General features: G+C 44.5%; 1 long non-coding RNA gene across 1 annotated transcript; it reads left to right on the top strand.

Moving 5' to 3' along the window:
* The first annotated feature begins 53,676 nt into the window (after positions 1 to 53,676).
* On the top strand, positions 53,677 to 57,137 carry LOC123117945 (uncharacterized). The gene is made up of 2 exons (XR_006457580.1): positions 53,677 to 54,153; positions 56,513 to 57,137. It is a non-coding gene; the product is annotated as an uncharacterized lncRNA (long non-coding RNA).
* The last annotated feature ends 14,952 nt before the right edge of the window (positions 57,138 to 72,089 follow it).

Here is a 72,089-nt window from a genome sequence, read left to right as displayed (position 1 = left end):
TATCAGTTTGGTTTGGCCTACTAGATTGATCTTTCTTGCAATGGGAGAAATGCTTAGCTTTGGGTTCAATTTTGCGGTGTCCCTTCCCAGTGATAGCAGGGGCAACAAGGCACGTATTGTATTGTTGCCATCGAGGATAAAAAGATGGGGTTTATATCATATTGCATGAGTTTATCCCTCTACATCATGTCATCTTTCTTAGTGCGTTACTATGTTCTTTATGAACTTAATACTCTAGATGCATGCTGGATAGCGGTCGATGTGTGGAGTAATAGTAGTAGATGCAGACAGGAGTCGGTCTACTTGTCACGGACATGATGCCTATATACATGATCGTGCCTAGATAATCTCGTAATTATTCGCTTTTCTATCAATTGCTCGACAGTAATTTGTTCACCCACCGTAATACTTATGCTATCTTGAGAGAAGCCACTAGTGAAACCTATGGCCCCCGGGTCTATCTTTTATCATATAAGCTTTCAATCTAATTTTATTTGCATCTTTACTTTTCCAATCTATATCATAAAATACCAAAAATATATTTATCTTATCATATTATCTCTATCAGATCTCACTTTCGCAAGTGGCCTCGAAGGGATTGACAACCCCTTTATTGCGTTGGTTGCGAGTTCTTGTTTGTTTGTGTAGGTGCGTGGGACTTTTGAGTAGCCTCCTACTGGATTGATACCTTGGTTCTCAAAAACTGAGGGAAATACTTGCGCTACTATTGCTGCATCACCCTTTCCTCTTCAAGGAAAACCAACGCAAGCTCAAGACGTAGCAAGAAGGATTTCTGGCGCTGTTGCCAGGGAGGTCTTCGCTCAAGTCAAGACATACCAAGTACCCATCACAAACTCATCTCCCTCGCACTTACATTATTTTCCATTTGCCTCTCGTTTTCCTCTCCCCCACTTCACCCTTGCCGTTTTTATTCGCCCTCTCTTTCCCAATCTCTTCTCTCTTTCGATTGCCTTTTTGTTTGCTTGTGTTGGATTGCTTGTCGCTATGGCGCAAGATAATACCAAATTGTGTGACTTTTCCAATACCAATATAATGATTTCCTTAGTACTCCGATTGCTCCTCTTAATGATGTCGAGTCTTGTGGAATCAATGCTGCTTTGCTGAATCTTGTTATGAAAGATCAATTCTCCGGCCTTCCTAGTGAAGATGTCGCTACCCATCTAAACAACTTTGTTGATTTGTGTGAGATGCAAAAGAAGAAAAATATGGATAATGATATTGTTAAATTGAAGTTATTTCCATTTTCACTTAGAGAACGTGCTAAAGTCTGGTTTTCGTCTTTGCCTAAGAATAGTATTGATTCATGGAATAAGTGCAAAGATGCTTTTATCTCTAAGTATTTTCCTCCCGCTAAGATCATCTCTCTTAGGAACGATATTATGAATTTTAGACAACTTGATCATGAGCATGTTGACCAATCTTGGGAAAGAATGAAATTAATGATTCGCAATTGCCCTACTCATGGTTTGAATTTATGGATGATCATACAAATTTTTTTATGCCGGATTGAATTTTGCTTCTAGAAATCTTTTAGATTTGGCCGCGGGAGGCACATTTATGGAAATCACCTTAGGAGAAGCTACTAAACTCCTTGATAATATTATGGCTAATTATTCTCAATGGCACACCGAAAGATCTACTAGTAAAAAAGTGCATGCTATAGAATAAATTAATGTTTTGAGTGGAAAGATGGATGAACTTATGAAATTGTTTGCTACTAAGAGAGCTCCTATTGATCCCAATGATATGCCTTTGTCTACTTTGATTGAGAATAATAATGAACCTATGGATGCGAATTTTGTTGGTAGGAATAATTTTGGTAACAATGCTTATAGAGGAAACTTTAATCCTAGACAGTTCCCTAGTAATTCCTCTAATAATTATGGAAATTCCTATAATAATTCTGACGGTGATTTCAATAAGATGCCCTCAGATTTTGAGAATAGTGTTGAAGAATTTATGATCTCTCAAAAGAATTTTAATGTTTTGCTTGAAGAAAAATTTCTTAAAGTTGATGAATTGGCTAGGAACGTTGATAGACTCTCGCTTGATGTTGATTCTTTGAAACTTAGATCTGCTCCTCCTAAGCATGATATCAATGAGTCTCTCAAAGCTATGAGAATTTCCATTGATGAGTGCAAAGAAAGAACCACTAGATTGCGTGCTAAGAAAGATTGCTTTGTAAAGGCGTGTTCTTCTAGTTTCCATGAAAATAATGATGAAGATCTAAAAGTTATTGATGTGTCCCTATTAAATCTTTGTTTTGCAATATGAATCTTAATAATGATGGGACTGGAGATGAGTCAACTTTAGTTAAAAGGCGTCCCAATGATTCGGAGTTCTTAGATCTTGATGCTAAATTTGGTAAAAGTGGGATTGGAGAGGTCAAGACTTTAAATAGCATTGAACCCACTATCTTGGATTTCAAGGAATTTAATTATGATAATTGTTCTTTAGTAGAATGTATTTCCTTGTTGCAATCCGTTGTGAATTCTCCTCATGCTTATAGTCAAAATAAAGCTTTTACCAAACATATTGTTGATGCCTTGATGCAATCTTATGATGAAAAACTTAATTTGGAAGTTTCTATACCTAGAAAAAATTATGATGAGTGGGAACCTACTATAAAGATTAAAATTAAAGATCATGAGTGTTATGCTTTATGTGATTTGGGTGCTAGTGTTTCCACAATTCCAAAAACTTTATGCGATATTCTAGGTTTCCATGATCTTGATGATTGCTCTTTAAATTTGCACCTTGGGGATTCCACCATTAAAGGAGTGTATAGCTAGGATGATTGTGGTAAATTAAAAAGCAAAGACTCAAATCATACAAGACTCTCCAAGCAAAACACATATCATGTGGTGAATAAAAATATAGCCTCAAGTAAAGTTACCGATAGACGAAGACGAAAGAGGGGATGCCTTCCGGGGCATCACCAAGCTTAGACTTTTGGTTTTCCTTGAATATTACCTTGGGGTGCCTTGGGCATCACCAAGCTTAGGCTCTTCCACTCCTTATTCCATAGTCCATCAAATCCTTACCCAAAACTTGAAAACTTCACAACACAAAACTTGATAGAAAATCTCATGAGCTCCGTTAGTATAAAAAAATAAATCACCACTTTAAGGTACTGTTGCAAACTCATTCTTTATTTATATTGGTGTAATATCTACTTTATGCCAACTTCTCCATGGTTCATACCCCCCGACACTACCCATAGATTCATCAAAATAAGCAAACAACACGCGAAAAACAGAATCTTTTAAAAACAGAACAATCTGTAGTAATCTGTAACTCTAGAATACATCTCTAACTACAAAAATTCTTAAATAAATTGGTGGACGTGAGGAATTTGTCTATTAATCTTCTGCAAAAATAATCAACTCAAAAGCACTCTTCTGTTAAAAATGAAAATAATCTCGTGAGCGCAAAAGTTTCTGTTTTCAGCAAGATCAAATCAACTTTCACCCAAGTCTTCCCAAAGGTTTATTTGGTACAAACACTAATTAAAACATAAATTCCACATCTAACCAGAGTCTAGATAAATTATTTATTACTAAACAGGAGCAAAAAGCAAAGAAAAAATAAAATTGGGTTGCCTCCCAACAAGCGCTATCGTTTAACGCCCTTAGCTAGGCATATTTTTTTCAATGATGCTCACATGAAAGATAGTAATTGAAACACGAAGAGGGCATCATGTAGCATGTGACAAACACATCTAAGTCTAACATACTTCGTATGCATAGGCATTATATAAGCAAACAAATTATTAAGAAAGCAAAAACTAGCATATGCAAGGAATGAGAAAGAAACAATAACAATCTCAACATAACGAGAGGTAATTTAGTAACATGAAAGTTTATACAACCATATTTTCCTCTCTCATAATAATTACATGTAGGATCACAAGCAAAAACAACAAAATAGCTATCACATAACATATTCTCAACATGATCCACATCCATGCGAAGTTGACACTCTTCCAAAATAGTGGGATCAACATTAACTAAAGTCATGACCTCTCCAAACCCACTTTTATCAAAAATTTCATAAAATTGATCATTCTCCAAATATGTGGGATCTAAATTTGACACTCTTCCAAACCCACTTTCAATATTATTGCAAACATTATTATCAATCTCATATTCATCATGGGGCTTAAAGAAATTTTCAAGATCATAAAAAGAATCACCCCAATCATGATCATTGCAACAAATAGTAGACATAGAAAAACTAGCATCCCCAAGCTTAGGGTTTTGCATATTACTAGCACAATTGACATTAATAGAATTTATAATAACATCATTGCAATCATGATTTTCATCGAAGGAACAGTCAAGTATGGGTGCAATAGCCACAATCTCATGTTTAACATAAGGGACTATAGCAAATTCATCTCCATAAATATTGGCATCATGGCCACAAGAATAGCAAGCATCATGTTCATCAAGGGATATTTCAACCAAATCATCGGAATCATAATTATCTATAGATTCATGCATATCATTATTTTCTTCCAAAGCAACGGTCATTCTCTCAATAAATTCTTTGACATAGACATTATGAGCATAGTTTTCATAGCAATATTTAAGTATGTCAAAATTTTCAGATTTGTAGAGAGTAATATCATACTTTTCAATCAAAGAAGCAACTTCATAAGCACCCTTAAAAGCAAAAAATTCTTCAATTTGTTCGATATCATAGTAACTATAAACACCCTTTGCCTAAGAAGATATGATTTCATTATCATTAAACTCACATAGGTAGGGAAGGTGTTTTTTAGGTTTCTTAGAGCAACAAGTAAGATCATCAATTTCACAAAGATTCCAAGCAAACACAACAAATTGTTTATTTGATTCCATAAGAGTCTCCTTTTTTAGACAAACGGTGACACACAAAATGAGCATGCTCATCTAAAGATTTTCCCTCAACTAAACTAGTTAGGGTTTCAGCACGAGCACAAATAGATCGAAGATGATCGAAGTAGAACGCTTTAAGTGGACCCATATCAATATATTTTTAGCAAACAAATAGAAGGCACATGGAAACACAAACAGCAAGATATACGGGAAGACGAACAGAAAGAGGGGCGAAGAAAAGGCAAAGGTTTTCAAAAATCATTTTAGAAGTGGGGGAGAGGAAAATGAGAGGCGAAAGTCCAATAATGTAATGCAAGGGAGAAGAGTTTATGATGGGTACTTGGTATGGCTTGACTTGACGTAGATCTCCCCGGCAACGGCGCCAGAAATTGGCAAGTTGACAGGAGACAAATCTTGACTTGAGTTGGCGTAAATCTCCCCGGCGACGGCGCCAGAAATCCTTCTTGCTACCTCTTGAGCTTGCGTTGCTTTTCCCTTGAATAGGAAAGTGTGATGCAATAAAGTAGCGTAAGTATTTCCCTCAGTTTTGAGAACCAAGGTATCAATACGGTAGGAGAAAATGCACAAGTCACCGAATACCTGCACAAACAATCAACAACTTGCACCCACGCGAAAAAGGGGTTGTCAATCCCTTCACTATCACTTGCAAAAGTGAGATCTGATAGAGATAGATAAACGGTAAAGTAAATATTTTTGGTATTTTTGGTTTATAGATCGGGAAGTAAAAGATTGAAAAATAGTAGATCAGAAACAAGCAAGATGTAAACGAGATTAAATAATATGGAAAAGATATTCAATATAATGGAAAAGAGATCCGGGGGCCATAGGTTTCACTAGTGGCTTATCTCAAGATAGCAAATATTACGGTGGGTGAACAAATTACTGCCGAGCAATTGATAGAAAAGCGCATAGATATGACGATATCTAAGGCAATGATCATGAACATAGGCATCACGTCCGTGTCAAGTAGACCGACTCCTGCCTGCATCTACTACTATTACTCCACACATTGACCGCTATCCAGCCTATATCTAGAGTATTAAGTTCATAAAGAACGAAGTAAGGCATTAAGTAAGATGACTTCATGTAGAGGAATTAACTCAAGCAATATGATGAAAACCCCATCTTTTTATCCTCGATGGCAACAATACAATACGTGCCTTGCTTCCCCTACTGTCACTAGGAAAGGACACCGCAAGATTGAACCCAAAGCTAAGCACTTCTCCCATTGCAAGAAAGACCAATCTAGTAGGCCAAACTACACCGATAATTCGAAGAGACTTGCAAAGATAACAAATCATGCATATAAGAATTCAGAGAAGAACCAAATAATATTCATAGATAATCTGATCATAAATCCACAATTCATCGGATCTCGGCAAACACACCGCAAAAGAATAGTACATCGAATAGATCTCCAAGAACATCGAGGAGAACATGGTATTGAGAATCAAAGAGAGAGAGAAGAAGCCATGATACGGGGCTAACCTGGTGTAGGCCGATCTTTCACGATTGGAGTGGGCTCCCTCGAAGAACACGATGAACACAGGGAAGAACAGAGAGAAATTACAAGGCGAAACACTCAAGAACAAGTCCAATCACACATCCACTAGACAATCAAACACACAAGAACCAGAAGGTACATGAACAACAAAAGGAAAGATACAAGGTAGAGTTCATCTCCAAGAGGAGGTCTTGATGGTATTCTAGACGGATCTTCCCATGAGGGCATCTTCTCACATGGAGGTCTTGAACTCCATGGGAGTGGTCTCTCTCTATCTCTCTAGAGGAGAAGGTAGGAGCAAAGCTCACCTAAGAATGAGCTATCATATTTGCTACCCTAGAAAGGAGGAGGGAGAGGTCTATTTATAGTCTTAGTGCAAATGGGCGAAGTGAAGGGATACATGGGCCTCAGCCCGTAACTGGACACAGCCAGGGTCCCGACGTCCGTGAGACGCCGGTCGTCCGAAGGCTCGCGGGGGTCCGAACGTCCGTAGGTGTCTGGTCGTCCGGTCGCCAGTCGTCCGGTCTTACTCGGATTTCCATAGATTAGGTTATGTTTCCACGGCGTCGGACGTCCATAGGTGTCCAGTCGTCCGGAGCCTGGAAGGTGTCGGACGTCCGGGCTTGGCCGGTCGTCCGGAGCCTGTAGCTTCCGTGACAGCTCCATCTTCTTCTGTCTTCTCTTCCATGCTTCCCTCACAGATGGTGTAGGTGTTCCTTGGCGCTTGCGCTCCTCCTCGTCGTCCGTGAAGCTCCAGCAATACCTATGCATGGACATGAGTGGAGTGTCAAGTAGTATGCCATCCTCGAAGGGGTCAAGTGAACACATGTAAAGGATAAGATTCACCTTTATGTATGAGAAGTAGATGCCGCACGTGTCACTTGCCAAATGAACTCTTGACATGGTGATATCCGCAATATGCTCCACATCATCCCCTCCCCCTTGGAAAAGATCCGACCTCGGATCGAAAGCCAAATCACCATGGGAAAGAGATGGCGTTGCCATGTCGAAGCGGTCGATCACCAAGCACTCATCATCTTGAAGCTCGAAATAGGCACTCTCCAATGTCGCACCATTTAGGATTCCTTCAAAAGGGGAAAATATGACAAACACTTGGAAAAATAAATGTGGTTAGCGTTAGTGCAAAACCAAATATTCAAGAGGTGATTCACCGAACAAGTGTTGTCATCAAGCATAGCATAGGGTGTGACAAAGGATTGTGACATGGCATGTAAGCATATCAATCGAGCACAAGCAAAAATATCATGGGGACAAGTATGCAATTGTGAGGTAGAGATGCAAATATGTGTGACACGAGAACAAGCATCTACCTCAAGTTCATAGAAAACATGGGCAAAGCGCTCAATGAAAGGTCTATGGTAGGCATATGAATCATTCACAGAACCAAATAAAATGAAATGTCTAAACGCATGGGTCAAGTGCAAGACAATCCAAGCATAACGTGCATATGGTGTAGTGAATATAGTGTGGCACTCAACACAATAGAAAGAGCAATTGTTCATTATGTGTGAGGCAATCAAGTGAATCATGTGACAAGCAAAGGGACATGGCATATGTGAAGAAATGATATTGGTGCAACCAACCATATGATAGTAGCCAATAGTCCAAGAATTGGATGCAACACACAAGGTATATATATCATGAAGCATGGAAATGTGGCAATCATGGGTGATGCAACATGAGCAAGCATAGAGATCAAGTTGCGCAAACTAGTGGAGCAAAGATGCAACACACTAGAGTAAATCATGACAATCATGTCATGTGAGAAAATAATGGGCATAGGTAATGCACATGACATATCACAAGCACGAACACAAAGCAAGATCATAGTATCATCGTAGGAATGGTTCATAAATGGAACATGACAATAACAAGCAATGTCTCCACCAAGCTTGCAAATACACATACAAGTGCTAGAATCAATAATCATGTGTAATGCAAAGCATGGGTCACAAGTGCATGGCAAAGGCATAGTAATGAGCATATCATGCAAAGTGAACATGGCAAGATGGGCATATAATATGTAATGGATAATAACCAATAGCAAAGTGAGTGCCATGTAGAAGAGATGCGCGAAGTCATTGCGCCAAGTGAGCGGTGGGCATGAAAATCCACGGGATCCCAAGGCATCATTGCTCTCTAGAGCTCGTTTTGTCAACTCGTGGGATTGCGAGGTTGACAAGTATTCATGGGTACCTACACAAAAGAGACACAAACCAAAGAAATTGTGCGCGTGGTAAATGTACACATCATCCATCATGATGTGTATGTGCACGTGTGAGTTAGCGCAAGATAAGCATCGCTCAAAGAAATTAGATGCATGGTATAAGAACATGTCATCCATCATGAAAAATAGTTATTGTGTATGACACGATGGGGACACAAATTGAGAATGCAAGTATATGGCACATCAATAGCATGTTTATTCATGGGGAGCATATGGTGCACACAAGTATTGGGATCATGCAATGAATGGGATGGATAAAAATCTCCTAACCTGTATGAGGGAACTATGGGGGTCTCCTCATGAGCAATAGCGGAAACATCATATGGAGAAAATGGACAACATCCAAAACAATGCATATCCGAAGCTAGGTGGTCATGGCATGGCATATGAGATAAATGATGCAAAGGGAGCATATCAATATCATCACAAGAAAAACAAATGCCAATAACCATGGGCTTGTCATCTATGCCATAAGTGCAAATTGGGTTTATTTTAATGGCATATGCATAGTCACTATGAAGAGATTGCAAATAAGACATATGGTTGATCTCATGCATAGCATATGACAAGTCAAGTGGATTATCAAACATGATGTGACCAAGGGAATTGTCACAAGAAATCATATGTAACATGGCATCACAACTAATAGACTCCACATGAGAATCATCATACTCATCATAGATGGGCGAATCATTGCATAGGGAAATCATACTAGCATGAAGCATGGTACTAGGTGGATCAACATCATGCAAGCAATCAATGTCAAGAATGTCCACTAGTGGGACTAGCGCATCACCGTCACCTTTGTTACCTTTGTCATTCCACTCACGTGGTGTAGGTGAGGTGGGAAAGACCAAATGGTGGTCATCTTCATCTTGATGGAACCATGTGGGGGTGCATCATATTCCACCATGGCCATCATCTTGTCCAAAGGGAGGACGAAGTCGTCGAGGATCGGCGCGTCATCATAAATGGGACCTAGCACCAAATGAGAAGACACAATAGAGGTAGAGGTCAAGTTGTTAGAAATGCAAATGGCCTCATGAGACCTATCAACTATCTCACTCTCTCTATGTGGTGGTTCACTCACTCCCTCAAAGTAGGTGCACTCGAAGTCACATATGGTGGAGTCACTCATCTCACTCAAGTGGTGGGGGTTGTGGCTCTCCTCACATGGGATTTGTGGCAACGCATCATATATGGGGCTAGTGGTGAAGTCACTCTCACTCTCAATATGATGGCACAAGTCACTCAAGTCATCATACGTCACCGTGGTCAAAGGGTAAATCCCATGCTCAACCATCTCGTCGCCATCGCCGTGGATGAAGGCCAAGATGGCATATCATCGATCTCGTCCATGATCGAAGGGAAAATCCCATGCTTGATCATCTTGTCACCGTCGCCGTGGATGAAGGCCTAAGATGGCGCATCATCACTCTCCTCCATGACCAAAGGGAAAATCTCATGCTCGATCATCTCGTTACCATCGTCGTGGATGAAGGCCGAAGATGGCACATCATCACTCTCGCCTCCAAAGATGGAAGCATCATCCTTGCTCACCACCTTGTCGCTCGCCTCCAAAGCTTGGTCCTTGAGGGTCTCCGTAGTTGTACTCGTCGCCGCACCGTCTTGAAGAAGAGTCGAAGTAGACTCGGCACCATCAATGCCACAAAGAGGGATGGCGGTGAAGTCGAACTTGGGAGCATCGCCTTGGAGCTCATCAAACTTGATGAGGGCTTTGATCTCCTCCATTTGAGCTTGCATCTTGGCATCAGAGTTGTTTTTCGTGGCATCGAACTCGTCATTGTTGTAGACCGAATGTGAAATGCCTTGCCTATCCATCACAAGACTCGAGTAAAGGTGAGTAAGAAATGAGATAAACAATACCAAGTTACCTTATCCCAAAGTTGAGGATGTATCCCGTTTCACTCAATGTGAAATGAACGAATAGTGGAATTGGTACCGGACTTGTTCACTCACACCTATCAAGTAAAGCTTATGGTAGAGATCGGTGAGGATAGTGGAAAAAAAATTTGATGCAAAATGTTAGCAAGAGTCAATAATGTTGAAAGAGATTCACAAATTCGCAAGTGAAACAAGTAGACCAATAGCAATGAATGGCACACGGAAACACACACACACGGATAGATAAATGGGGTCGCGCAACCAAGGAATGAGCACAAAATGTGGAATCCACGGAAAACGCTCGTGTTGCACAACTCAAGAGAGACGCTAGCACGATTGCTCAATAGGCGGATACGACACTTGTGCACAACCTATAAGATGCAAAATGGATAAACTTTCTATCCCAAGTATGCTATGTATGTATGGTTCCCGGTGTTTCTCTCAAGATGATCCTAGATGATCGGATATGACAATCTTATGTGCAATGTGGTATGATGCTATGGCACTTGCTTACAAGCTTCTTTGCTCTCTTTCTTTTGCTTAAAAGCTTTATTTTTTTATGGCCACTTTTGCACAATGCACAAACCAAGATAGCAATAGTGTATATGCGAGAACAATCTTGTGACACAAGAGATGATATGATGATACCAATATGATATGGTATGTATGCAATGGGAGGTGTAGATCACTAATGTGCACAAGTAACATTGTCGGGCTATACTCAATGGCTAGTCTCGACAGGCAAGTAACGCAAAATGGACTAGGGGTTAACAATGCAATTTGCAAGGGGAATATACAATGATGTCATTGAGGTTACCATCCTTGGCGATGATGGGAGGCGGTGTTGCCGATGTCGACCCGTTCCTAGTTAGCCGAAACACCCTAGGAAACGGAAAAACCGCAAACTCAAAATCTCCAAAGGCAAATGTCAAATGGTGGTAGCGGAAAGCGGTGGTGGTTTGCACTTGGCAATGCAGAAGTGGAAAGATGGGCTATACACGTGTAGGAGTTGAAGTTGTCGTCCCTAAGTAGCCGAAACACCTTAGGAGACACAAGCCACAACTCAAACAAGCTCAAACAACAATTGGGTTAAGTTGGGGTGGTGGTAAGTGTATGGTGGGCAAGGTTATGCGGAAATGGTGGTGGTGGTTGAAGAAGAAGCAACCGTACCTAAGTAGCCGAAACACATTAGGAGACTCGAATCACTACTCAAGCAACCACTAATGCTATGGGGAACAAAATGGGTTAGGTTGCGGAAGTCGGTGGTTGCTATGCGGATGATGTGGTGGAAGCCCTAGGCAAAGATGCCAAAATTCACAAAATTTGATGGAGTCAAATGATGTTGGTGGTATTTTTTGGGATGGGGGATGTCAATAGCTTCAAAACGCGCTAAAGAATGTCATAATCGAAGTTCGGATGAATTAGATATGGACAAAACAAAAATTAGCCGAAGTGGGAACCTACAGGTTACGGACGTCCGTAAATGGATGGATGTCCGATCGTCAGACATCCGGGAGGGCTCAGAAATCCGTGATTTTTGTTCTGTTGGCAGGCTCCGGTCATCCGAAAAAGGTCGGACGTCCGGGGGTCTGATTTGAGCTCCGGGACGCGATTTTGGGCGGAATTTTAGGATTTTGGGGTCAAAATTGAGGACATTTCGTGGATGAAAGATGGGGAAACTTGGAGAAATGCTAGATCCACTCGAAACCAAGCAAATCCATGGATCAAAATCAACAAAACATCATCAAACCAACAAATCACAAAAAAATTGGGCCTATTTTTGGTGGGGATTTTTGAAATTTAGGACGAAATCAAGCAAAAGAAGGCTAGAAAACGGTGGGAGGGACTCCAAATACGTGATGAATGTGGCTCCTGATACCATATGATACGAGGCTAACCCGGTGTAGGCCGATCTTTCACGGTTGGAGTGGGCTCCCTCGAAGAACACAATGAACACGGAGAAGAATGGAGAGAAATCACAAGGGGAAACACTCAAGAACAAGTCTAATCACACATCTACTAGACAATCAAACACACAAGATCCACAAGGTACATGAACAACAAAATGAAAGATACAAGGTAGAGTTCATCTCCAAGAGGAGGTCTTGATGGTATCCTAGACGGATCTTCCCACGAGGGGGTCTTGATGATATCCCGCAGGATCTTCTCACATGGAGGTCTTGAACTCCATGGGAGTGGTCTCTCTCTCTCTAGAGGAGAAGGTAGGAGCAAAGCTCACCTAAGAATGAACTATCATATTTGCTACCCTAGAAAGGAGTAGGGAGAGGTCTATTTATAGTCTTAGTGCAAATGGGCAAAGTGAAGGGGTACATGGGCCTCAGCCTGTAACTGGACACGACCAGGGTCCGGACGTCCATGAGACGCCGGTCGTCCGGAGGCTCGCGGGGGTCCGGACGTTCGTAGGTGTCCGGTCGTCCGGTCGCCAGTCGTCCGGTCTTCCTCGGATCTCCATAGATTAGATTATGTTGCCACGGCGTCGGACGTCCGTAGGTGTCCGGTCGTCCGGAGCCTGGAAGGTGTCGGACGTCCGGGCTGGGCCGGTCGTTCGAAGCCTGTAGCTTCCGTGACAGCCCCATCTTCTTCCGTCTTCTCTTCCATGCTTCCCTCACGGATAGTGTAGGTGTTCCTTGGCGCTTGTGCTCCTCGTCGTCGTCCGTGAAGCTCCGACAATACCTATGCATGCACATGAATGGAGTGTCAAGTAGTATGCCATCCTTGAAGGGGTCAAGTGAACATGTGTAAAGGAGAAGATTCACCTTTATGTATGAGAAGTAGATGTCGCACGTGTCACTTGCCAAATGAACTCTTGACATGGTGATGTTCGTAGGATGCTCTGCATCAAGCCATCTAGCTAATAACTATGGACCCGAAGGTCTGTGGTAAACTACTCACGCTTCATCGGAGAGGTAATGGTGTTGATGTAGAAGCCCTCCATGATCGAATCCCCCTCTGGTAGGACACTAGAAAAGGTCCCTAGATCGGATCTCACGGGTACAGAAGGTTGCGGCGGTGGAAAAGTGGTTTCGTGGCTCTCCTGGATGTTTTCAGGGTATAAGAGTATATATAGGCGAAGGAACTAGGTTAGGGGAGCTACGAGGGGCCCACGAGGTAGGTGCGCGCCCTCCTGCCTCGTGGCCGCCTTGTTGCGTCTCCGACTTCATCTCCAAGTATCCTGGTTTGCTTTCGTTCCAAGAAAGATCATCGCGAAGGTTTCATTCCGCTTGGACTCCATTTGGTATTCCTGTTCTGTGAAACTCTAAAATAGGCAAAAAAACAGAAACTGGCACTAGGCCCTCGGTTAATAGGTTAGTCCCAAAAATAATATAAAATAGCATATAAATGCCTATTAAACATCCAAAACAGATAATATAATAGCATGGAACAATCAAAAATTATAGATACGTTGGAGATGTATCAGCAAGCAAGTTGGATGCACACTGATAAGACACAAGTGTAGGGGATAATTGTAGCCTCTTTCGATAAGTAAGAGTGTCGAACCCAACGAGGAGCTAAAGGTAGAACAAATATTCTCTCAAGTCCTATCTGCCACTGATACGACTCTATGCACGCTTAGTGTTCGCTTTACCTAGAACAAGTATGAAACTAGAAGTACTTTGTAGGTGTTGTTGGATAGGTTTGCAAGATAATAAAGAGCACGTAAATATAAACTAGGGGTTGTTAAGATAAAGAAGCAATAAAGTTAGTTTAGTAGAGAGCTTTTTGTCACGAGAAAGTTATTTGTTCCCAGGCAATCGATAACTAGACCGGTAATCACTATTGCAATTTTATTTGCGGGAGAGGCATAAGCTAACATACTTTCTCTTCTTGCATCATATGCACTTATGATCGGAACTCTAGCAAGCATCCGCAACTACTAAAGATCATTAAGGTAAAACCCGGCTATAGCATTAAAGTATCAAGTCCTCTTTATCCCATACGCAAACAACCTACTTACTTGGGTCTGTGCTTCTGTCACTCACGCCACCCACCATAAGCAAATCAAGAACATATGCAAACCCTACAGCGGGGATCCCTCATGCTTGCGCGACACGGAGAGCATTGATACGTCTCCAACGTATCTATAATTTATGAAGTATTCATGCTATTATATTATCCATCTAGGATGTTTTATATGCATTTATATGTCATTTTATATGATTTTTGGGACTAACTTATTAACCTAGAGCCCAGTGCCAGTTTCTGTTTTCTCCTTGTTTTAGTGTTTTACAGAAAAGGTTTACCAAACGGAATCCAATTGACGTGCCAATTTTTGAGGATTTTTTTGGGACCAAAATAAGACCACAGAGCATCGGAGTTGGGCCAGAGGAGTCCCGGGCGCCCTCCTATCTCGTGGACAGCCCGGAGGACCCCTTGACGTGAAACCAACGCCAAAAATTCCTACAAATACTGAAAGTTTCGGGAATTAACCTAGATCGGAAGTTCCGCCGCCGCAAGCCTCTGTAGCCATGAGAAATCAATCTAGGCCCTCTCTGGCACCCTGCCGGAGGGGGCCATCATCACCGGAGACCATGGAGGAGGATCTTGGATGGGCCATCATCGCCATGAAGGCCAAGGACCGGAGGAGGAAAGCCATGGAGGAGGAAGCACAAGGGGGAGAACCTCTCCTCCTCTCTCTTGGTGGCACCGGAATGCCATCGAGAGGGGAATCATCGCCGCGGTGATCGTCTTCATCAACATCACCATCATCATCACCATCCTCATCTCTTTTACGCGGTCCACTCTCCCGCACCCCGCTGTAATCCCTACTTGAACATGGTGCTTTATGCTACATATTATGATCCAATGATGTGTTGCCATCTTATGATGTTTTGAGTAGATATCTTTTGTCTTTGAGTTGATTGATGATCTAGATTGGTACGAGTTGTATGTTTTATCTTGGTGCTGTCCTATGGTGCCCTCCGTGTCGCGCAAGCATGAGGGATTCCCGTTGTAGGGTGTTGCAATATGTTCATGATTCACTTATAGTGGGTTGCTAGAGTGACAGAAGCTTAAACCCGAGTAAGGGGGTTGTTGCGTATGGGATAAAAGGGGACTTGATGCTTTAATGCTATGGTTGGGTTTTACCTTAATGAATTTCTAGTATTTGTGGATGCTTGCTAGAGTTACAATCATAAGAGCATACGATCCATGTAGGAAAAGTATGTTAGTTTATGCCTCTCCCTCATATGAAATTGCAATGACGACTATCGATCTTGTTAACAATTGCTTAGGACAATTCCGCACATCGATCCACCATTATTCCACACTCGCTATTTATATTATTTACTAATATATTCTAACTTTATGATAACAGCACCTACTTTTATATTCTAGCTCTCTGATATCATGCAAAGTTATCCTCTTTATACCCACAACACAATTTTATTTCTAGTTTCTAGTTGGAAGCAAACGTTCGGTGCACGTAGAGTCGTATCAGTGGCAGATAGGGCTTGAGAGAATATTGATCTTACCTTTATCTCCTTGTGGGTTCGACACTCCTTACTTATCACTTCCACCTTTGGGAATTGCTACGATGATTCCCTGCACTTGGGGATTATCAAGCCCTTTTCTGGCGCCGTTGCCGGGGAGAAATAGCGTGGGGTTGATATTCTCGTGTGTGCTTGTTTGCTTTCTTTACTTAGTAGATTTTGTTTTTCCTTTTTTGTTTCTGTTTAGTTGTGGGTGAAACATACAAAAAAAATTAAAAATATTGAAAATACCAAAAAAATATTTACTTGCCTCTCATGCCTAAAAAAGTTTTTCGAAAAGAGAAGTGATTGGAAAGTTATGCATTGAAGAAGTGAGGGTCGACCTTGAGCACTTGTGTTCATGATCATGGAAACAATGTAGAATTTTTCATGGAAGTTTCTCTATAAATAATTATCCCCTTGTATATATACATTGTATTATAAAAATAATGTGCCAAACTTTGGTTGTAGGATGATTAGATTGCTTGTTTACTTTGTGCAGAACAAAAACAGAAACTTTGGCTGTAGTGCATGAATTTACATTTTTTACTGGAAATTCAAATGGGTATGATACCTTTTGCACATTACTTATGTACAAATTGTTCAAAGTGTCAAATTTATTTCATAATTTTTGGAGTTACAGAAGTTTACTAAACTTCCAGATTACTACATACTGTCCTGTTCTTGACAGATTCTGTTTTTCGTGTGTTGTTTGCTTATTTTGATGCATCTATGGCTAGTATGTGGAGGTATGAACCATAGAGAAGTTGGAATACAGTAGTTTTAACACCAATATAAACAAAGAATGAGTTAATTACAGTACCTTAAAGTGATAGTTTGCTTTATTACACTAACGGATCTCACAAGTTTTTGTTTAAGTTTTTGTGAATGAAGTATTTGAAGAACGAGGAGTTACCGATGTGAGAAGAATAAAGAGAGACAAGAGTTCAAGATTGGGGATGCCCAAGGCACCCCAAGTAAATATTCCAAAGGATACTAAAGCATCTAAGCTTGGGGATGCCCCGGTTGGCATCCCATCTTTCTTCTTCAACAAATACCGGTATACCTCAGTTTTTGTTTTGTTCACATTGTTTGTGCCCTTTGCGTTTTTCTTTTTCTTTAAATCATGCTAGTATGAGTTATCTCTTCATTGATTTGTAGAATTCCCCATGAACTTCACTTATATCTTTTGGAGTATGAATAATACTATAATTTAAAGTGGGTTTGGAAGAGTGTCAACTTTAGGAATTAGTAATCCCACTATCTTGGAGGGTGTTGAATCTTCGTACAATATTTATGAAAGTGGATTTGGAAGAGTGTCAACTTTAGTTAGTATTCCACTATTTCGGAAGAGGTTCCAATTGAGTATGAGAACAAGTTGCTATCTATGATGCTACTGAAAATTATTATGAGGGAGGAATATGTGCTTGTAGGAGTTGCACTAATGTCAAGTTTCCTCTCTATGTGCTTAAAGTGTTGAAGTTATACTTGTTTTGCCTTCCTATGCTAGTTGACTTTTGTTACTATAAATTGTGTTCTCACAAAATACCTAGGCATAGGAAGTGAGTTAGATTTAAATGTGCTAGTCATATTCTTCATGATGCTCTCTTTGTGTTTCAACTCTTTTCTTTTATACGAGCATCATTGAAATCATCATGCCTAGCTAAAAGGCATTAAAAAAACGCTTGTTGGGAGACAACCCAATATTTATCCTTACTGTTTTTTTGTGTCTACATGATTAAGCTACTGTATTAATCATGTTTTATAGCTTTTGTTTCAATAAAGTGCCAAGTAAGACCCTTGGGAAGACTTGGGTGAGAGTTAATGTGATCTTGCTGTAAAAAACAGAAACTTTGCGCTCACAAAATTAGCTTTCATTTTTTACAGAAAAGATATTTTGAGTTGATTCTTTTTGTAGAAGATTAATAGACAAATTACTCACGTCCACCAATTTATTTTATAAATTTTGGAGTAGCATAAGTATGGTTATTGTTCATATCATTACAGACTGTTCTGTTTCTGACAGATTCTGTTTTCATTGCATAGTTTGCTTGTTTTCTAATTTCTATGGCTTATATTTCTCAATATAAATTGTAGAAATGATATGGTACAGTAAAAATTATTTGAAAACAATTATGAACCTTGTCTTTTACAGTACCAAAGTGCATGGTTTACTCTTTATCATACTAACCTATCTCATGAAGTTCCATTAAGTTTTGTGTGATTGAAGTTTTCAAGTTTTGGGTAAGATATTGATATGAGGAGAATAAGGATTGGAAAGACCCTAAGCTTGGGGATTCCCAGGGCACCCCAAGGTAATATTCAAGGAAGACTCAAGCGCCTAAGCTTGGGGATGCCCCGGAAGGCATCCCCTCTCTCGTCTTCAAAACTATCGGTACATCTTACTCGGAGCTATATTTTTATTCGTCACATGATATGTGTTTTACTTGGAGTGTAATTTTTCTTTTGTTAGTATTAGCTTGCTGTTATTTATAATAGTGTTTTGCATCTTTATTTTCAATAAAAATGTCAAGGATAGCCTTTACCATGTTTATTTTGCTAGTATACATGTTGCTGTTTGAAAACAGAAAAGTTTACCGATGTTGCAAAAATTCCCTAGAAAAGTCAGAGCATGATATAATGTTGATACCTTTTGCATAATGAGATCTGATAAATATACTACAGTGGGAATTTTCTCTCATAATTTTTGGAGTTAGGAAAGTATTGATACTCTTGCATTCTTTATAGGTTGTACTGTTTTGACAGATTGCTGTTATTTTTGCATCGTTTGCATATGTTTGCTTGTTTACTGGTTCCATTTGAGGATAGGAGTATTAAATATGCAGAGGCATTTAGTATACAATGTTGAATAATAATTCTAGTGATTTTTTACAGTAGAAAATGATAAGGTTTTGCATTGGTTTATACTAACCTATCTCACGAGTTCTTGTTGAGTTTGTCGTGGATGAAGCTTTTGATGAAAAGAGAAACCGTGATATGAGATGAATTAAGGGGACACAAAATTTCAAGATTGGGGATGCCCATGGCACCCCAAGATAAATATTTCAAGAAGTCTCAAGCATCTAAGCTTGGGGATGCCCCGTTAGGCATCCCACCTTTCTTCTTCAACAACTATCGGTTAGTATCGGTTGAACCTAAGTTTTTGCTTCTTCACATGAGTTGTGCTATCTTTGCAATGTCATTTTATTTTGTTTTACTTGCTGTTTGAATAAAATCATTGGATCTGAAATTTTGAATAGAAAAGGAACCTTCCCATGGCTAGTTAGTTATTTGCCTACTCAGTATCCTTCACTCGTATCTTTTGGAGTAGTTTGTCATTTACTCTTGTGCTTCATGTATATCCTATGAGTAAATGGGGGGAATGAATTGAATGTCATAAATATGAATTTATATATGTTACATATGCTTATAATATGGTTACTGATGACTTCACACATAGAAAGTATGAGGCATAAAAGTTGTTGAGAGTTGGCAAACGTAGTTTTGGTCATCATTGCAATTAATAGGAAGTAATAAGGAAAGAGAGGTTCACATACAAATATATTATCTTGGACATCTTTTATGATTGTGATGTAGGGCAAAACCCTAGGTGGATGATCTTTCACGTTTGGAGGGATCCTACGGGAGAATCACGAAGAACACACGGAAGCACAAAGGGGAAATCACGGGAGAACGAGAGAGAATCACGAAACCGACAGAGAATCAATCACACGAGTGCTAGATCACCGAACACAAAGAGATACATATGATCCACAATCAACAAAGGTAAGGATACAAAGGACAGTTCTTCTCCTAACAGAGGTCTTGATGGTCTTCCCTAGAAAGGGGTCTTGAATCCGCTTGGGGGATCTTCTCCGAAGAGGTCCTGAGCTCCAAGGAGAAGTATCCAAGTGGATGAGCAAAGGCTCTCACACAAATATGAGCTAATCCCATGCTAAACCTAGAAAGAGGAAGGGGAAGGAGTATATATAGTCTAGGGGGGCGAAGAGGTACATGGGCTTCGGCCCTTCACTGTTCACACACAGGCAGAGCCGGATGTCCGGGCGTCGGGCCGGATGTCCGGGGCTTCCGGAGGCTCCGGATGTCTGGGCCGAGACGCCGGATGTCCGGGCTGGAGGTGCAGGTTTCCGTGGTTCCTGGTGCGAGGCGCCGGATTTCCAGGGCTTTGGCTGGATTTTCGGGCTGAGGCCGGATGTCCGGGCTGGACGCCGGATGTCCGGGCCCTGGAGACTTGACAGACTTGGCTGTTGCTGATGGAGAAGCTCTAGGGGCCGGATGTCCGGGGCCTGGGCCGGATGTCCGGGGCCGGGAAGGTGATCTTGTCCGTGTCAGCTGGTTCTCTTCATCCGTGGAGTGGGCAGCTTGTTCGTCTTCACGTGCATTCTTGGGAGGTTCTTCTTGACACCTAATCATGCATAGTATATCGGACTTAGGTAGTAGCCATGTCTCGAGAGGATCATATGAGATATCACTTAGGAGAGAAGTCACCTCGGTTTCGAGAGCTCTAGCATGTGCTCTAGTCATGGGTCCTCTTGAGGCTTGGTGAGGCGATGGTAGGTCCATGGGAATGACCAAGGGATGCTCCGCATCATCTCCCCCCCCCCTTGTGAAAGATCCGACCTCGGATCGAAATCCTCATCACCATAGTACGGGGAGAGATCGAAGATATTGAAGATGTCGCTCACGTTGTACTTGTCGCGTGGGAGGTCGATCTTGTAAGCGTTGTTGTTGTAGCGTGCGAGCACCTTGAAGGGTCCGTCGGCTCTAGGGAGAAGCTTGGACTTGCGTTCGTTGGGGAAGCGGTCCTTGCGAAGGTGTAGCCACACTAGGTCTCCAATGTTGAATATCATGTGTTGCTTGTTGATGTTGAGCTTGGACGCTAGTCGTTGTACTTGGCGCTCGATGGTGTGCCTTGTATCTTCATGCATCTTCTTGATGTAGCTTGCTCGTGCACTCGCATCCATGTTGGTGCGCTCTTGTAGAGGGAGAGGTAGAATGTCCAACGGGGAAAACGGGTTGAAGCCGTAGACGACCTCGAAGGGGGACTTGCCGGTAGTCGAATGTCTTGCATGGTTGTAGGCGTACTCGGCGATGGGTAGACACGCCTCCCACTCCTTGATGTTCCTCTTGATCAACACGCGAAGTAGAGTGGATAGTGTCCGGTTCGTCACCTCCGTTTGACCGTCGGTTTGAGGATGGTATGCGGATGAGAACAAGAGCTTGATTCCGAGCTTGGCGCATAGAGTCTTCCAAAAGTAGCTCAAGAACTTGACGTCGCGGTCGGAGACGATTGTCTGTGGTACTCCATGGAGGCGCAAGATTTCCCTACAAAAGAGATTTGCAACATGTGAAGCATCGTCTATCTTGTTGCAAGGAATGAAATGGGCCATCTTAGAAAATCGGTCCACAACGACAAACACGGAATCCTTTCCATTTTGAGTTCTAGGCAAACCAAGTACAAAATCCATACTAATGTCTTCCCATGGTTGATAAGGAATAGGAAGAGGCATGTAAAGACCATGAGATTGAGCTTTAGACTTAGCTTTGCGACATGTAGAGCATCGGGTGGTGAAGCGGAACATCTTGGGCCAAAAGTAGTTCTTGGAGAGCATGGCGAAAGTCTTGTCGCGTCCAAAGTGTCCCATGAGTCCACCTCCATGAGCCTCTTGCAAAAGTAGCAGACGAAGAGAAGACTCGGGAATGCAAAGTTTGTTAGCTCTCATAAGATAACCATCCTTGATGTAATATTGTTCCCAAGATGTATGCGTCAAACATTTAGCATAATGAGGTGCAAAAGATGGATCATTAGCATACAAGTCTTTTATGTGCTCAAAGCCGATAACATTCAACTCAAGTTTAGTGACAAGCGTGCATATGCGTGAAAGTGCATCGGCAACTACATTTTCCTTACCCTTAATGTACTTGATCACATATGGGAAAGATTCAATAAATTCACTCCATTTGGCATGTCGCTTGTTCAACTTGGTTTGACCTTTTAAGTACTTAAGCGTTTCATGATCGGTATGGATGACAAACTCATGAGGTCTAAGATAATGTTCCCAAACATGTAGTACACGTACTAAAGCATACAATTCTTTGTCATATGTGGGATAATTAAGTTGAGCACCGGAGAGTTTTTCACTAAAATAAGCAATGGCTCATTTTTCTTGCATCAAAACTCCGCCAATTCCGGTACCACTTGCATCACAATGAACCTCAAAAGTTTTGTCAAAGTTGGGTAAAGCAAGAATCGGAGCATGAGTAAGCAAAGACTTGAGCTCATCAAAAGCGGTGGATTGCAAAGATCCCCAAACAAAAGGAGCATTCATCTTACTCAAAGCATGTAAAGGAGCGGCAATTGTGCTAAAGTTTTCACAAAGCGGCGGTAAAATCCTGCAAGACCAAGAAAACTTCTCACTTGTTGCAAATTGGAGGGTTGGGGCCAAGTTTTAATTGCTTGAATCTTAGTTTCATCAACATGGACACCCTTGGAAGAGACAACAAAACCCAAGAAAATCACTTTGTCAACACCAAAAGTGCATTTTTTCAAGATTGCATAAAGGCGTTCCTTGCGAAGAGTTTGCAACACAGATTTAACATGATTAATATGCTCTTTCATGGTTTTTCTAAACACAAGGATATCATCAAAGTAAACCACAACGAAGACTCCAACGTAAGGTCTAAGCACATGATGCATAAGACGCACGAAAGTTCCGGGTGCTTCCGACAAACCCATAGGCATCACTAACCACTCATATAAGCCAAATTTGGTTTTGAAAGCGGTTTTCCATTCATCACCTTCTTGAATGCAAATTTGATAATAGCCACTTTTAAGATCAATTTTTGAGAAAAAGTTGGCTCCACTAAGTTCATCAAGCATATCATCTAACGAGGAATGGGATGCCTATAACGAACGGTGATGGCGTTTATGGGTCTACAATCGGAACACAAGCGAAAACTGCCATCGGGTTTAGGTACAAGTATAACGGGAACGGCACATGGGCTTAAGCTTTCACTTACATGACCGTTGTCGATGAGTTGTTGTACTTGTCATTGAATCTGCTTGGTTTCTTCTGGATTGACACGGTATGGGGCTTTATTTGGAAGTGGCGCTCCGGGGATGAGGTCGATTCGATGCTCAATGCCTCGTAGTGGAGGTAGACCCGGAGGTAGCTCATCGGGGAAGACATCTTTGAATTCCTGCAAAAGAGACTGAAACACTAAAGGTAACTCGTGAGAGGTGTTAGTTGTTGGCTCTCCATCTTTGCACACGAGGACGAAGTGCATCACACTCGATGGGTTCTCACACACTTCTCTTATCTCACTTTTGGTGGCAAATAGGATGAGGTTTTTCTCTCTAGGCGAAGAGGCGCTCATATTTGGCTTGTGGCTCTCACTCACGTTTGGTTTGGTCACTTTCTCACTCTTCTCTCCATGGTGGGTGGCTTGCTTGTCGGCTATCACTTGACTAGGAGACATAGGTCGTAGCACATACTCTTTTCCTTTCATCTTGAAGCTATAGTGGTTGGTACGCCCGTTGTGGAAGACACCACGGTCGAATTGCCATGGTCGACCAAGAAGGAGGTGGCAAACGGTCATTGGGACCACATCACACTCCAAAGTGTCCTCATATGCACCGATTTTGAAGGAGACTTGGACCGTATGCTCGACTCGTATAGTGACGGAGTCACTTAGCCATTGAACCTTGTAGGGGTGTGGGTGCTTCTTCTTGACCAATTGAAGTTTGGAGCATAGTTCTTCACTTGCCAAGTTGTGGCAACTACCTCCATCGATGATGACCTTGACGGATCTTCCATTGATGCCGGCCTTAGTGTGGAAGATGTGGCATCGTTGGTCTTCTTCTTGTTGATGTTGAAGTGTCAAGACTTTGGAGACAACGAGAGCGGGGCTCGAATCCTCATCACAAAAGACTTGATCATCTTCATCCTCGTTCAAGCGCCGGTGCATGGCCACTTGCTCAATGGCTTCCATCTCCTCTTCACTCATTGAGTCATAAGTGCCATCGTCGTTGAGGATCATGGTGCGCTTGTTCGTGCATTGGTAGGCCTTGTGGCCTCGGCCGCCGCAAGTGAAACACTTGAAGGAGCTTGTTTTGACGGTCTCATCGGTTGGAGTAGATGATGAAGCACGCGGCTTGAAGTTGCTTGTCGTAGGAGGAAGGCGACTTGAACTTGCCAAAGTTTTCTTGTAACTTGACTTGTCGTCGTTGCTTGGAGAAGGTTTGGTTGATGTATATGTTGAAGGAGTCGTTGAAGCTTGGATGTTGGAGAAACCGTAGGTCTTGGATGAGTACTTGGCGTACTTGAAGTCATCTTGCACTTGACGTTCCGCCTTGGTTGCTTGATGTACGAGCTCAATGAGGTTGGAATAGGGTTGGAAGTCGACAATCTTCTTGATGGGATGATTGAGTCAATTCAAGAAACGTGCCATTGTTTGCTCATCATCTTCCGTGACATTGGCTCGAATCATGGCTATCTCCATTTCCTTGTAGTATTCTTCAACACTCTTTGTTCCTTGCTTGAGGAGTTGTAGCTTCTTGAAGAGATCGCGGTTGTAGTAGGTTGGTACAAAGCGTGCCCGCATGACATCCTTCATTTGAGCCCAAGTGGTGATTGGTGGTTCACCTCTTGCTTCACGATGTTCAAGGACTTGTTCCCACCATATGAGCACATAGTCTTGGAACTCAAGTGATGCCATAGCGATCTTCTTCTCTTCCTCATAATTGTGCAAACGAAAGATTTTGTCGACCTTCAATGCCCATGAGAGGTACTCTTCCGGATCATTGCTTCCATTGAACTTGGGCATTGTGAACTTGAGCTTGCCATAGCATTGCTCTTCATTGTGTTGTTGGCGATGGTGATGATGACATCCTTGACGTGGAGGATAGTCATCCTCATGTTGCTCTTGGCGCGGAGGAAGTCCATGATCAACTTGCTCTTGTTGAACTTGAGGTTGAAGAGGAGCTTGACGAGCTTGTGGAGGGGCTTGTGGAGCTTGACGTTGCACACGCGGTTGGTAGTTCCTCTCTTGGATTTCTTCTCGAAGAGCTTCCTCTTGATTGCGCCGTTCGCGATTGCGGTTGGCGATGGCTCGACTTGATTCTTGAAGGGCACGTTGCACCTCAAGAGCTTGCGCTTCTCGTTGTTGTTGTTGAAGACGTTGAGCCTCGGCGTCTTGTTCTTCTTGGTGTAGACGCGCTCGTTCTTCTTCTTGGCGCCGTAGTCGTTGCCGTTCTTGAGCTTGAGCAAAAGCCACTTGGTTTGATTGAGGACGAGGGACTTGCTCATCGACTTGCTCTTGTGAATGCTTGTCTTGTAGTGGGTTCCGAGATGCATGACGGTCTTGACGCATGGCTCGTCGAAGAATGGTCGATGACGGTGTACTTGTGTCGGAGAAGGTGTCGTCGGAGTGTCGACTTGAGCGGCTCCGTCTTGAGGAGGAAGAAGTGGAATGATGCCAGTTCCTCATCAAGGCGTGGATCTCGTCCATTCTTGCATCATTTTCTTGCTTGTGAGAGTCGAACTTGTCGTCGAAGTAGTCTCTTGTACGTTGCTCGGAGAGTCGCAAGTCGATGGCGAGGTTGTCGATACGGTCGCTCATAGCTTGTTGCTCTTGGTGTAATGCCCTTTGAGCACCAAAGAGGTGGCTCTTTGTGACGAATGATGACATGTCGTCGCCATTCTCGATGAGAGGTGGATTTGTAGAAGAACTTGGTCTATCCATCATACCAAGCAAAATGTAAGTGGTAGAAGGAAAAGAATGTGTACCAAATGTACCTTGACCGATGTTGAAGATGAATCAAGTTCACTCAAATGCGGACAATGAAATAGCACTATTGGTACCAATTCTTGTCGGTTCTCACACCTACACAAGTAAAAGCTTTTGGTGGAGCTTGGTTAGGATGGTGGCACAAAATTTGATGCAATTGAAAGCGAGATTCAATAATGTTGGAAAAGATTCACAAATTTGCAAATGCAACAAGTAGACCAAGCAAGTATGGGTACACGAAAACACACACGCGGGATTGTGCAGTCCAAAAGTGAGCCAAAATGTGGAAACCACGAAAATGCTCTTGTTGCACAATACTAGAGAGACGCTAGCACGATTGCACAATAGGCGGATACGCAAACTTGTGCACAACCTACTAGGCAAAATTGCAACTATCTCTATCCCAAGTATGCTATATGTATGGTATTTCGGTGCAATGATCCAAGATGATCCAATATGACAATCTTAATGTATTATGATGCTATGGTTCTTGCTCATAAGCTCTTTGCTTATCTTTCCTCTTTGCTTAAAAGCTTGGGTGGCTCTTTCACTTTTGAGCTCTTTTCTCATGCAATACTTCACGAACCAAGATAGCAATTGTGTATGCGATGACAACTTTGTGACACACAAGTGGATCCCAAGATATGCACCACTATGGTATGGTATGTATGTTATGGAGTATGATCCCTAATGTGCACAAGTCACGTTGCCGGCAATACTCAATGGCTAGTCTCGATGGGTAAGCTACGCAAAATGAGGCAATATGGGTTATCAATGCAATTGCAAGTTATGACAAAGATGTCGTCGAAGTTACCGTCCTTGGCAATGTTGAGTAGTCGATGGAGTTGAGCGGTGGTGATGATGACGTCGAACCGTACCTATATAGCCGAAACACAATAGGACACGGGAACCACAACTCAAATTTCAAAGACCAAAACGTATCAAAATCGACATAGGAGGTAGCGGTGAGCGGTGGTGGTGGTTGTGGAAAGTGTTGTGGTATGCGGAAGAAGTCGTGGGCCCGGTGGCAAAATTTGGCGAAGGTATGGAGAAATGGGCGCGGGGGTGGAGTTGCTGTCTCCCAGGAGCCGGATGTCCGGGGCGCCGGATTTCCGGGGGACACGGCCGGATGTCCGGGCTCTGGATCGGGGACGAACACGATGAACTCCACGGGGAAAAATGCAACTCCGGGGCAAAATTCGGACGAATTGGTGGATGGAAAAGGGTGGGGAGGGTGGGGAAAGCTAGATCCACACGCAGCAACACAAATCCATGGACCAAATCCAACAAAATTTCATCACACCAACAAATCACAAAAAAAATTTGGGGCTATTTTTGGTGGGGATTTTCGGATTTAGGACGAAAACAACAAAATCAAGCTAGAAAACATGGGGTAGGGGCTCCAAAAATGTGATCAACGTGGCTCTGATACCAAGATGATGTAGGGCAAAACCCTAGATGGATGATCTTTCACGTTTGGAGGGATCCCACGGGAGAATCACGAAGAACACACAGAAGCACCAAGGGGAAATCACGGGGAGAACGAGAGAGAATCACGAAACCGACAGAGAATCAATCACACGAGTGCTAGATCACCGAACACAAAGAGATACATATGATCCACAATCAACAAAGGTAAGGATACAAAGGACAGTTCTTCTCCTAACGGAGGTCTTGATGGTCTTCCCTAGAAAGGGGTCTTGAATCCGCTTGGGGGATCTTCTCCGAAGAGGTCCTGAGCTCCAAGGAGAAGTATCCAAGTGGATGAGCAAAAGCTCTCACACAAATATGAGCTAATCCCATGCTAAACCTAGAAAGAGGAAGGGGAAGGAGTATATATAGTCTAGGGGGGCGAAGAGGTACATGGGCTTCGGCCCTTCACTGTTCACACACAGGCGGAGCCGGATGTCCGAGTGTCGGGCCGGATGTCCGGGGCTTCCGGAGGCGCCGGATGTCCGGGCTGGAGGTGCAGGTTTCTGTGGTTCCTGGTGCGAGGCGCCGGATTTCCGGGGCTTTGGCTGGATTTCCGGGCTAAGGCCGGATGTCCGGGCTGGACGCCGGATGTTCGGGCCCTGGAGACTTGACAAACTTGGCTGTTGCTGATGGAGAAGCTCCAGGGGCCGGATGTCCGGGGCCTGGGCCGGATGTCTGGGGCCGGGAAGGTGATCTTGTCCGTGTCAGCTGGTTCTCTTCATCCGCGGAGTGGGCAGCTTGTCCGTCTTCACGTGCATTCTTGGGAGGTTCTTCTTGACACCTAATCATGCATAGTATATCGGACTTAGGTAGTAGCCATGTCTCGAGAGGATCATATGAGATATCACTTAGGAGAGAAGTCACCTCGGTTTCGAGAGCTCTAGCACGTGCTCTAGTCATAGGTCCTCTTGAGGCTTGATGAGGCGATGGTAGGTCCATGGGAATGACCAAGGGATGCTCCGCATCAGATTGTGAAGCACTCATTAAGTATAACATGCTAAAAGAGTTGACGTTGGACAAGGAAGAGAACGTAATGGTTTATATTTTCCGACATCTCAGTTAAAGTATATTGTCATTGACCTTCCAAACATGTTGAGCTTGTCTTTCTCCCTCATGCTAGCCAAATTCCTTGCACTAAGTAGAGATACTACTTGTGCTTCCAATTACCTTTAAACCCAGTTTTGCCATGAGAGTCCACCATACCTACCTATGGATTGAGTAAGATCCTTCAAGTAAGTTGTCATTGGTGCAAGCAATAAAAATTGCTCTCTAAATATGCATGACTTATTAGTGCAGAGAAGATAAGCTTTGTACAATCTTGTTGTGGAAGTAATAAAAGCGATGGACTGCATAATAAAGGTCCACATACAAGGGGCAATATAAAGTGACGTTCTTTTGCATTAAGATTTTGTGCATCAACCCTAAACGCGCATGACAACCTCTGCTTCCCTCTGCGAAGGGCCTATCTTTTACTTTATGTTTTTACTTTATGCTTGAGTCAAGGTGATTCTGACCTTTACCTTTTTCATTTTATCCTTTGGCAAGCTCCTCGTGTTTGAAAGATCAGAATATATATATCCAATTGGATGTAAGTTGGCATAGGATATTATTGTTGACATCACCTAAAGGTGAATACGTTGGGAGGCAGCACAATAAGCCCCTATCTTTCTCAGTGTCCGGCTGAAACTCCATAACCACAAGTATTGCGTGAGTGTTAGAAATTGTAGAATACTATATGATAGTTGAGTACGTGAACTTGCTGAAAAGCTCTATTCTTGACTCTGTCTGATGTTATGATAAATTTCAATTGCTTCAATGACTGAGATTATAGTTTGTTAGTTCTCAATGAAGTTTCTGAACCATGCTTGACATTGTGACTAGATTGTTACTTGATCATGAAAAGTTTTATGAGATAAGCTACTATTATGACACATTTTGATGCTAGAAAAGGTGATTGGAATTATCATTGATCAAACTTGTGCACCTGCTAGCATTCACACTTCATAAATTATTTCTTTTATCATTTACCTACTCGAGGACGAGCAGGAATTAAGCTTGGGGATGCTGATACATCTCCAACGTATCTATAATTTATGAAGTATTCATGCTATTATATTATCCATCTAGGATGTTTTATATGCATTAATATGTCATTTTATATGATTTTTGGGACTAACTTATTAACCTAGAGCCCAGTGCCAGTTTCTGTTTTCTCCTTGTTTTAGTGTTTTACAGAAAAGGGTTACCAAACGGAGTCCAATTGACGTGCGAATTTTTGAGGATTTTTTCTGGACCAAAAGAAGACCATGGAGCATCGGAGTTGGGCCAGAGGAGTCCCGGGCGCCCTCCTATCTCGTGGACAGCCCAAAGGCCCCCTTGACGTGAAACCAACGCCAAAAATTCCTATAAATACTAAAACTTTCGGGAATTAACCTAGATCGGAAGTTCCACTGCCGCAAGCCTCTGTACCCACAAGAAATCAATCTAGGCCCTCTCTGGCACCCTGTCGGAGGGGGCCATCATCACCGGAGGCCATGGAGGAGGATCTTGGAGGGGCCATCATCGCCATGAAGGCCAAGGACCAGAGGGGGAAAGCCATGGAGGAGGAAACACAAGGGGGAGAACCTCTCCTCCTCTCTCTTGGTGGCACCGGAATGCCATCGGGAGGGGAATCATCGCCGCGGTGATCGTCTTCATCAACATCACCATCATCATCACCATCCTCATCTCTTTTACACGGTCCACTCTCCCGCACCCCGCTGTAATCCCTACTTGAACATGGTGCTTTATGCTACATATTATGATCCAATGATGTGTTGCCATCTTATGATGTTTTGAGTAGATATCTTTTGTCTTTTAGTTGATTGATGATCTAGATTGGTACGAGTTGTATTTTTTATCTTGGTGCTGTCCTATGGTGCCCTCCGTGTCGCGCAAGCGTGAGGGGTTCCCGCTGTAGGGTGTTGCAATACGTTCATGATTCGCTTATAGTGGGTTGCTAGAGTGACAGAAGCTTAAACCCGAGTGTCGGTGTCAAAACCGGCGGATCTCGGGTAGGGGGTCCCGAACTGTGCGTCTAGGCGGATGGTAACAGGAGACGAGGGACACGATGTTTTACCCAGGTTCGGTCCGTCTTGATGGAGGTAAAACCCTACGTCCTGCTCGATTATATTGATGATGTGTGTTACAAGAGTAGATCTACCACGAGATCAAGGAGGCTAAACCCTAGAAGCTAGCCTATGGTATGATTGTTGTTCGTCCTATGGACTAAAGCCATCCGGTTTATATAGACACCGGAGAGGGCTAGGGTTACACAAAGTCGGTTACAATGGTAGGAGATCTACATATCCGTATCGCCAAGCTTGCCTTCCACGCCAAGGAAAGTCCCATCCGGACACGGGACGAAGTCTTCAATCTTGTATCTTCACAGTCTTGGAGTCCGGCCGATGATGATAGTTCAGCTATCTGGGCACCCCCTAGTCCAGGACTCCCTCAGTAGCCCCTGAACCAGGCTTCAATGACGACGAGTCCGACGCGCATGTTGTCTTTGGCATTGCAAGGCGGGTTCTTCCTCCGAATAATTTATAGAAGATTGTGAACAGCAGGATAGTGTCCGGCTCTGCAAAATAAATTCCACGTACCACCGTAGAGAGAATAATATTACACAAGTTCAATCTGCTGACGTATTTTGTGGCGTGACGTCACACCACTACCAAGCCTTTACTAGAATTGTTTTTATTGTATCACCTCAGCGCATTTAGCGAGGCGGTTTCCTTGGCACGTCTTGTTGAAGCAGAGATCGTGTTCCCCTTATTCCGGGATTCCCATCAATACGGATGTGGGTAACCCAACCGCGCCCGTTGCCACGCCCCCTCCATCGAAGGCGGGTTCCAAACGGTCACGGGGACGACTATTGGTATTCTTCCTCTTTATAATGAGACCAAGGCCCATTCTTTTCCTTCAATCCTCTATTGAATCCGCCCCTCGCCCCGAGTTCCAACACCCAGGGCTCCAGATTCGGGTACCTTCGATCTTCGACAATGTCCGGCCCCGACCTACGAAGCCGGTGGGTGCCCTCCTCCGTCACGGAAGAGGACGTGCTAAAGCTGAGAGACGCCAGGTACTTAACCTACGAGATTTCGCATAGGCTGCCTGCCCAAGGGCAAGTTATTCCTACTCCCGAGCTTGGTGAGAGTGTCGTGTTCGTGTCTCACCTCCGTCGGGGTTTAGGCTTCCCGACGGATCCCTTCGTGAGGGGGCTCATGTTTTACTATGGGCTGGAATTCTATGATTTGGCTCCGGAGTCCATCCTCCACATCTCATCATTCATTGTCGTCTGCGAAGCCTTCCTCCACACTACCCCTCACTTCGGCTTGTGGCTCAAAACCTTCAACGTGGAGCCAAAGATGATTGAGGGGCGTCAGGCGGAGTGCGGCGGGGCGGTTATAAGTAAGAGGGCCGATGCTTGGCCCGAGGGCTCTTTTCAGGAGGAGCTCGGATTGGGGCAACAGGAGTGGTTCTATATCACCGCTCCCATGGGCAGCAGGCAGAGGGTGCCGCCCGTATTCCGCTCGGGCCCTCCACAGCGGCTGACGTCACGGGTCAACAAATGGCGTGACTGGGGGCCGTCCAAAGACGTTCCCCTGTTGCAGGACCGGATTCGAGGCCTCCAAGAAAGGGAGATCAATCTGGCCGTAGTGGTACAGGTTATGTTGATCCGGCGCCTACTGCCCTGCAAACGTCGCCCCCTCCGCCTGTGGGAATTTAATCCGGAGGGGCCACGAGCTCTTCAACACTTCATGGGTTTGACACCCGCGGAGATGTACAAACTGTTCTTCGGATCACAAGAGATGCGTCCGAAATTGACCGAGGATGCTGGCCTAAGCTGCAATCGCCCGGATACTCAAGTAAGTAGCCCTGTGTCCGGACACATCGTCCATTCATTTACCGTGGGTTTGCCTTTTAACCAGCTACCCCTTGGACAGGAGTGGATAGCGCAAGCAAAACTGATACGGTGTCCGGCCCCCCTCCTTAAGACCACGCAGGATCCCGTGTTAATCAAAATGTTGGAGGTTGCACCTTCGGAGGAGGGCGAAGAAGGGAACAGGGGAACTACCACCTCAGCCACGGAGGCTTTCAGTAAGGGAGGAATCGAGAGTCCCTCCTTCCAGGGGGAGAAGAGGACCGCTTCCGAAGACCCGGAGGCCAAGGCCTCAAAGCGGGGAAAGAAATCTGTACCGGAAGGTCCTGTGCCGGGAAGAGCCCCAGCCGTACTGTCTCCTTGGAGGAATCATCCCTCTAGCGAGCCGTAAGTATAAAAGGGGGGGATTTTGTAATAGTGGACATCCCTTCTTAATTTCTAAGGGTAACCGAAGTTTTCACCTTGTAGTTCGGATCTCAGCCCATCTCAGCACATCTCATCATCGGGGGACCTTCGTCCGGAGATGATGGAGAGCGAAACGCCTCCATCTGCCGCCCTGTCGTGCGGGGTGGGCGACCCTGAGGTGTCGTCACGGAGGGTCTCCCTGAGTCCGGTGGGGCCGGAGAGTTCGGCACCCATTGGAGTACGGTCGGTGGAGCTGCAGGATTTGCTCAAGAGGGCGTCTATCTCAGAAGATCACCGCACGTTAATGGGTAGGGTGATTGAGAGGATCTCGTCCGCCGAAAGCGGGTTGTATGAGGCCGTCGGAAGTTTGCTGACCGGGTTTGAGGTACGCAAAAAATGACATACCTTTTGACAGTTTTGCACATGAAGTGCGCCCTGTATAGATAGTAGCCCCTGAGACTTGGTATGCTGTCGAAAGCGACAGCGTGCCGAGGATCATAATCTTAGTTATAGATTGTCACTTTCCCTATGTAGGTGGCGGAACGTTCGGTGGCCAGCCGGACTGATGGATTTGCCGAGCTGAAGAGGCAACTCGACGTTGCGGATGCGGACATCTTGCTGGTCAATAAACGACTTGATGAGTCACAAGGTACGTGGTTGCTCTGCGGTCGCCTAGTAAGGGAGCTGACGCCCATTCCTTACAATTTGTATGCTTGATGCAGATGGTGCTGCTGCTGTGGAAGGCCTTCGAGCAGAACTTGCTCGGGCCAAGGAGCAAGCCAGAAAAAGCAAGGCGGCTGCCTTGAAGGCAGCGGAAGAGCTAGAAGCCGAGAAGGCTGCTCACTGCCGAAGCAGGGAGGAGATGGCTGGAATGGCCGCGAAATTAAAAGTTGCTACCGACCGCCAGGAGGTTCTTGAAAGAGAACGCCGAGCGGAGCAAGAGGACCTAAAGAAGACCGACGCCGAAGCCATGGATGCCCGTAGTGCGATGCGGGCTATGAAGGAGGAACTGCGTCAGGTCGGAGACATTGTGGCTGGAAAGCCCTTTATGCTGCGTAGGAAGTTCACGGATCCGAAGTATGCTCAGCTGGGCCGATTGTATGGTGTGGAGGATCCTTATCTGGACTTGGCAGCGAGTGCGGCGGACGCAGTCGTGCACTTTCGAAGCCAGAAGGATCACGAAATGGAAGAACTTTTCTAGTCTCAATTCCATAGTTCGGAGCGTCCACTTCCGTTGAGTGATCGGCTGGTTGAGTGGGCTAAGCTGAATAGATTGTCCGGACTTGCCATGACGGATGTGGTCGCTCATCTGTGGCCGGAAAGGCCCAAGCCGAAGAGTTATTTTGGCTTGTTACAGCAATTCCTTGGGGCGGTGCCGCGTATTGGGGCGATGAAGCGGTCGGCATGCATAGAAGGTGCATGGATGGCTCTCGCCCGTGGTAAGACATACTGGGCGGAGATGGATGCCACCGCTGTTGCATCGCGGGGTTCGGACAAAAGCCGATTCCCCACCGAGCACTATTTTGAGGAAGTCCTGCAGGGCGCTCATTTAATAGAGTTGCAGTGCTCGAAAGATGTTATGTTTGAATGACATGTATGATTTCTGAGATCATGTTTATAATGCAGTAGCTTTTTATACTTGTGTGTTCAAGTATTGAACTATCTCCTGTGCGGCCGTATATGTATGTATAATCTGAAAGATGGCAGTCTTTGGCTTCAGCCCCCACGCACATGGTGCGGGGGTGTTTGCAAAAAGAAAAGCGCCTTTTCACACTTAATCCAACGTCTTGGTCCTTTTAAGGAGGTGATAGCATAGCAAACTAGGCAACCGGACTATAATGCTTTATCACTTTCACTTAGCCATAGGAGCTCGAATGTGGGGCTACTATATAGCCCCTGGTGGCACCGCTCTTCTCCAAACTCGGGGCGCGTATGTGCCTGACCGGGAAGTGGTCCTTCATCAAAGCGGAGGAACTCTAAACATTCCAATGGTCGATCGAGTGGTTGACCAGTCTCTCGCTATATCATGACAGTCAGTTTTCGGCTTTCTCTACTGAGGTGCTCGCCCGGCCGAACCGGGGCACAATCGCAGTAGTTCTCCTGGTGCCGCGTTAGCCGATGATATGGAACGTAAGGCAGCAAAACACAGGAGCCGGGCAAACCCAACATTTGACCAAAGACCTGATTCGGAGCTGATGCATATAAGGCCTAACTCGAGACGCCGAACACTCCCTGAGGTGTTCGGTCTTTATGATACCGGGGAGAACAATGCCCTAAGCCCCTAGTGTCCAGGTACAGGCGGGAACTTCTGACGCGGCCGATGCCAAAACGCCAGCCTCCTCCTCGGCTATGGTGGGAAACCGGGGGATGTGTATCAACAAGAGACAGTAAGAAAGGTTTACGCAGGGTCTTAATCTGAAAAGAATCCTTGCAACGGGTCCCTGCTGCACGTCTGCGCCTGTGTCTCCGTTGTGCTGTATCCTAGACAGGTGTAGCACGTGCTTCATCTGTAAAAGAGAAGGACTTAGTTTCCAAGAAATATCATGCAGAAGTTGTATTAAAATAGAATAGAATGAAGAAAGTTGAGCTTTATTGGCTCTCATCATTTATACACGCGGCCCCTTATAAAGGGGATATGCGGCTGGGAAGCCCCTTGTTTAGTTACGTCGGACTCACCTAACCATGTCCGAGGTCTGAATGACCTATTTTTAGGGGCTTTGACCTCCAAGGTCTGATTAGTGTGTGGCTGTCGAGGCAGTCTCACGTTCTCCGTGGTCGAGGAACACTCGGAGTTACTTTTTAATGAGATTATGCCACGTTGACCGGGCATTTTTAAGCGTAAGAAACGCGTAATGTGGTATTGCATTAGGGCTGGCGAAAGCTGCGCGCCCCAGTAGTGCTTAAGGGCTACTATTGAATGGGGCGATGGAGAGTGAGCTTTTCGCGATGGAGGTTGTCGGATGAACCGAACACAACCTCTAGTGGTAGAGAACCTGTATAATTGGCTTAAAGGCCTGGCGTCACTCCTTTGAAGGAAGTGCTGCTATGGCGAATTTTGGTAGGGTCTATCCCCATTCTACGGGCGGTGTCCTGGTATTGCAGGTGCCGCGCTGTCTTTTCGTGTTATCACATGAAGTGAGTTCACTGTTTTGACTTCTAGTGGGAAAGTCTTCTATTTTCCGGAGTGCTGCTTTTGGGTTTCTTCACTTTCGCTTGGTGTGTCGAGCCCCTTGTGTTCGGCGTTAAGTCGGCCGGACTGTTTGAAGACCCAACAATCTCTGTGGGTATGGTTTGCAGGCTTCCCGGAGGTACCATGTATTTGACATAGTCTATCCAGAATCTTGTTTAGGTTGGATAGCTCATCACTGTTGTCCTTGAGGGGCAGTGTTTTGTTGTTCGGCCGAGAGCTTTTGAATCCGGCGTTGACCGCCGTACTATTCGTGCCATTTTCCTTGTTCTGTCGCTGATCTTTTCTGCGTCGAGATTTCCCATTTCCATCCCTGACTTCGGATGTACTCGGGTCGCTGGTGCTGCATCTAGCCAGCCAACTGTCTTCCCCCGCACAAAAGCGGGTCATGAGGCTTGTTAGTGCGGCCATTGTTCTTGGTTTTTCCTGGCCGAGGTGTCTGGTGAGCCATTCGTCTGGGACGTTGTGTTTAAAGGCTGCTAAGGCTTCAGCGTCCAGACAGTCGACTATTTGGTTCTTTTTAGTGAGGAACCTGTTCCAGAATTTGCGTGCTGACTCTCCGGGCTGTTGAGTTATGTGACTTAAATCGTCTGCATCCGGATGGCGGACATAAGTCCCCTGAAAATTTGCTTGGAACACATCCTCAAGCTCTTCCCAACTTCCAATGGTATTTTCTGGGAGGCTTTTAAGCCAATGCCGAGCTGGCCCTTTGAGCTTGAGGGGTAGGTATTTTATGGCATGGAGATCGTCTCCTCTGGCCATATGTATGTGTAGGATGTAATCATCAATCCAGACTCCGGGGTCTGTTGTTCCGTCATATGCCTCTATGTTTACGGGTTTGAATCCCGCTGGAAATCCATGATCCAGTACCTCGTCTGTGAAACATAGTGGGTGTGCGGCGCCCCTGTATTTGGGTGTGCCGTTGTCTTCAAATGCTCGGCGGGTTATGTTGCTCCCTGGAGTCTTCTTTTTTGGCCCATAGATAGATCTGACTGGGTCGTCCTTTTTCCGAGGATCTTTATGCTGATAGTGTGCCGGCTTGTGTGCGGCGCCCCTTGTTGCTCTTGGCCTGTCATCTGGTCGTCTATCCGGCCAGGCGGCTTCTTTCTTTTTTGATTGTGGGGGCTCTAAGGCCTCCTCTTCAAATTCGGGCAACAGCTTGCGCTTCGGGTAGCTCTTTGTCTGGTAACTAGCGCCATATTTATCTGCGGTGTTGAGTACTTTGCTCCATCTCATTCTGAGTGCGTCCTCCGCTGTTTTGAGCTTCCGCTTTTGCTTCTTCAAACTTCTTGCAGTGGCGACGAGCCTTTTATGAAGGTTCGTATGCTTTGGTGATGTGAGATCGTCTTCGCCGGGGATGGGTTGCCTGTCCAGTTCATCATGTCCGGCTGGCTGCTTGGTGGCATGTGCGTCGTCCACTGCTTCGCCCTGCTGTAGAGCCGGGTCCGTATGGGTGCCATTTTTATCGAGGCCGGTCTTCGGGCGGTGCTTGCGTCGCCGTTTTGGTTGTTTGTTGGGGGAGTTGTCCTTCGCCACGTCCCGTTTTTCCTCATTATCGCTTCCTTTTGGTGTATCCACCATGTATACGTCGTGAGTTGGGGTGGCTTTCCCGTGCCCGGTAGGCACTGGTTCTTGGTCGTCTCCGGCATCGTCGTCCATACCGTCGATGTCTTCGAAGTCATAGTCTAGCATGTCGGTTAGATCGTCGACAATGGCTACTAATTGGGTGGTGGGTGGGCTTTGAATTTCTTCATCGTCCGCATCCCAACTGTCCTGGCCGCAGTCCGGCCAGGGCTCTCTTGATAACGAGAGATACTTTAGCGAACTCAAGATGTCGCCGAAGGGTGAGCGTTGAAAGATGTCCGCTGCAGTGAACTCCATGATCGGCGCCCAATCGGATTCGATCGGAGGGGGCGCGGGAGGTTCGGAGTTCGGCGAGGAGTCCGGCACCTCGGAGTCACGAGCTTTATGAGGGACAAGGTCAGTGTTCGGCTCTATCGCCGTAGAGGTTGTAGCCCCCGAGGCAGTGTCTAGCCATCCGTCCTCGATCTGCGCAGCCGGCTCCGAACTGAAGATCGGAGCGGGTTCAAGTGCGGCCTCCAGGGTACTGTCCGGCTGCAGAGCTAAATCATGCTTGCCGTGACAGTGCGGCACGCTCGGCTGTGGCTCGAATCCATCGAGGATCAAGTCCCCGCGGATGTCGGCCATGAAGTTCAAACTTCCAAATCTGACCTGACGGCCAGGGGCGTAGCTTTCGATCTGCTCCAGTTGGCCAAGCGAATTGGCCCGCAGTGCGAAGCCGCCGAATACGAAGATCTGTCCGAGGAGAAAGGTCTCACCCTGGACTGCGTCGTTGATGATGGTCGAAGAAGCCATCGAGCCTATCGGTGACGACACAGAGGAACTCTCAATGAAAGCACCAATGTCGGTGTCAAAACCGGCGGATCTCGGGTAGGGGGTCCCGAACTGTGCGTCTAGGCGGATGGTAACAGGAGATGAGGGACACGATGTTTTACCCAGGTTCGGGCCCTCTTGATGGAGGTAAAACCCTACGTCCTGTTCGATTAATATTGATGATGTGTGTTACAAGAGTAGATCTACCACGAGATCAAGGAGGCTAAACCCTAGAAGCTAGCCTATGGTATGATTGTTGTTCGTCCTATGGACTAAAGCCATCCGGTTTATATAGACACCGGAGAGGGCTAGGGTTACACAGAGTGTAACACCCCAAAAAATTTAACCAGGTTTTAGTTATTAAAATTTTGCCAAGAGTTTAAATTTTTTGCCTGCAAGAATATATCTGTTGATTTCAAAACTTTTCTTTTAATATTAAGGAGTTTTTCCCAAGTGGATCCTTCCAAAGCATATTGGACTTATTTTCCCTCTCATTTAAAAACATCCCTCAATCAGTAGATTTATTTATAAAATTATTTCACCCTGAGCTTTATTCATTAAATGAATTGTTTTAAAATTTGGAGCTCTTTTTGAACTACAACCATTTGATATATTTATCTAAAAATCCAACCAAAATTTGGAGATGTCATATGATGTTTTTAAATCACTTTTATACAAAAATATCTTTTATTCTTGAAATATTTTGAGCTCTACACCCAATTTTCTTCTCTGGTCCAGAGAGCAATTTTGCACTACAACCCTTTTAAATATTTGTTTCTAGCTTACACCAAAATTTTGGGATGTCAGTAGGAGCATACCATTTCATTATATGCAAAAATCCAGGGTTGTTCTTTGAAAATTTTGAGTGAAGCAACCTCATCTTTATTCTGGCCCAACATGATGGTTTGTACAGCAACCACATTTTTAGTTGCTCCTTTATCCATGATTCCTCTTCCTACTTGTAGTCCTCCATGTTAAACTCCTAAGTCCAGGAGCATGCAACCATTGGCACATTTTTGGTTCATGAAATAATGCCCTTCACCTCCTGTCCAGATTTGAAGTTCTGCAAAACTTGCACTAGCAAGTTTATGCTTTTCAGTAACTAACCTCACCAACCTCTTGTGCCTCCAAAGAGACACTGATCTGGAAGAATTTGCCCCTCCAAGACCTGTCTAGATGCCTTTGGCATTTTATCAAACACCCTGTGGGCATGGACAGATTTGGCATGATTGTAAGTTTGTGTTGTGAACTTTCCCATCTGTCCAAACCAAGTTGTCTAGTAGCCTTCTATATGTCTCTAACCTAGGCTTGTGGATTTGCATTAGCTTCCTAGCAACTTGGCTCGCCCTGGCATTTCGTCGAACGAGTGCCGTGCACGCCCAGAGCGCGAGCAGAGCGCGCGTTTTGCACGTGCTCGCGCCCGAGCCAACTCACCCACCCTGGATAAGTTTCCCCGAGCTCATCCGAATCCTCTCCCTCTCGCCACGTCACGCTAGAAGCCACGACCGCCTCCGTGCCCCCTGCAGCGTAGCCAGCAAGCGGCTTGGCGGCACGCCCGTGGCCGCACCCGCCACCGCCATGAGCAGCACCGCCCAAACCACCACAGTGCGCCAGCTCGCCTCCTTCGACAGTGGAGTGATCGTCGTTAGCCCCTGGAGCTAGCCAGCCACCGCCACGTCGCTCTGCAGCACAGTAAGACGGTCGCCGGCGACCTTATCCGCGGCCACCGTCGGAACTGGCCCCGAGCGCCTATTTAAGGAGGCCCCGAGCACGTTCCGTTCGCAGGCGGCCTCGGTACACTCCTCCAGTTCCCCCATGGCAGCCAATCGACCCGAGGAGGCCGTCTTCCTCATCTCCGGCAACTCCAGCCGCCGCCGCTGTCTCGACCATTCCGGCGCCACCAAAGCCTCCCCCTACCCACTCTCTTCACCAGGAGCTTCCTCTCCACCTCGTGAATCCATCCCCTTGCTCGATTTCGATCGGGACTCACTGCGGGAGAAAAACCACTTTGCCCGACGACCACCGTTCGCTGTGAAGCTCGCCGCCGGCAGCTCCGTCCACCCCAGAGACCGTATCGACCACCGGAGTGACCGTCTCGATCCCCTGAACCCGCAGATGGCCTCCGTTTCCCGAACGGTGCCGCCATTCGCCGGCGAACATCGTCAGAGCTCCCGCCTCTGTTCGGCCAGAGGAAGGGGAGGGAAGGCGACTGGTCAAACATGACTAGTGGCCCCCCTGGACCCACTGTCAGTGACCCAGCCCCGCCACCACGTGACTTAAGTGAAGACGTGAAATCGCAAAGTATGTTTCCTCCGCTCCGAAAACGTATTCTTGTCTGAAACGTTTTATTTTCTATTTTTATTTTAAAAACAGATTTTTGACCACAACTTTGACTGGCTTTATCTTTTTAAATATAACTCCAAATGATTTAATTCTTTTTCCTTCCTCTCTCAAATATTGTCTAGTTTATTTTAAGATTTATTTGAAAAAATTTCAGAACAACTTTTTGTGCTGTTTTTATTTTGTGTGTTAATTCATTTATTTCTAAATAGGATTTTTTGAAGAGAGGAGATATACTTTCAAAAGTTTTGAAGTACACCCTGCCTTACCACACATTGAAGGCAAGCATTCTGAACCCCGGCATAATATTTTCGTGTGTTCGATGACACGTTTATAACATCACCTCACTTCGGAGAAACTTATTATTTCATGTGACATGATCATATGCATGGGTGCATGTTATTGATTTCCATGCTGTTGGAAATGAACATACTTGTGATGATAATCACCCTCATGTGCCTTGCATGCATACCGGCAGGAACCCGGGAAAACCTCTGCCTTGGGTAGGCATGAGTTTGTCGCCGGTCTCCGTCGGGACGGTTATGTCTGGTATGGCATGGCAAGGTGATATGAGCGGTGACTCTGTTGGTTGAAATATATTCGTTATGCTAATCATGCAGGGAATACTTAAACCTCCTGAGTCGACCGTAGATCGAGTCTTGTTCCAGTAACCCCCATACTTGTTTCGTACTACCACTCGTCTCTACAGCAAGTAGAGTACGGTTCAGTAAGTTGTCAACCTCTTTCTAGCACACACCGTACAGAGAGGCCAGGGTGGAAGATACCGGTTGTAGCTAGTAGGCAGGCCACCTGGTCCGGGGGCATGGGTGTTTCCGGTTGGGACCGAGAGGGGGGCACCCCTTAGAGCACGCGGTATAAATTTGATCCCATGCTACGCGAGGTTGTAGCCTCCCCACTTAGAGTTTTGCTTGACAGGTGTCGTGGGTGATTCCAGACACCGGTGAGTTAAGCTGGTGTGTGCAAGTTAGGTGTGTTTTCAACAAAAAGACCGTAGACGGAATTAGTCCCGATGGACTAAAGAAATCCGTTACTCGTGGGTAAAGAGTACACCCTCTGCAGAGATTAAACCTATTCGAATAGCCGTGTCCATGGTTAAGGATTACAGTCTGGGATGGGTCAGGTGTCGGTCTTAGTGTCGGTCTTCGGAGGTGAAACTGTTAACCAGAACTGGAACAACATCGATTGTGACTTGTGACTTATGATGATTATGATTATTATTATGGTTGACTAACCTGTGATATTATTGTTATTATCGAGTATCTCTGGGATGGTTCTACCTCCGGGGTATTCACTATGATTGTTTATTTTAAAGCCCTTTATGTGGTGTCGCTCAGACGCCCGACTGTGGCATTTCTTTTAAAAGCCCTTTATGTGGTGTCGCTCAGACGCCCGACTGTGGCATTTCTTTTAAAGCCCTTTATGTGGTGTCGCTCAGACGCCCGACTGTGGCATTTCTTTTAAAAGCCCTTTATGTGGTGTCGCTCAGACGCCCGACTGTGGCATTTCTTTTAAAGCCCTTTATGTGGTGTCGCTCAGACGCCCGACTGTGGCATTTCTTTTAAAAGCCGTTTATGTGGTGTCGCTCAGACGCCCGACTGTGGCATTGTTTGTTATTTCATACATTCTAATACTACTATGTTATTGCACTTTTATAAATAACTTGCTTGCACGCATCAGGGTTTTATTTATCTTTCGTGACTGACGTCATGAGCATAAAATATTTTCAGCACATCATTGTTATATTATACCTGTGTTCGAAATGTTTGCGAGTACATTCAAAGTACTCACTGGCTTGTCCCTGGCTATTGTCTTGGCCAGATTTTCTTGCACGGGGAGGAGCGACGCGATGACAGCCCCGGAACCTAAGCAACGATGATAGCAGCCTCGTGAAGATAGGAGTTATCCTTGTCAGCTGTTCCTGTGGGAATTGGAGTCCCATAGACACTGATGATCCACAAACCGCTCCCGCAATCAACCACTAGAAACCATTTGTTGTACTCACAGGCCAGAATGGTCTTGTACTACATATTTTGTATTTTGCTTGGAATTTCTGTATCAAGTTAGAGCCTCATCAGCTAACAGTAATCCTGGGGCTGATGAGCACGACGGCCTTTTTCTGGAAATTATTACCCGGAAAAAAACCGGTCGTGACAGACTTGGTATCAGAGTCAGGCTGACCATTGGCTAATCCTATCTTAGCCAGGTCGAAAAACTTAGGCAAACCAACCCACCAGACCATAACCAAACCCCAGCCAAAGATTCTCGTACAAGATAGCCACACAGTGACCTCGACACTTTTGGCAGTCGGTGCCCAATGTATCAACCTAGCCTGTCGGTCATGCACCGGTAGCTAGCACCAAGGTGTCTCATTCGCAAGCATGCGAAGGAAGACTCCGTTCCCTTTTACTATAAAAAGGACATGCTAGCCCCAAACCAGCACAACACAGCCTCTACCCCAAACCGAGCCACAATACCTAGTCCCGTCGTGCACAACGAGACCACAACAACCAGCCTTGGAGGTTTTGTGACCATACTCGCAAACCTCACCCATCGTGCCTATGCGTTGGAAGAGCATTTAGCCCCGCACGTGACGAGTTATCTCCAGAGTCTCGCAGATTTAAATCCTCAGATCGCCATCGGCAGATCACGAAGGCCCGACCAGGAGAGACACATTCATTGTCTAGTCAATCCACTTTCCCCGATAGAAGAGGAGTGTATCCCTGTGACAGAGACATTTTCTCAGGGCCCCGTCTAGTAACCGTTTTCGATTTAGACGTCATTGTTATATTTATTATCGCAACTTTTATTTACGTGTTGTAACTTATACGTGGTACCCCGAGTTTGCGCGGCAAGTAAATCTTTAGCTTCAATTAATATGAGTGATTCTGTTGCATTACTGTTTTATTCCGCATATAATCCTGGAGGGAGATTTCTTTTCCCTGATCTGCTGCATCTGCATCTTCTCACGACATGGGTTATTTTATTTCACACAGCACAACGACCATAGACACTCGACCATAATCATCCGAGCACATACACTGTTTGCAAAACTTTGCAACGGTGTTACATCTGGCTAACCACCCCCTAACAACAGTTAGCACCCGGCACACCTCACCTACTCCTCGTGATCATCACCAACGCGGAGAGCCAACACCCGAGCAGCAGCATCGCGACGATCATCAAGGATCATCGCACACAGGAGCACGGAGAACCCCAGCAGTGTCGCCAGCCCTCCGCATACCAGGATCGCGAACCAGTCCGGCATCGCCTCTGCCATTAGAGCCTCACCCGAGATTTTGTAAGAAGAAGCGCGTGGGAGAGAGGAAGAAGAGAGAGCCAGAGGAAGAAGGAGAGACTGACAGTGGGCCCCGGTCCCACCTGTCAGCCAGAGAGAGCACTGTGCTCTCGGGTACGACCAGCGTATTGTTAAATTTAGAATTTATTCTAAATTCACGGTGTCCAGCGTAGAAACCGCTCGTTTTCATAAGCATGGATTTTTCCACACAGCGCCAGTACCACACTGTAGTTACTCACCACTTATTGCCCTCTCACTGTAGCCTCTTTTTACCGTCTATGTAAAATGATCTTTTGACCAAGTAAAAGTGTTTTTGTTTTACAACTCTTAGCAAATCTCGAGGACGAGATTTTTTTAGGGGGGTAGTATTGTAACACCCCAAAAATTTAACCAGGTTTTAGTTATTAAAATTTTGCATAGAGTTTAAAATTTTTGCCTGCAAGAATATATCTGTTGATTTCAAAACTTTTCTTTTAATATTAAGGAGTTTTTCCCAAGTGGATCCTTCCAAAGAATAGTGGACTTATTTTCCCTCTCATTTAAAAACATCCCTCAATCAGTAGATTTATTTATAAAATTATTTCACCCTGAGCTTTATTCATTAAATGACTTGTTTTAAAATTTGGAGCTCTTTTTGAACTACAACCATTTGATATATTTATCTAAAAATCCAACCAAAATTTGGAGATGTCATATGATGTTTTTAAATCACTTTTATACAAAAATATCTTTTATTCTTGAAATATTTTGAGCTCTACACCCAATTTTCTTCTCTGGTCCAGAGAGCAATTTTGCACTACAACCCTTTTAAATATTTGTTTCTAGCTTACACCAAAATTTTGGGATGTCAGTAGGAGCATACCATTTCATTATATGCAAAAATCCAGGGTTGTTCTTTGAACATTTTGAGTGAAACAACCTCATCTTTATTCTGGCCCAACATGATGGTTTGTACAGCAACCACATTTTTAGTTGCTCCTTTATCCATGATTCCTCTTCCTACTTGTAGTCCTCCATGTTTAACTCCTAAGTCCAGGAGCATGCAACCATTGGCACATTTTTGGTTCATGAAATAATGCCCTTCACCTCCTGTCCAAATTTGAAGTTCTGCAAAACTTGCACTAGCAAGTTTATGCTTTTCAGTAACTAACCTCACCAACCTCTTGTGCCTCCAAAGAGACACTGATCTGGAAGAATTTGCCCCTCCAAGACCTGCCTAGATGCCTCTGGCATTTTATCAAACACCCTGTGGGCATGGACAGATTTGGCATGATTGTAAGTTTGTGTTGTGAACTTTCCCATCTGTCCAAACCAAGTTGTCTAGTAGCCTTCTATATGTCTCTAACCTAGGCTTGTGGATTTGCATTAGCTTCCTAGCAACTTGGCTCGCCCTGGCATTTCGTCGAACGAGTGCCGTGCACGCCCAGAGCGCGAGCAGAGCGCGCGTTTTGCACGTGCTCGCGCCCGAGCCAACTCACCCCCCCTGGATAAGTTTCCCCGAGCTCATCCGAATCCTCTCCCTCTCGCCACGTCACGCTAGAAGCCACGACCGCCTCCGCGCCCCTGCAGCGTAGCCAGCAAGCGGCTTGGCGGCACGCCCGTGGCCGCACCCGCCACCGCCATGAGCAGCACCGCCCAAACCACCACAGCGCGCCAGCTCACCTCCTTCGACAGTGGAGTGATCGTCGTTAGCCCCTGGAGCTAGCCAGCCACCGCCACGTCGCTCTGCAGCACAGTAAGACGGTCGCCGGCGACCTTATCCGTGGCCACCGTCGGAACCGACCCCGAGCGCCTATTTAAGGAGGCCCCGAGCACGTTCCGTTCGCAGGCGGCCTCGGTACACTCCTCCAGTTCCCCCATGGCAGCCAATCGACCCGAGGAGGCCGTCTTCCTCATCTCCGGCAACTCCAGCCGCCGCCGCCGCCGCTGTCTCGACCATTCCAGCGCCACCAAAGCCTCCCCCTCCCCACTCTCTTCACCAGGAGCTTCCTCTCCACCTCGTGAATCCATCCCCTTGCTCGATTTCGATCGAGACTCACTGCGGGAGAAAAACCACTTTGCCCGACGACCACCGTCCGCTGTGAAGCTCGCCGCCGGCAGCTCCGTCCACCCCAGAGACCGTATCGACCACCGGAGTGACCGTCTCGATCCCCTGAACCCGCAGATGGCCTCCGTTTCCCGAACGGTGACGCCATTCGCCGGCGAACATCGTCGGAGCTCCCGCCTCTGTTCGGCCAGAGGAAGGGGAGGGAGGGCGACTGGTCAAACATGACTAGTGGGCCCCCTGGACCCACTGTCAGTGACCCAGCCCCGCCACCACGTGACTTAAGTGAAGACGTGAAATCGCAAAGTACGTTTCCTCCGCTCCGAAAACGTATTCTTGTCTGAAACGTTTTCTTTTCTATTTTTATTTTAAAAACAGATTTTTGACCACAACTTTGACTGGCTTTATCTTTTTAAATATAACTCCAAATGATTTAATTCTTTTTCCTTCCTCTCTCAAATATTGTCTAGTTTATTTTAAGATTTATTTGAAAAAATTTCAAAACAACTTTTTGTGCTGTTTTTATTTTGTGTGTTAATTCATTTATTTCTAAATAGGATTTTTTGAAGAGAGGAGATATACTTTCAAAAGTTTTGAAGTACACCCTTCCTTACCACACATTGAAGGCAAGCATTCTGAACCCCGGCATAATATTTTCATGTGTTCGATGACACGTTTATAACATCACCTCACTTCGGAGAAACTTATTGTTTCATGTGACATGATCATATGCATGGGTGCATGTTATTGACTTCCATGCTGTTGGAAATGAACATACTTGTGATGATAATCACCCTCATGTGCCTTGCATGCATACCGGCAGGAACCCGAGAAAACCTCTGCCTTGGGTAGGCATGAGTTTGTCGCCGGTCTCCGTCGGGACGGTTATGTCTGGTATGGCATGGCAAGGTGATATGAGCGGTGACTCTGTTGGTTGAAATATATTCGTTATGCTAATCATGCAGGGAATACTTAAACCTCCTGAGTCGACCGTAGATCGAGTCTTGTTCCAGTAACCCCCATACTTGTTTCGTACTACCACTCGTCTCTACAGCAAGTAGAGTACGGTTCAGTAAGTTGTCAACCTCTTTCTAGCACACACCGTACAGAGAGGCCAGGGTGGAAGATACCGGTTGTAGCTAGTAGGCAGGCCACCTGGTCCGGGGGCATGGGTGTTTCCGGTTGGGACCGAGAGGGGGGCACCCCTTAGAGCACGCGGTATAAATTTGATCCCATGCTACGCGAGGTTGTAGCCTCCCCACTTAGAGTTTTGCTTGACAGGTGTCGTGGGTGATTCCAGACACCGGTGAGTTAAGCTGGTGTGTGCAAGTTAGGTGTGTTTTCAACAAAAAGACCGTAGACGGAATTAGTCCCGATGGACTAAAGAAATCCGTTACTCGTGGGTAAAGAGTACACCCTCTGCAGAGATTAAACCTATTCGAATAGCCGTGTCCATGGTTAAGGATTACAGTCTGGGATGGGTCAGGTGTCGGTCTTAGTGTCGGTCTTCGGAGGTGAAACTGTTAACCAGAATTGGAACAACATGGATTGTGACTTGTGACTTATGATGATTATGATTATTATTATGGTTGACTAACCTGTGATATTATTGTTATTATCGAGTATCTCTGGGATGGTTCTACCTCCGGGATATTCACTATGATTGTTTATTTTAAAGCCCTTTATGTGGTGTCGCTCAGACGCCCGACTGTGGCATTTCTTTTAAAAGCCCTTTATGTGGTGTCGCTCAGACGCCCGACCGTGGCATTTCTTTTAAAGCCCTTTATGTGGTGTCGCTCAGACGCCCGACTGTGGCATTTCTTTTAAAAGCCCTTTATGTGGTGTCGCTCAGACGCCCGACTGTGGCATTTCTTTTAAAGCCCTTTATGTGGTGTCGCTCAGACGCCCGACTGTGGCATTTCTTTTAAAATCCCTTTATGTGGTGTCGCTCAGACGCCCGACTGTGGCATTTCTTTTAAAGCCCTTTATGTGGTGTTGCTCAGACGCCCGACTGTGGCATTTCTTTTAAAAGCCCTTTATGTGGTGTCGCTCAGACGCCCGACTGTGGCATTGTTTGTTATTTCATACATTCTAATACTACTATGTTATTGCACTTTTATAAATAACTTGCTTGCACGCATCAGAGTTTTATTTATCTTTTGTGACTGACGTCATGAGCATAAAATATTTTCAGCACATCATTGTTATATTATACCTGTGTTCGAAATGTTTGCGAATACATTCAAAGTACTCACTGGCTTGTCCCTGGCTATTGTCTTGGCCAGATTTTCTTGCACGGGGAGGAGCGATGCGATGACAGCCCCGGAACCTAAGAAACGATGATAGCAGCCTCGTGAAGATAGGAGTTAACCTGGTCAGCTGTTCCTATGGGAATTGGAGTCCCATAGACACTGATGATCCACAAACCGCTCCCGCCATCAACCACTTGAAACCATTTGTTGTACTCACAGGCCAGAATGGTCTTGTACTACATAGTTTGTATTTTGCTTGGAATTTCTGTATCAAGTTAGAGCCTCATCAGCTAACAGTAATCCTGGGGCTGATGAGCACGACGGTCTTTTTCTGGAAATTATTACCCGGAAAAAACCGGTCGTGACACAGAGTCGGTTACAATGGTAGGAGATCTACATATCCGTATCGCCAAGCTTGCCTTCCACGCCAAGGAAAGTCCCATCCGGACACGGGACGCATTCTTCTATCTTGTATCTTCATAGTCTTGGAGTCCGGCCGATGATGATAGTTCGGCTATCCAGACACCCCCTAGTCCAGGACTCCCTCACCGAGTAAGGGGGTTGTTGCGTATGGGATAAAAGGTACTTGATGCTTTAATGGTATGGTTGGGTTTTACCTTAATGAATTTCTAGTATTTGTGGATGCTTGCTAGAGTTCCAATCATAGGAGCATACGATCCATGTAGGAAAAGTATGTTAGTTTATGCCTCTCCCTCATATGAAATTGCAATGATGCTATCGATCTTGTTAACAATTGCTTAGGACAGTTCCGCACACCGATCCACCATTATTCCACACTCGCTATTTATATTATTTAGTAATATATTCTAACTTTATGACAACAGCACCTACTTTTATATTCTAGCTCTCTGATATCATGCAAAGTTATCCTCTTTATACGCACAACACAGTTTTATTTCTTGTTTCTAGTTGGAAGCGAACGTTCGGTGCACGTAGAGTCGTATCAGTGGCAGATAGGGCTTGAGAGAATATTGATCTTACCTTTAGCTCCTTGCGGGTTCGACACTGCATACTTATCACTTCCACCTTTGGGAATTGCTACAATGATTTCCTGCACTTGGGGATTATCAAGCACCATAGGACAACACCAATAATAAAACATGCAACTCAAACCAATCGTGATCATCACTTAACCCATAGGACAAAACAGATCTACTCAATCATCATAAGATAGCCATACATCATTGGGAAATAATATATAGCATTGAGCACCAGGTTTAAGTAGAGATTACAGCAGGTAAAAGAGAGGTTGCACCGCTGCACAGAGGGGGAAAGAGTTGGTGATGAGGACGGTGAAGTTGTTGGTATAGATCGCGGTGATGATGATGGCCCCCGGCAGCGTTCGGGCGCCACTAGAAGCAAGGGGGAGAGAGCCCCCCTTCTTATTCTTCTTCTTCCTTGACCTCCTCCCTAGATGGGAGAAAGGTTTCCCCTCTGGTCCATGGTCTCCATGGCGTGGGAGGGGCGAGAGCCCCTCCGAGATTGGATCTGTCTCTCTGTCTCTCTCTGTGTCTGTGTTCTCAGATTCTGCCCTGGCACCGTTTCTTTTATATCCGAAGATCCGTAACTCCGATTGGATTGAAACCTTCGCCCAGATATTTTTCCAAAAATTAGCTTTCTTGCGGCCAAAGAAGAGCAGAAACCGCCTTACGAGGGGCCCATGAGGGTCAGGGACGCGCCCAGGGTAGGCAGGCGCGCCCTCCTGCCTCGTGGCCACCTCGGGCATTGTCTCGCGTTGATTTTACTTCCCAAAAATCATAAATATTCCAAAATAATTCTCCGTCCATTTTTATCCCGTTTGGACTCCGTTTGATATGGGGTTTCTGCGAAACATAAAACATGAAACAAACAGGAACTGGCACTGGGCACTGGATCAATATGTTAGTCCCAAAAATAGTATGAAAAGTTACCAAAAAGTATATGAAAGTTGAATAATATTGGCATGGAACAATAAAAAATTATATATACGACGGAGACGTATCAACATCCCCAAGCTTAATTCCTGCTCGTCCTCGAGTAGGTAAATGATAAAAATAATAATTTTTGATGTGGAATGCTACCTAGCATAATCTTGATCATGTAATCTAATCATGGCATGAATATTAAGACACGAGTGGTTCAAAGCAATAGTCTAACATTTGACATAAAAACGATAATACTTCAAGTGTACTAATAAAGCAATCATGTCTTTTCAAAACAACATGGCCAAAGAAAGTTATCCCTACAAAATCACATAGTCTGGCTATGCTCCATCTTCACCACACAAAATATTCAAATCATGCACAACCCCGATGGAAGCCAAGCAATTGTTTCATACTTTTGACTTTCTCAAACTTTTTTCAACTTTCACGCAATGCATGAGCGTGAGCCATGGACATAGCACTATAGGTGGAATAGAATATGATGGTGGGGGCTATGTGGAGAAGAGAAAAAGGGAGAAAGTCTCACATCGACGCGGCTAATCAACGGCTATGGAGATGCCCATCAATTGATGTCAATGTGAGGAGTAGGGATTGCCATGCAACGGATGCACTAAGAGCTATAAGTGTATGAAAGCTCAAAATGAAACTAAGTGGGTGTGCATCCAACTTTCTTGCTCATGAAGACCTCGGGCATTTGAGGAACCCATCATCGGAATATACAAGCGAAGTTCTATTATGAAAATCCCCACTAGTATATGAAAGTGATAACTCAAGAGACTCTCTATATGAAGAACATGGTGCTACTCTGAAGCACAAGTGTGGTAAAAGGATAGTAGCCTTGCCCCTTCTCTTTTTTTCTCTCATTTTTTTATTTTCTCTTTTTTTTTGGTGGGATTCTTTTGCCCCCTTTTTTATTTGGGCTTCTTTGGCCTTTTTTTCATTAAGTCCGGAGTCTCATCCCGACTTGTGGGGGAATCATAGTCTACATCATCCTTTCCTCACTGGGGCAATGCTCTAATAATGATGATCATCACAGTTTTATTTACTTACAACTCAATATTACAAGTCGATACTAGAACAAAGATATGACTCTATATGAATGCCTCCGGCGGTGTACCGGGATGTGCAATGATCTAGCATAGCAAAGATATCAAAAAACGGACAAGCCATGAAAATATCATGCTAGCTGTCTTACGATCATGCAAAGCAATATGACAATGAATGCTCAAGTCATGTATATGATGATGATGGAAGTTGCATGACAATATATCTCAGAATGGCTATGGAAATGCCATGATAGATAGGTATAGTGGCTGTTTTGAGGAAGATATAAGGAGGCTTATATGTGATAGATCATATCGTATCACGGGGTTTGGATGCACCGGCGAAGTTTGCACCAACTCTCGAGGTGAGAAAGGGCAATGCACGGTGCCGAAGAGGCTAGCAATGATGGAAGGGTGAGAGTGCGTATAATCCATGGACTCAACATTAGTCATAAAGAACTCACATACTTATTGTAAAAATCAATTAGTCATCGAAACAAAGTACTACGCGCATACTCCTAGGGGGATAGATTGGTAGGAAAAGACCATCGCTCGTCCCCGATCGCCACTTATAAGGAAGACAATCAATAAATAAATCATGCTCCGACTTCATCACATAACGGTTCACCATACGTGCATGCTACGGGAATCAAAAACCTCAACACAAGTATTTCTACTAATCCACAATCGCCCACTAGCATGACTCTAATATCACCACCTTTATATCGCAAAACTATTACAAGGAATCAAACATATCATATTCAGCGATCTACAAGTTTACGTAGGATTTTATGACTAACCATGTGAATGACCAATTCCTATCATCTCTCTAAATAGATATAAGTGAAGCAAGAGAGTTCAATAATTTCTACAAAAGATATGCCCATGCTCTAACAAATATAAGTGAAGCAAAAGAGCATTCTACAAATGGCGGTTTTCTATGTGGAGAGAAACAGACAATCCAAACTTCAAAAGATATAAGTGAAGCACATGAAGCATTCTATAAAGCCGTACTCAAAAGATTTAAGCAAAGTGCAAAGAGCATTATATAAATCAACCAAGGACTATCTCATACCAGCATGGTGCATAAAAGAAAAGTGAAAACTAAATGCAAAGGACGCTCCAAGACTTGCACATATCGCATGAACGAAACGAATCCAAAAACATATCGATACTTGTTGAAGAAAGAGGGGATGCCTTCTGGGGCATCCCCAAGCTTAGACGCTTGAGTCTCCTTGAATATTTACTTGGGGTGCCTTGGGCATCCCCAAGCACGAGCTCTTGCCTCTCTTTAAAAATTCGGATGAAGCTTGGGTATTTTGGCTTAGCTATATGGTTGTCAAAAGGGCTTTGGGGTCCGGAAAAGGTACACAAACAAAATATCCACTAATGGGAAGGTTGTGTCATGCCAATTTATTTGTGCAAGGCAATGGAATGCTTAATCTCTTTTGCCAAACAAAATTCAGTTATCACGTCTGAAAATGTACAAGTAGCAAGTGGAATGCTATAGTGACATGGCCTAATTCAGTTAACAGGTTTGAAAACTAGATTCAGCTATCAGCTAATCGGCTTGCAGCAGTTTGACAACAACAACTTGGCTCAGCCGACCACCACCATGGAGATGGGTGTGCACCTCCTCGACGTGGGGTTGCTGCGTGTGTACGTCTAGGTGTCCATCACGGGTGGTGACTCAAGGAGACCGACGAACAAGACGCCCCTTAGACTGGCATGACGGACGGAGTCCATGTAGCACGTCGCGTTGAATTGCAACACTCTTTATACTGATACGACCCTGTTGTCCACTCTATTATGTTTAATTGCAACACTCTTTCTACTTCCATGATGCGAATATAGAGCGTTTGCACACATAACTTCTTACTACTGGAACTATTGCTTTGCACGATGCGGAGAGATATAAAATCAAGCTCTGCATCATCCAACAATCCGTCTTATGCTCGTCTTCTGCCACGACAGATTCATCTCTGCTTTTCTATGCTCTGACCGTACTACCATGGGTTCCATGTTTTTCATCTTTCTCGATCTCATATCTAGATAGGCTTAGCATATTCTTTGGTGTGGACATACTACGTTGGGTAGTTCATGAGGTTTCATATATACATGTTGCTGATAGTGTAGATGTAAGTTTTATGTGCCCAAGTCATGTAATGTCAATAATGTACAAGTATCAATTTGTTATGTGTTGGAATATTACTTGTGTATTTGCTCAAAGGAAGATGATTATCTCGACCAAGAATGAGCACATGTATGTCATACAATGTGGTTCTAGATATTCATTGTTTTCATCCCATATTGACTGGTTGGAAACCTGGTGAACGAGGAAATTTATTTGACTACACGTGGGTTGCACGTGCACTGTTACTAGTTTGTAAAAAAGGGTTTTTTCATTTTTCACCTAACTTTGTTTGGAAAGATTGCCACCTATCCTTATCACCACGCCCAGTCCACGCCTCTCCCTTACTACATCTAGTCCACTTCTCTCCCCCGCGTCGCCCCCTCCTTTCCCCCGCATCGCCGGCGGCCTTCGCCCTCATCCCCACAGCCGCCATAACCGGCGACTTCTCCTCTCGCCGCCGCCCCCTCTCACCCCTCCCTTCGTGTTAGATCGAGCGACAACCGCGGTGTGGGCGAGCAGCACCAACGCACTGCTCTCGGCCGCGGAGCTGCTCCCGCTGGGCCACCCGGACCCGCCCGTTGCCTGCATGCCTCCCGCAGCGTCTTCTCCGATCACACAGCCGACAACGGTCGTAGGCGGTACACACTTGTGTTGTCGTGGTCCACATGGCCGTGCGCGACCCCACCGGCGCCGAGCCCTTCGCGCATGACCACGCCGGCGTCCCTACCTACGCCTACTATGCCCAGGACCGAGAGGCGAACAAGTGATGCTTGACGGTGAACATCTGCTCGAGGACATCCTGCTCAACGATGCTCCCCTTCGCCAACATCTCCATTGCATGGTGAGCTTCCCCTGTCTCCTCCCTATAAATTTGGAGTGCTGCTTGGGTACAGATTAGGGGCAGGGTACAATTTATTTGTATGAGTATGGGTACATATTATGAGTAGGAGATGTAGTCGTAGGCACAGTTTTAGTAAAATTTCAGTAACTTCAATAATCTTGCTTGAAGTACTTTGAAAATATACTACAAAAAGTTCTAAAAAAATACTCCAAAAATGTACTACTTGTACTACTGATCTTGCAGATAGGGGGAGAGTTCTTGTACTCAGAGTAGCTGTTGATCTGCAGCAACTCTAGAAGTAGGATTTAGGACAATCACAGTTTCAGTTTGCCAAGCAGGGAGTATAATTTAACTGGAAATCAACCAACTATTGCTTTGAACTGGGAAATCAACCTCTATACTGATGTTAGCTTGATTGGTTGTAACTAAAACTGAAATCCATCATGTTAGATGATCTACATGTGCTACATTAGCATTTCGAGTAGGAATGAAAGTCATCATAAAGTAGGACAACTAACTCTACACATATACGTACACATGTGTATGCTCCACTTTGCCACCAAAAACCTTATCATACCCCTAGCATTTTTAGGTGGTCATTGATTTCGTTGACGTTTCCCTCTACGACACTATCACCCAAGGTTCTGCTGAGGTGGGCACCTACACCATTTTCGAGTTATTCAGTAAATAACTGTTCAATCGCCTACAAAATTGAAGTTGGATGTTTATGGGAGAATTACCACCGATTTCGATTATGCAGTTGTATGTGGGTGCCGACATGACGGTACGAGTGCCATCTATTTGTTGACCATTGGATTGTTGCCCAAGATCCATAAGTTCAACATTACCGTCCATCGTAATGCAATGGTAGGCGGCTGCACCGATGCAGAGCTATTATAAAATTGGTTTATTGCATACATACATAAAATGTGGAGTAGAGATGGGAGAAATATTGTTTGTTCTGAAGGTGTGTCCAATTGTGCTCATTGACACCGAGTCACCCAAATCTGGACGAGGCATGGCGGTCGATTCAGCACATGGGATGCTCAACAGAGCCTTCCGTCGGTGGCTATGTTGAGCACTCACCTCCCCGTTATGCTCGGGTGTTAAGTTATGTCACCGTCGACCATCTGTTTTCATTTTTGTGCGTTTATGTGTTCCCTTTTTTCCTGGTAAGCTGCTCGTCTCTGTGTGTTTCTCTTATCCCTCTTTTCTTGGTATAAGACATCACCAAAGTTCATTTCCTCTTCCCTTTTCTTTCAGTAAGTTGCTCGTCTCCGCACATTTCTAATGCCCCTTTGTTCCTTTGATATGGACTTTTTACGCTCCCCATCATGTTCCCTCGTACCTGGCATTATGTCATCAAGTTCAACCTCGATATGGTTTGTAGTTAAAATACTAATAATTATACTTAGCTAAGGCAAATGGCTCCTAACATGTGAACTACAATCTTGATCTGACTAGAAAAGCAGGTGTGAGATTGCTTGGAGAAGGGAATGTCGTTTCACCTGTAGTGTTGTCAGCAGTGTAGGGTGCATAGTTGGAGCTATAAGGGATTGTCATTTCACCTATGAACAAGCTTGTAGGTGCATGGGGGCTAGCTTGTGAATCCGATTATTTAGCAATATCTGTTTAAATGAGTAGAACTGCTATTAAAACCAGTCATAGTATTGACTAGAAAGTAATATAATCAGGCATAAAAAATCAATTGCAGTGTGTCTCCTTCATTCAACTCATTTTGATGATATATACCTAGACTCCATTGGGGGGGGGGGGTTAATCAACGTTGGTGATATCACCAAGAGGACATCGGCATGCATTTGTCGCATTAGCCGCTTCATTTCTCTCGTGCTCCCAGTTCTTTAGTAAGCTTTACACTTTCGTAGCGAGATCCAATCAGGGTCAACTCTTGTGAGGCCATTGCTGGAATTGTCAATTTACAACCAGATCAGCCATATGTATGGACCTATACTACAGATCTCTTCCAATTAGGTGAAAATTATCCTACCTGGTGCTGCCACTGCAGTCATTCTGGAATGATGATGAAAATTAGAGATATCACCGAGAGTGGACCGGTGTTGATTTGTCACCTCCGCATTTTGAAGTATCATGTCTACTAGCGCAGATTATGATGAATGAACGAACAATTTCATGCATTGCAAAAAAGAGTTAACTGTAGCAGTCCTCACCAAACAGTAGTTGATTGACAAAGGATGACAAACGATTAACACTTTCCATTTTATATTGACGTGCTCGCCAGTGAGAACAATTTTGACTGAATTTGTTGTTCAGACTTTTGTTTGAATGTTTATTTTAGTTGCGTAAAAAAGGATTATGAATAATATTTGGTTCCATGCAGGACCAATGAAGGAACAAGAAGCAAATTATAACACTTCAGATCATGGTCTAGGAGCAGGAAAGCACATGTCCATCTTTGTAATATTCTCATATCCATAATACTAACACTACATACAAAATCTCGCAGTTCTCTAGATGCGTCATCAGCAATGGTTAGTAAGTTATACTTCTCCTTCACCTTTTAGTTAAAAGTATTTGTTACCCAAGTGAGCATCTCGTTACATGAATTTTGTGTTTGTGTTAATATCTCAGTACATGGATCAGACTTAGGTCTTACTTGATAATACTCTAAGCTAACTTTATCACCAACTTGGTTGAACCACATTTAAATTATATTTGTTTGTCCAGAAGATTCCATATACTACATTTTATGTGGATAATCCATCGTCGAGTATGTATTTGTTAGGATGGTAGGAAAACCACAATCTGTGACAAGGTATTAGCATAATCTAGACATTATTTTTGAGTATGTTTTGAAGTATATTTTTCTTCCAGTAAATGGTTTAAATGTATGTATATTTTTCTCCCAATATGTTATGGTCATCTGCATATAAATTTTCATGTACAACTTCTTAGCTTAGCAGCTGATCATTGGCTCACCTATCTAACTATCTAGCTTGCTTTGACCACGTGTACATATCCAAGAAATCATGTGACCATCTCCCGCAGTTCAATATTGTCTTTTGCCTTTCTGCTATTTGTGTGTGCCTGCAACCTACAGTATATGCTTCTTCTCCTGTTCATTATGGCAGTGAAATTCTAGCTACGACAGTATTGTTCTAAGGCCTAGTTATTTTCCTATTTGATGTTTGGTGAATAGTTCTTCATGCTTTCATTAGCACTTCACTAATTATCCTTATGGGACTGAAAAGAGTACATATCCATCTGATATTTGTGCCTATAAACCGGGTTCCTCAATGGTCAAGAAACCGGGTCGGTGGAAGTCCTACCAACATTGTATTTTTATTAGGTAACTATTGTATGCAAAACTTATAATCTGCACAACTTTATTTGTAAAAAGTCTGAATATAACTGGAGCTGACAAAACCTGTAACCATAGTGATTAAAAATATGCCCGCAAGCTCTTGAGTGGTTCTTCATGAACATGTCATTTTTTTCATTTCTCAGCTCACCAGAGTTATACGAATGCACGTGCATCAATGATTGACAGTTCATACATCTTATCCTATAGCAGTGTGTGATGGTTAATTTGTACTATGAGGGCCATCGGTACTCCCTAGGAGGTTCATAAATCTGACCGTTTGAACATGTTGAATTTCACAGGACCATGGATATGAACAGGCTTGTCGGGACCCCGATCCTAAGTCACACCGATCTAGCATATAACACATCATATCACTTTGCGGCCTCACACATGGTATTTCCATAGCTGCAGCCTTACCTTGACCGGGACCGTTTGCACCTTTTGGCTCACGTATATGATTGTGTAATTAACATACATATGATAGAGAACCAGGCCGACATGACTAGTCATAAATCCAAGGTGGCACAAACTTACAGGGACATGCATACATGACCCAATAATGCACGTGTCGGTCAGCAGCGAGTATAATCGGGCTGTAGCAAGCTATCAGGACACCGGTAAGCATCGAATGACATTTTCCCATAGGGACAAACACAGGAGCAGAGAAGGATACATGCTGATCAATCAATGTGTTCTGGTGGAAACACTAGGAGACATTTCCCCATAAGGAAGGCTATCAAGAATAAACAACTAGGTGTCGGATCCCACACATACTAAAACATTTCAATAACATACACACAATACGCTCAATACGTGCAGATACAACATGGTGTCACAACATAACTCTACGACTGAAAGTATTTAATTAAAATGCTTTGAGGAGCCATACATAGCATGATATTACAAACATGGTTCTCATGACCAACATACAAGTCATGCAAGCAAGCACATGTGGAAGCTAATCCTGTCTGAGTACAGACAGCTGAAAAGAAAGAAGGCTAGGAAGCCTGTCTATCTACAAGACCCTCCATAAGAGCCAGACCTTTGTCTGGGATTCCCAAGCTAATTGTCGAAGCCCACGTAGAACTACTAGTGAGACCGAAGTCTCCTCTGCAAAAACATAAATTAAGCAACGTGGGTACAAATGTACCCAACAAGACTTACATCAGAACTATCTGCTTATGCATCTGTATCAACAAAGGGAGTGGTGGAGTTTGATTGCAGCAAGCCAGCTTTGACTCAGTGGCTATCCTGTACTACGACTACTAGTATTTTCTTTGGGATGAGAAAGCGCACATGAGTGCACATATTTACCATAAAAATACACCACTATGGATCCACTCCCCTCTCCCTACGAGAAGACCATCCATAGCACTCACACTTATCTTGCGAATTTTAGAGTATCCACTTCCAATTATCTATGAACCATATAAGTTTCCAAGTAGTCCATATCCGTGGACGCGACCATTCGAATAGATCATATTACCATGCATGGGTGTACTTCTTCACACACGCTCTCACCACTTACCGCCATGTACACACATGTATCTCGGTAACCTTCAAGCGGAAGCCTGGCGAGGGTGTCAGCCACGACCTGACTAACCACATAAGACTTTAGTCCAGGTTTATTGCCTATTTGAGTTCCATCCGGAAGGAAGTCCGGCCGAGGTTTCCACTACGGCCCCAAACGATGTGTGCAGGGTTCACAAGTCCACCATCCGGGCGACACTTGGTACACTTGGCCATGGTGCCTAGTCTGTCCCAAGCCCACCTGTACCGGGTGCCACTTGGTTGACTACTAACACAACCTACAAACACCATAAACTAGTTGCAACTCCTGGACAGAGATCGAGGAGATTAATGATTCAAGAGGGGCACTTAAGCATTCCAATGCGTGGTAGTAACTATCTTGGATCACAAACACATAACTCAGTTCCTGAGGACGGTTTCAATGAGACAACCCACCATGTACTCCTACATGGCCTCTCATTGCTACCTTTACCAAATCGTGTTCACACACTTAGCTCTCAACCGTAGGACATGTTCACCACCATTCCAATCCATCCCAGATGAATCAGACTGGACACAACTCTAAGCATAGCAAGCATAACAAGAAAGCATGAATGAGTAGGCACATCATGGCTCAAACAACTCCTACTCTTGCTAGTGTTTTTTTTACTAATTACTGTGGCAAAGATAGCTCATGCAGAGGAATGGGTTCAACTACTGCAACATGTAACAGTTGAATCCTTGTTGTCCTAATGTAGTAAAAGAGAGCATTGCTCCTTACAAAGGTACTCTGGAGCAGCCTCCGGAGCAGAACCTATTGAGAAGGACGGTGCTGGCAATCAATACACAAACAAATGCAACAATATGATGCATGATGATGACATGTCAAGAATGCTATGATTTGCACTAATGCATCTAGCAATAATTTAAATGAAGCTCAAGGATTCAAATGCAACTCCAAACATAAGCATTTTAAATGCCCTTATTTGAATTTGACCTGATCAGCAGGTACAAGTTGTTTAAACATGCATGGAAATGCCATAAACATATTCTTCACATTTTTCTGATAATTTTTCATATATAAATTATTTTCATCTGAGTTACAAATATTTTCTATGATTTTTAGAAGTTTTAGGTATTTTTTGAAATTAATAAATCATTTTTGATTTATTTAAAATCCAAAAAATCATTTATGTCGTCAGTACTGCGTCATTGTGACGTCAGCAGGTCAATAGACGTGGTCCAGGTCAAACCTGACCAGTGGGGCCCACTGGTCAGTGACCCAGTGTCATTTAGTGTCATAGACACGTGGGTCTGGTCAACGACCATGTCAGCACAATCAACTCTAACGCGTGGGTCCCGCGTGGTTTAAATTAACTCTAACTAATTTAGTTAGCTGGTTAATTAAGCCGGTGCGGCCCAACTGTCAATGTGCGTTAGGGGAGGGGGGGGGTTAGTGGTGTGAAAGTGCTACTTATCGACTAGAGGGGAGGGGGTGAATAAGCGATTTTTATAAAAGTCTTCAAAACATGGTGGCTTTTAAGACAAACAGGTAAACTGAGCCTATATAGCAAGCCGCGGAATGAAAGCTACACTAGGCAAGCATTAGTCTGACATACAATATAATGAAAACACGAAGACTAATTGCAACTAGGCAGACATGATCAAAAAGATAGATAGTACGAAGCTAAACAGATAATAGTCTTCACAGTGTGAAGTCAAACAGATCGGACAGGCGAGTAATGATTTCACAAAGACAACTGTAAAGTAAGGAGAGTAGATGATAGAACTAGTAGCTTGATGAAGATAAAGATTTGGTACACCAGTTCCAGTTACTGTGACAACTGTACGTCCGGTTAGGGAGGCTAATATTTAACTCAAAAGACCGTGTCTTCACCTTATTCCCCTTGAGCTAAGGCACTCAATCCTCGTCCAATCACTCTGGTAAGTCTTCGAGGTAGACTTCCAAACCTTTACAGACTTTGTTAACCGGCAATCGACAATGACTCTTGCATGCTCAGAATGTGACGCCTAACCGGCTGGAGGATTCACAGTCCTCAAGTGTAACAAGTCTTTAGATCACGCAGACAGAAAGACTTCAGTGATGCCTAACACTCTTTGGCTCTGGGTGTTTTGGGCTTTGTCCTCGCAAGGATTTCTCTTTCAAATGCTTCGGAGGTGGGTTGCTCTCAAACGACAAAAGCTGTGCACTAACTCTGAGCAGCCACCAATTTATGGTGTAGGTGGTGGGCTATTTATAGCCAGGAGGCAACCCGACCTGATATGTCCAAAATGACCCTGGGTCACTAAGGAACTGACACATGTCCAACGGTCAGATTACAAACACACGCGGTAGCTTGGCGTGGGCTACAAGCAAAGCTAACTCATCCAGCTCTGGATAAGATTTGCTCTCATTATCTTCACTCGAAGACATAGGATTTGGTTGAGCATCACTTCAGTCACTCTGACTTTGTTCACTTGGACCCCACTTAAAAGTACGGTGGTTCCTATGACTCAATAAGAATAAGAGGAAACTACGAAACAACTATGTCTTTGCACTCCATAGTCTTGAAGTGAATAGCTTCACGTGTCATAATCTTCGTCGTGAATGTCTTCACGAACCACCATTGTCTTCAATGTCTTCAGACATTTTTAGGGGTCATCTCTGGTAGGTAAACCGAATCAATGAGGGACACTACCTGTGTTATCCTGCAATTCTCACAAACACATTAGTCCCTCAACCATGTTTGTCGTCAATACTCCAAAACCAACTAGGGGTGGCACTAGATGCACTTACAATCTCCCCCTTTTTGATGATTGATGACAAACTGGTTGAAGTTTTCAATGGGGATAAAAATATGTGAAAGTTCAGTGTTGTGAGTATTGGCTTCATAAATAGTTTGCTTTTGAATGCAAATGCACATGACAAGTTTTGCTTTGTGGAGGCCATCTTCAAAGTGTGAAGCCAATTCATCATGCATATAAAAATATGATGAATATAATGATATGCATAATGGAAAATGGATGACTGCAGAATGACTTCATGCGGAATTTATCATCGTATCATAAAGTGGCAGCAAAAGTAACATACGACCATCAAGTTTAAGTGTTACAACTCAAAAACCAAAAGTTTCAAAATGAGAGTTGTAAGAACTTAGCAAAAAATTAAGCAACCGCCCATATGGACCCGATTGAAGACTATCAACTCATATGCTTCTCCTCCTTTTGTCAGTAATGACCAAAAAGGTTTGAAGACATAGAGTATCTATTCGTTCCCAGGTGGAGACGAAGTTGGAGCAGTAGGGTCGATGTTGGAGTTTGGTGGTGCAGACGGTCCTTGTGCATCATCATCATGCAGTGCAGTGAGAACCGGCGAAGTGGCATCATCTTCTTCATCGACGACTCTCGCAACAATAGTTGCAGCCGAAGATGAGCACTCAAATATTCAATGGAGGGTGTGCGATGCCAACTTGCATTTCGAGGAGGCCTGGAGTCAAACTTGAAATTTTCAGTTAAGCCATCCGCGCGAAGTTCATCTTTCACGCAGAGCAAGTTGAGACTCTTCCAAGAGCGGTGACATGCTTCATGAGCAACAAATGAGTTCTTGGTGGCTAAGTTGCGAATGCGATTGACATCAACCAAGATACTCTACATCTGACGCTTTAGCCAGTCATGATGTTTGTCCTGCTTTTGATGTAAAGCCACCAGAAGTTCACGGTCATTAAATACACGAGGACGCTTCTGAGGCCTTTGTGCAATGGTGCTTGCAGTGGCTTCAGTATTTGCACGGTGCGATAGACGCAGATTACTAGCCAAAGGATAGGCAGGAGTTGCAGCATTGGGCACATGAACACCATCAATGGGCTGTGTGAAGCTCTAGAACTCATCATTCTGAAGGTAGAGGGGTTTCTTGGCAGGCTCAGGGTAGATGGCTTCAACAGGCAAGAAGACAATGTGTTTGCACGCTGATGGCTAATAGTTAACAATCGAATGACGCTTAATCAAGCGCATCACCCATGGAGCATAAAACTTCAGACCAAACAGATTAATCCCGAAAGCAGCAAGTTGTCTGATGAAGAAATCCTGGGTGTTGAATCTGATGCCATTGATGATATAGAATACTAACGTCTTCATGACACCTTCAAGTTTGACTTTAGATGAATGGCCTTTGATGGGCCAGAGAGTATTCCTCAGAATGTGATATACAGTGCGTGGTACATACTCAAGGTCCTTAACCAAGAATTCCTTTGGATATTCAGCGTCTTGGGCCAAAGCCTTCATCATGCTAAGCATTTGGCTCATGTTTGGCTCTGACTTCTGAAATATGCTCTGCAGTTCATTCTGATAAAGCGAACAACCAGGTTCGTATAACTCACCTGGAGTGGGCATGGAGGTAAGCTCTATGATATCCTGAGCTTTGGCTTCGTGATGCACATCACTTGTCATCCGCTCAAGGATCCAAGTCTTCGGATCCCTGTTGTAGCCTTGAATGTGTAAGGTGGCATAGAACTGCAGGAGGAGCTCTTCATTCCAGTGCTCTTTATCAGTGACGAATGCCAGAAGACCAACATCCCTAAATCAGTCAGGGGCTTCTTTCAGACATGGCAGCCCAGCTATAGCATCACAATCCAGACGCTTGTGCGAAAAAATCCGGTCTTGATTGTACAGAATGCAAGAGTAATAGCTTCACAGTTGATGGCTCGAAAATCTGTCAAAGGAGATCTTTGGCTTCTTGTAAGGGTTCTTGGCACTGTCAAAGAATGTATTGTCTTCTCGGAAGCTGAGCACGCTGAATGAGCCTTGTGTAGTTACAACACTTTGAAGCCTCGGTAGACATGGCTTTGGCTTCTGAACTTGAGGCCTTCGCTCCACATGATAATCATATTGGGGTCCTGGAGCAGTCGGAGGAAGCATAATAGGCCAACGAACAATGACAAGCTGACCGTCACGATTGAAAGCTCTTTCCATGGTGTGAGGCCGTGGTAGAGGGACAACGCCATCAGTGATGACTGGCGTCACAATAGCTTCCGCATTCGCATTGGCTTCAGGCTCCACATTGTCTTCAGCCATGACAGGGTCATTGGCTTCAGTAGAAGTGTTGGTGGCAGCCTCATTGTTTTCAACCTCCATTTGGTCAATGACTGGAGGGTCAGGCACGATCACATTCTCTTCAAGAATGACTTGATCAACAAAAGGGGATGTGGCTTCTCTTTCTTCTTCGGCTAATGCAGCCGGAATGTCTTCAGCAACATTAGCTTCAGACGCTTGAACAGTCGCAGAAGGATTCTCTTCAGGGAACACTTGACGTGCCACCGGGCTGGATTGTTGTGAATCTTCTTCTGGAATGGTGGACATGGAGACGGATGGCTTTAGACCTTTGCGAAGCCTACGAAGCGCTGGCGACACCTTTGGAGATGGAGTGGTATCCATGTAATTGTCATCATCAAGTACCGGATAGGTGACTTGAGCTGGTGGAGTATGAGGTGTCTCATCTTGAATTGGGGTGTCTTCTTGTTGGCGCTCAGCCCATGAGTCATCTTGAGCAATTGGCGTTAATGGACGACCAATGCTAATGTATTCACTGCTCATAGGAGTAGGCGATGATACCAACTGGGGCTCGAGCTGAGGAAGGACTTCGTCATCAAGTATATTGTCTTCATGACCAATGTCTTCAGTTGCGTTGGGGTCAACAACTGGAACTCTTCTGATCCTGGTGCCTCTGTGGTAGCAGGCTCATGAACAACGAGACGACGTTCGCGATTAGCAGAGGCAGGGTATGCAATAGAAATGGGTTCAACAACGAGGGGCTCTGGGCAGCAGCACACTCTTTCCTTAGAGCCCTTTGTATTCAACTTTTTCTTGGGAGGGGCATCATCAGATGTATCCTTGTGCTTCCTCTTCCTGGCTTCTGCTTCAGCCTGCCTGGTCTTCTTGAGCTCAGAAGCAGCTGAGGGGACCTTTGGCTTCGAGCCAGTCATGCTGGCAGGGAAGACAATTCTGGGTTGTCCGTGCCTTGTAGCATCAGGATTAGCTTCAGCAGGCTTCTTACTCTTCTTAGCAGCCATTCTAGGATCAATGCCAGGACACCCAAGAGCTTTCCTCTTTTCAGCTTCATTGTGCGCTTGCACACATTTCTGAGTATAAGACTTCATGCGTTCTCGAGAGCCTTTAGCTTCTTCACGCTTCTTGTGAAATTTAGTTCTGAGGTCATGCAACATCTTCTTGAAGATTGGCACATCTTCCACACTAAGCTTGTACATGTTCTTCTTGAAATGGGCCTTCTCATAATCAATCTTGTTTTTGAGCTTGATGATTTTCTGTGCCAGGGCCAGCTCATTAGCAATAGCTCCGTGGAACATGACGCTGATGCCCACTGGTAGCTGTAGACTGTCAATGCTGATGTTCTGGTCATCGAACCACTCATCAATGAAATTGTTCAAGATGTTAACATCAAAGAGGGGCAGATCACTAAAGATCTCCTCCTCTTGCTTGCTCTTGATCAGCATCTCTAGGGCTTCATCACCAAGATCTTCATCGCTTGATAGATCAATGGTGTCATCCTTGTTGCACAGAACGACAGCAGGAGTGAGGGGTTGCCCAGTGGCCTTCTTGGGCAATGGCTTGTTGGTCCTCTTGGACACACGAGACAAATCTTCAGACTGCACACTGAATTCAGCAGTGCAGTTTTCAGTGACTTCTTGGTTAAAGCTTTTGGAACAGCAGAGACAGATGTCGTTGAAGCTTTTGCCTTGTTCTTCTTCTATTTTGGTGGTGATGAAGTATCATCAGAATCAACTTCTTTAGCAGATTGCTCCACAGCAGCTCTCTATGCAGCAATATGAGACAGAAGCCCGTCGAAGTTGGCGAAGGGGCCAATCCTGTTCTTGTTGGCTTCACGAGTTCCATCTGACCTTGGAGCGGAGGGGCCAGGATTGAAGCTGAGGCTAAACTCCTTCTGGATTTTAACAGCTGAATCTTTTGCGAACTGAAAGTTGCGCTTGAAAAGATTGTCTTCACGACACCATAGGAGAGATGATGGGTCGGCATTCTCAGGCTGTGGTCCTCTGACCATACAGGGATAGAACCCCTGTTCAATAGCTTCAGCCTTACTCTTCGGTACTAAGTTGCGGTACAGACAATCACCCCACGGGCGCTTGATGTCATTCTTCTCAGCATATTCATGTGTTAGAAACCTGTACTTGAACCACTGCTCTGCCCAATATCTTCGGATCCACTGGATCTGGTTCTTGCATTGGGTGTAGCTCTCCTCTAGGTCAGACTTGTAGAGTTCATAAAGATCTTCAAGCAAATCAAGTGTAGTGTTGCCACGATGTTGCCTGCCTCCTTTTCGTGTAGACTTCTCTGAACCCATAATGTTCAGTCTGATTGGCTTCAATACAGTGGAAGGCTTACATCTGCTGGTCAGACAAGAACTAGCTTCAGGAGATTCAATGTGACGCTGTAAGAATTCTGCAAATGAATGCAGACTATGAGAACCAAGGGATTCTCCCATGGACATGTACCTGTGACAGCATTAGAGATGTGAGGGAAGGGGAAGAGGTCATATGCATTCTTAGAAGATTTTAAAGATAAATCAGTTTAGAAGACATTGACCTCACAGTGCGAAGACATTCACTTATTGAAGGAAGTTGGTTCCAGATTTGTACAAATCCATGAATATGTACAAGTGAGGAATCTAACTAGTTTTGACGCATAAGTGAACATACTTGTAATATATGAGATTTAGAAAGAGACATATCCAGATTTGGAAGTGTATAAACCACTTTTGGTTGAAGTGGATGGATTTGACAGATCGAAAAGACTGTAAAAAGTAAGTTTTAATTACCACATATGAACTGCTAGACGATGTAGACGGGAGGCCGAGTAGTCCAATCTCCCGCGCCCTAACCTGGCGGCGGAAGACACCTATGACTTCAGCGGAGAGGAAGAGGTCCACGGCTGCCGTGAGGACGACGTCGAAGAAGTCGCGGCAACTAAGTGCTTCGTCTCCGGCGTCGACGCGAGCTAGCAGAGGCGCTAGGGTTTGAGCGAGGTGGCGAGGTGGAAGAAAGAATATTGACCGTGAGGGTGTGTATTTATAAGGAGGAGGGCAGCGCAACGCAATTACGCAGGTGCCCCTGGCGGTTCACATCTGAGGAACACGTGGCGTGCATGCAACTTATCAGGAGTTGATCTATGTTCCCATGCACGCCTGGATTGTCGGGTGGTCATTTCGGCTTCTCCGGTTTTCAGGTAAAGGATAGAACATTAAAGGCAGTTTTTAATGTGTGTCTCTGTATCTTCTACTGACAAGGACGCGGAGAAGATATTCGACAAGTGTCAACATAATGCACATGACTTAGACAGAAAGAATTTGAGGGAGTAGCACATAAAGGATTAGGGTCCGATCACATTCACTTAGGTAAAACAAAACATGAAAACATTGCTATAAGGAATGCTGTAGTGGACAGAACACATAGGCATGTATATATATATAATTATCATTGAAGACAAAACAACATTGCGAAGATATAGATTTTAAAGATAAACCAATGTTGAAGACAATCTAATTGCGAAGATAATGCAGTCATGACGCCAAATAAAAATCTTCGAAAAGTTTTGGTGGTGGCGTTACCCACCGTATAGGAAGTATTATACCCAAACATGGCGCACAATTATCGTGGCGCTCCGAAGTCAAATTCCATATTAATGTATTCACACTCAGAGGGTAAGTCTTCATTGATTGAAGAAATACGTTACTTCGTGTGTTGCACATCTAAGCCATCAATATGCATAAGCGTTAGGATGTGTGTCCATTCAGTGGACATTTGAGGATTCTAAGATATTTAGCTCACACGGCAGCTTGCAAAACCTTTTCTCATCCAGGGGCTTAGTGAAGATATCAGCCAGTTGCTCTTCAGTGCTGACATGAATGATATCAATGTCTTCCTTGTTGACATGATCTCTGAGAAAGTGATGGCGTATCTCGATGTGCTTTGTCTTCGAGTGCTGAACTGAATTCTTGGAAAGCTTGATGGTCCTTTCATTGTCGCAGAAGAGTGGCACATTCTTCGTGTTGATGCCATAGTCCTTGAGAGTTTGCTTCATCCAGAGAAGCTGAGCACAACATGATCCAGCAACAATGTATTCAGATTCAATAGTGGAGAGTGATACACAGTTCTACTTTGAAGACCAACAGACAAGAGACCGTCCAAGAAAGTGACATGTTCCTGAAGTGGACTTGCGATCAACCTTGTCACCAGCATAATCAGCATTAGAATATCCAACCAGATCAAATGTTGAGCCCTTTGGATACCATAATCCTAGTGTTGGAGTGTGAGCCAAATATCTAAGTATTCGCTTCACCGCTAGGTGATGCGACTCCTTTGGTGCCGCTTGGAATCGGGCACACATGCAAATGCTAAGCATAATATTAGGCCTAGATGCACATAAATAGAGCAAAGAACCAATCATGGAGCGGTATACCTTTTGATCAAACTCTTTACCATTGTCCTCAGGGCTGAGATAACTTTCGGTTGGCATTGGCGTCATGTACCCTTTGCAGTCTTGCATTCCATACTTTTTCAGGCAATCTTTGAGGTATTTTTCTTGCGATATGAAGATGCCATTGCGTTGTTGACGGATTTGAAGACCAAGGAAGAATTTCAGTTCCCCTATCATGGACATCTGATATTGCTCTTGCATCATGTATCCAAACTCGTCACTGTATCTCTTATCAGTGTATCCGAAGGTAATATCATCTACGTATATTTGACACACAAATAGTTCACCATCATATGTCTTCATGAAGAGAGTGGGATCTAGTGAACCGGGTTTGAAGCCTTTGCTTTTCAGGAATTCCTTAAGTGTGTCATACCAAGCGCGAGGTGCTTGTTTGAGGCCATATAGTGCCTTGTTGACCTTGTACACCATATCAGGATGCTTAGGATCTTCAAAACTAGGCGGTTGAGCAACATACACTTCTTCTTCGATTTTGCCATTGAGAAAGGCACTCTTCACATCCATTTGGTACAGAAGAATGTTGTGATGGTTGGCATAAGCCAGCAGTATGCGAATGGCTTCAAGCCGAGCCACAGGAGCAAAGGTTTCATCGAAGTCGATTCCTTCCACTTGTGTGTAACCTTGAGCAACGAGGCGAGCTTTGTTTCTGACAACTTGTCCAAGTTCATCTTGCTTGTTGCGATAGATCCATTTCGTGCCAATGACATTGTGCTTGCGAGGATCAGGACGTTTGACAAGCTCCCAGACATTATTCAGCTCAAACTGTTGAAGCTCTTCTTGCATAGCTTGAATCCATTCAGGTTCCATGAAGGCTTCTTCGACTTTCTTGGGTTCAGATATAGAGACAAAAGCAAAGTGACCACAGAAGTTTGCTAGTTGTGTAGCTCTTGATCGAGTGAGAGGGCCAGGAGCGTTGATGCTATCAATGATCTTCTCAATTTGGACTTCATTTGCAACCCGAGGATGAGCTGGACGAAGATTTTTATCTGACTGACTGTTGTCTTCGTCTTCTGCATTGGCTTCGGACTGAGCATTGTCTTCAAGTTGATTAGGTGTAGAAATGATAATCTCATCTTCAGCCCGTTCCTCTGTGGGTATGATTTCTCCAGTACACATCAACTTGATAACTTCACCTGGTGTAGCTTCATCTAGCACATTTGGCAGGTGCTCTCTTTGTGAGCCATTACTCTTGTCAAACCACACATCTACAGTTTCAACCACTTTATAGTGAAAGAGGTTGAAGACTCTGTAGGTGTGCGAGTCCTTTCCGTAACCAAGCATAAAACCTTCATGTGCTTTTCGGTGCGAATTTAGACGTGTGATGTGGATCTTTAATCTAGCACCTAGCACCAAAGACTTTGAAGTAACTGACGTTTGGCTTCTTACCAGTCGGAAGTTCATAAGATGTCTTCTTGAAGAACTTGTGAAGATATACTCTGTTGATGATGTGGCATGCAATATCACTAGCTTCAGGCCAGAATTTTCTTGGAGTCTTGTACTCATCGAGCATCATTCGTGCCATCTCAATGAGTGTTCTATTCTTGCGCTCCACGATGCCATTCTGCTGAGGTGTGTAAGGAGCAGAGAACTCATGTGTGATGCCCAAAGTATCAAGATAAATGTCGAGGCCAACATTCTTGAACTCAGTGCCATTGTATCTCCGAATGTGCTTGATCTTGATGCCATAATTCATCATGGCCCGGTTTGTGAAGCGTCTGAAGACATCTTGCACTTTAGTCTTATAGAGAATTATGTGCACCCAGGTGTATCTTGAGTAATCATCAACAATAACGAAGCCATAGAGATGTGCAGTAGTAGTGAGAGTAGAGTAGTGAGTAGGGCCAAATAGATCCATGTGAAGCAGCTCGAAGGGGCATGAGGTAGTCATGATTGTCTTCGAGGGATGCTTGGCTCTCATCATTTCCACCTTCACAGGCACCACACAGATGATCCTTCTTGAACTTAATGCCCTCGATGCCAATGATGTGGTTCTTCTTCGCAAGAGTGTATAGGTTCGTCATGCCCGCATGTCTTAGCCGTCGATGCCATAGCCAACATTCTGAAGCCTTTGCTAGAAGACATACGACAGGCTATGGTCCTGCTGAGAAATCTACCATATACAGATCACCTCTTCGATAGCCTTCGAAGACTAGAGATTTGTCAGATTCCATTAGCACAAGACAACGATATTTTCCAAATATCACAATCATGTTTAGATCACGAAGCATTGACACAGACATTAAGTTGTAACCAAGGGATTCAACAAGCATCACTTTATCCATGTGATGATCCTTTGAGATAGCAACTCTACCAAGACCCAATACCTTTCTTTTACCAGTGTCAGCGAACGTGATGTGGCTCTTAGTAGACGGACATAGGGTTGAATCCATAAGAAGACTTCGATCACCAGTCATGTGGTTGGTGCAGCCGCTGTCCATGATCCATTCAGTGGCTTTCGGAGTTGTACCCTATAGTGCAGTTAGCGGGATAGGCTTCACCAAGAGTATTGTGAAGCAGAAACATGTAGCGACAAGCATATTATCAAAGTTTAGATTCTGGTTAGGCATGATAGGATGCTCATCAAGGAACCCTGGGACGAAATAGATGATAATACCATTGGAGATTTTATCTCGCGTCCCACAAGATGTTTTAGGTCTCCAACATTTTCGTCAGAAGATTTTGCTTTCTGGATGGAGACCTTCCCTGCAAGAGAAGTTAATTCTTCTTAACCACCCACATCTTCAGGGATGGCTTAGAAGCAATGAGTCTAAGTGCAGCATCTGAGAACTTTGGCTTGGGAGCCCTAGCAAATAGATTCACAGGAGGAGAATAATACTCATAAGAATATGCAGAAAACTTCTTAGTTTTGTGAACATAGCAGTTAGATGAAACACGCTCATATTCATTAGTCTCATAGCGATTCTCCTGCAAAACATTGGTGTTAGGGTGACCATGAGTGGTCCTCTGTCTGTATGAAGCCTTTGGACCATATGACGCCTTTGGTCGGGGGTTTGTCTTCTTCCCAGGTGGTGTCATGATGACATTCATGGGAGTCTTCTCAAGACAACTTTTGGGCACCCAGATCTTCTTCCGGGGTGACCCATTCCTGCAGTTAATACCAATGTACCTGGCAAACACTTCACCATTCTGATTCTTAAACAGTTTATAATTTGCATCAAAGGATTCATCAATGATAATTGGGTTAGCACAAGTGAAGCCAGATAAAGTAGATGGGTCCACTGAAGGATCCTTAGCAGCAACGCAGGTGGTTTTGGGGTACTGCTCAGGCGTCCAATATGAACCATCAACGTTTGTTTTCCTCTCAAACTCAACACCCTCTTTCCTAGGGTTTCGGTTCAGAATCTGTTTCTTGAGGACATCGCACAAAGTTTGATGCCCTTTGAGGCTTTTGTATATGCCGGCCTCAAGCAATGTATTCAACCTAGCATTCTCATCAGCAATAGTAGTGGCATCCTCAGTAGAGGGTTAGTTACCACATGAGTAGTTGAAGATATTGCAACATCAGAGCAGGTAGAACATTCAGCAACAGAGACAGCATTAT

This window comes from Triticum aestivum, chromosome 1B, assembly GCF_018294505.1.
Source record: "Triticum aestivum cultivar Chinese Spring chromosome 1B, IWGSC CS RefSeq v2.1, whole genome shotgun sequence".
Taxonomy (NCBI): Eukaryota; Viridiplantae; Streptophyta; class Magnoliopsida; order Poales; family Poaceae; genus Triticum; species Triticum aestivum.
The sequence above is the reverse complement of the archived record's forward strand: the minus strand, read 5'-3'. Positions and strand labels throughout refer to the sequence as shown.